The sequence below is a fragment of the Physeter macrocephalus genome, chromosome 21 (assembly GCF_002837175.3).
Source record: "Physeter macrocephalus isolate SW-GA chromosome 21, ASM283717v5, whole genome shotgun sequence".
NCBI classification, from domain to species: Eukaryota; Metazoa; Chordata; class Mammalia; order Artiodactyla; family Physeteridae; genus Physeter; species Physeter macrocephalus.
Window position 1 is genome coordinate 105,708,483 of NC_041234.1, and position 52,801 is coordinate 105,761,283.

General features: G+C 40.6%; 1 protein-coding gene across 1 annotated transcript; it reads left to right on the plus strand.

Annotated features, from left to right (window-relative positions):
- Positions 1 to 5,632: 5,632 nt before the first annotated feature.
- Positions 5,633 to 37,788, plus strand: LOC102985101 (hypoxanthine-guanine phosphoribosyltransferase). Its single transcript, XM_024128212.2, has 9 exons — positions 5,633 to 5,800; positions 15,263 to 15,369; positions 16,776 to 16,959; positions 26,927 to 26,992; positions 30,323 to 30,340; positions 32,904 to 32,986; positions 36,297 to 36,343; positions 36,492 to 36,568; positions 37,084 to 37,788. Exons 1-9 carry the CDS (start codon positions 5,774 to 5,776, stop codon positions 37,129 to 37,131), a joined length of 657 nt encoding a protein of 218 aa, XP_023983980.1. The 5' UTR covers positions 5,633 to 5,773; the 3' UTR covers positions 37,132 to 37,788.
- The last annotated feature ends 15,013 nt before the right edge of the window (positions 37,789 to 52,801 follow it).

Consider the following 52,801-nt stretch of genomic DNA (forward strand, 5'->3'; position numbering starts at 1 on the left):
AAAAAAAAAAAAAAAAAAAAAAAAAAAAAAAAATTCAAGATCACAAAGACTGAGGAACTGTTCCAGAATGAAGGAGACTTGAGGATATGCAACATGCATTCATTCCTGGATTCAGCCATGGTCCAGGAGAGGGATATTAACGAGACAATGGTGAAATTTAAATAAGGGTTCTAGATTAGTTAACACTGTTGTAGCAATGTGAGTTTCCTGATTTTGATCATTGTACTGGGTGTGGTTGTATTGGATGTTAACACTGGGGAAGGGTATACTGGAAACTTTGAGAGAGAAAGCAAGAAGAAATAGGGCAGCAGGAGAATCCGGAAGGTGGTGTTCCAGAAGCCAAAGAGATGGCAGAGACATTCAAGAACAAAGTGATAAATAGTATCAAATGCAATGTAAAGGACAGTTATACAAGGCCAAAGATAGTGTCCATTGGATTTGGCAAGATAGCAGTCAATGGTGTTCTTTGTCAAAGCTGTTTCAGTCCAATGGTGGGTGCAGAAGACAGAGGGCAATGAAAGTTTGTTGAGAGGAGATGGGAAGTGAGAAAGTAGAGCAAATATGGAGAGACGCATCACCTCTGGGCCTGGAGGATAAAGGGGAAGAAGCAGTGTAGATGTGGGTGGAAGGAACTGATGTGATTTAGGCCTGATTCCTTCCATCTCTTCATAAGTTAATGGGTTGAGTCTTCATTCTAGAGTGAATTTGATGGGGTTGAATGGGGTTGAATGTTCAGAGCATTACTGAGGGGAACAAGACGGGGAGCTGACCAAGCACTTGTAAAGGATTATGGAGGGGTGCTTAGGGCCTAGTTGAGGTTTGAGACCATGAATCTGTAGAGGAACCAATCCCCATGGTTGTGGGGTTTTCTCCTACAGCCCTCCACAGCCTAACAGGGGTAGACAAAACAGGCTGTGGGTTGAGCCAGGGTGTGGCTTTGCCATTGTGGCAGAGCAGAATTAGAAGGGTACAAAGGACTTCTGGCAGTGGTGAGAGAGTGGTTCATGTGGGATGCAAACTGAACTGGGAAGTCAGGGATATAAGGGAAGCCAAGAACAGGGTGATAGACTGTGGAATTGGAGGTCTCCCGTGAATCTGAGGCATGCTTAACGTTAGGCAGGTGGCCAAAGTGAACTGGAGAGGAAGAAAACTCTCAGAGATTGGGGGACTTCAGTTGAAGAGCTGCCATCAGCAGCATTGGAAAGCATCCCCCAGCTGGCCCTATACCATTGTAGGGGGACTATACATTCTAGTTTGCCCAAAACATTCCCAGTTTATGTGTTCTCCTGGCATCTTGTCCAGTTTAGCATTTGTCCCAGATTTTTCATTTTCCCACGAAGTGTATTAATAGTTGAATTGAAATAAGCCAGGATGGGTCTGTTGCATCACCACTTTTTAATTCCAGTTTCTGCCTTGGTCTCATCTACTAGCTTGTGAGATGCATGTACAGAGAACCAAATTCTCACTTTAACAGGGAGTTAAACCTAAACAACAACCAGTGATAACTCTTCTCCCTTTTCCTAAGTTTTTCCAAATACAATGTAACTAACAGCTCCCTCTCAAGGACAGTGTGCTGGGTGTTCACTGATAACAGAGCAAGTGCACTGACACTAGGAGTTAAAGACAACCGACTCATTCTTGTCCTGAGTAGGGATTGGGGGGGCAGTATTCACCACTGTGCCCCATGCTGGACACTGGGTGTGCCAGCTGGGTGTGCCCGTGCCAAAACCTGCAAGATACAAGAAGCTGCTAGGCCACCATTCAGTAGGCCAGTGGACACAGGGAATTACATATTTACGTGTATGTAAAATATATTCAGGAAATAGAGGCAGAAATATGTCCTGCCATAGAACATAATACAGCGAGTAATCTGAATGCTCTTGGTACAATGGTTATGTCATTCATTATATGTTGCAAATCTACAACCCTTATTTTTTTTAAATTTGCAGTCCACCCTTTCAGCATGGGTTCAAAAAACTAAAGTGCATAACTGATAAAAAATACCAAATTTGTTATTCAAGAAAATTGATCATGAATGTGTAACATGAACAAAACATTTTTGATAGTTATTATCCACACGCAGGTGGGGCTCAGTGATATCACTGACTACATGAAAACCAGAAGACATGTCTACAGAGACAGCATCATCATCTACCTCAAAGGTTTGTAGTTATTTTAAGAAGGCTGTGCAGCAAAGGTGATTTAACAAGATGCAGCTGCAGAGAGGGTATCTTCATATTGCTTGTGAATGACTTTTTTTAGATCAAATAACTTCTCCAAAATTCATTTACTCACTTTTTTTTTTTTTTTTTTTTTTTTTTTTTTTTTTTTTGCGGTGTTGGGGCCTCTCACTGTTGTGGAGCACAGGCTCCGGACGCGCAGGCCCAGCGGCCATGGCCCACGGGCCCAGCCGCTCCGCGGCACGTGGGATCCACCCGGACCGGGGCACGAACCCGCGTCCCCTGCATCGGCAGGCGGACCCTCAACCACTGCGCCACCAGGGGATCCCCATTTACTCATTTTTGATTTCAGGTTTCCTTGTACATGATGAAAAGTGAAACAATACCTTTTAATAAGTAGCTCTATTTGCAGGAGAACTTCACAGTTAAATAAATGATGTCAGTTTTATATTGATATCGTGAGATGATTCAAATCGAAAATCAGTTATATGAGTCAGCGTTCTCCAGAGAAACAGAACTAACAGGATGTGTGTTTGTGTGTGTGTGTGGAGAGAGAGAGAGAGAGAGAGAGAGAGAGAGAGAGAGAGAGAGAGCGAGAGAGAGAGAGAGAGAGAGAGAGAGAGAGATTTTAAGGAATTGGCTCACACGGTTGTGGAGACCTGGCGAGTCCAAAATCTGATGGAGAAGGCCAACAGGCTGGACACAGGGAAGAGGTGCAGTTCCAGTCCAAAGGCTGGCAGAATTCCTTCTTGCCTGCAGGCGAGGTCAGCCTTTGTTCTATACAGGCCTTCAACTGATTGGACGAGGCCCACCCACATTAGGGAATGTAATCTGCTTTACTCAGAGTCCACTGATTTAAATGTTAATCTCATCCAAAAAAACACCTTCACAGAAACATCCAGAATAATGTTTGACCAAATATCTGGGGACCACGGCCAAGCCAAGTTGACACATAAAAATTAACCATCACGTTGGTTAATTTCCGGTAATGGTTCAATTTGTCATCCAATTCATGGAATCAAAGTAAAGCTAATGGGAATTTATTCTGATGAAACATCTGACATTGAGAAAGCTATTGTAAACTCAGTTTGAAAATTCAACATTTAGGATAAGTATTTTTAAAATAAATGTATTTGTTTATTTTTATTTTTGGCTGCATTGGGTCTTCATTGCTGCGCACGGGCCTTCTCTAGTTGCGGGGAGTGGGGGCTACTCTTCGTTGTGGTGCGCGGGCTTCTCATTGCAGTGGCTTCTCGTTGTGGAGCACGGGCTCTAGGTGCACAGGCTTCAGTAGTTGTGGCACGCAGGCTTCAGTAGTTGTGGCTCATGGGCTCTAGAGCACAGGCTCAGTAGTTGTGGCGCATGGGCTTAGCTGTTCCGTGGCATGTGGGATCTTTCCGGACCAGGGATCGAACCCGTGTCCCCTGCATTGGCAGGTGGATTCTTAACCACTGCGCCACCAGGGAAGCCCTAGGATAAGTATTTTTTCAGTGATAATTTTTTTTTCATAGAAATACAAATTTTGGTGGACCACAGCACCATGGTAAAAACAAGGTTTTTACTAAGCGAAGAAATGTGTGGAGCAGAAATAGACTCAGAATTGGTTGTGGTACAGAAATAATTCCTCATTATGTCCACATAAGTGGATTACAGAACTGTTTCTGGAAAGTCAGGAGTGGGGCAGGGGAATCTTGGGTTATACCCATGCTTCCTTATTTCTTCCTTCATGCAGATATTCTAGTAAAGATCAGTGGCATAACGTAGCATATTTGACACCCAGAATGACAAAATTATATGAGAAAATTATTTTGTCTGTCTGACAAAATTATTTTCTGTAATAATTAGTAAAAACCATTATTTTCTTGATTTCATCTTTAGTTTTAAAACAATTAAAAATTTAAAAGAATACATTTCAATTTTAAATACATTGTCCAAATTCAGTAAAATATTTCATACATTAACCAGATTTTCACTTACCAAACAAAAGGATTACGTCTTGTAGACTGCACTGTTTGCTGTTTTAAATTTTACACACAAGTAAAAGCTCCAAGTTGTCACCTAGAATGACAGGGTTGAAATAATGACTGTTTCTTTGCCTTTGAAGTCACTGGGCTTTCACCGTTTATTTCAAATCTCTGTTAAAATACAGGAGTATGTGGCACCATAGGGGCTGGAGAAAGAAACTGCGAGCCAGAAGCAAGCTGGAAGGGTTCTGAAGTGTTGGTATCTAATTTAGAAACCAGTGTAGGTGGCTGAGTCCGTTTGTGTCAGGGGCCAAATGTATAACCGAAAGTTCTCTGAATTAACTTCCCAGTGAAACAATGATTGTTAAAAGAATAAGTAATAAAAATGTACTAATATGAACTTCAAAGCCTATATACCCAATGGAAATGCACTCATGTTCACCAAAAGATATGTAAAAAAAAAAAAGTTCATAGCAGCACTATTTTTTAGAGAGAGACTGAAGCTCCGAGTTCAATGACTTGCCCCGTTTCACAAATCTCCTACCATCACACTTCCCTCAGTGGCCTTAATGGAGGCCACCAAACTTTGTGCTGGGCACTGTGGTGGGTGCTGGAGCTACACAGATGAGCACGTTAGGAATGGAACAACTCTTATTTGCTTACCCGACCTATTGGAGAGTCGGGGAGGATTTTTTCCCCCATTGCCGTATGGGAATTGTGGTGGCAAAGAATATAGATCAGCAAAGGCGATAGTTCCCATTTACTGATTGTGCACTGTCCTAAGTGCTGTACCATATATATATACATATGCACACACCATATACGTACACATCATCTTCTTTAATCCTCAACGAGCCTTGTTAATAATATCCCCATTTTACTGAGACGAAAAAGAGAGGCTCAGTGAGCCTGACTCGCACAAGGTCACAGAACAGTTAAGGGTTCCCCTCGGATTTGTACCCTTATCGGGCTGACTCTAGGGCTCTAGGTCTCAACTCTTACATCCAGTTAAAGATTTTTGTTAGAATCCGGCCACGAGTCAGGAAAATGGAAGCCGCAATGCAGTCCAAGGAACCTGAAAAGCCGGCGCCCAGTTTAGGGCCACTGGGAAGAAAGGAGGGCGGCGGCAGGTCTGGGAATTTGGGAGCCGTCTGGATGGGAGACTGAGGTAAAGAGGAAGAGAGGCTGCGCGGGAGTCTCCGCTTCTTCGGGGAGAAAATTCCCACGGCCACCTCGGGAGCGTGGAAACCCGCAGGCTCCCACGGAGGGGCGCGGGGAGCGCGCGGGCGGCTGTGGGCGGGGCCTCGGGGCGGAGCGGGGGCGGGGCCTGCTGCGCCTGGGCTCGCAGCGGCGGCGGCGGCGGCGGCGGCGGCGGCGGCGGCGGCGAAGAGCGCTCGGGCGGACTACTCTGCTTTCCCGCGCGGTGCCGCCTCCTGCCGCGCCTCCGCCTTCTTCGTAAGTCTTCAAGAAGATTTCCGGGCGGGCGGTGGCGGCGAAGAGCGCTCGGGCGGACTACTCTGCTTTCCCGCGCGGTGCCGCCTCCTGCCGCGCCTCCACCTTCTTCTTGGCCCCGCCGCCGGCTTCCTCCTCCCCAGACTGCCCTCAGCCCGCGCGCCAGCCGGCTCCGTTATGGCGACCCGCAGCCCCAGCGTCGTGGTGAGCAGCCTGGCCCTCCAGGCCCGTGGCGGCGGCGGCCGGTCCCTGAGGCGCGGGGCCGCAGTGCGGGCTCGGGCCGGCGTGGCCCGGGGCCGGGGAGCGGGGGGCGGCCGCAGCCTCCTGGGTTCGGCCGCGCGTCACACCCGGGCGGCTGGGGGGATGGAACGGTGAGGTCGGGGTGGCCGCCTCTGGAGAGCCCCGGGAAGGAGGGCTGCGTGTGGGAGGAGAGGGTGGAAATGGCGTTTTGGTTGACATGTGCCGCTTGCGAGCGTGCTGTGGGGAGGGGCCGTGGGCTAGTTCGGGAATGATCTGGCGGGGTGAGGGTGGGAGCTTTCTTAGGAGGGGCTGTTCTCTGTCGGTGTGCGGTGTGTGGGTGAGGTCCTCGGGGAAGCTCCGTGAGAGGGCCCAGGAGCACGGAAACGACCACATGGGAGGCATGCGGGGACTGGTATTTTCACCTAGTTTTTCAAACATTGTAATGATTATTTGTGGGAATGCGCATTGCCTCATTGCATCCTCACGGCAGCCTTGGCAGCGGTAACCATGCCTACCTTTTTACACACGTAGAAAGTAGTTAGCTTTCACACGGCCCAGAGGTAGCCAGGCCTCGTAATCAGATCTGCTTGAATCCGGATCCTATGCTCTTTGATGCTTCAGGGGACAAAAAATGCCAATCTGGTCCTTACCTTCAAGGACATTGGCACCATAATCCGTCTTTGGTATCCTGTCTCCAACCTCATTGGTTCTGTTCCTTGTTTCTCGAACAAGCCAAGCTGCTCCCTCCCCTTACCCTCCCTTTCTGATCACGCTTGCTAAAATAGCCAACCTTCTCTCAATAGTTAAATGCCTTAGCCTGCATTATTACTATTATTATTATTATTTTAGCAGTTACCTTACTACCTGTTGATTGTCTCTCCCACAAAAACATAAACTTTATAAGGGCAGGAATCACCGCTGTAACCCCAGCGCGTAGTACAGTGCCTGGCATGCAAGAAATTCTCAGTGATGGTCTGTTGGATGAATAAATTAAATAATTAACCACTTGAGCCCCAAGAAGAGAAGGGTTCTAGTTCATATTAGGCATTGTGACTTCAGGTAAAGAGCAGTGCTCTTAATGGAGTCTGGCCTGGGATCCTGCTTGTGTGGGTTATTTACTAGCTGTGTGGCCTTGGGTAACTACCTTTCTGGATTTAAGTGTCTTATGTATAACTGAGGTGCTAGCTACCTCATGGTGTTATTGAAAGGATAGCCGGTCTTTGTGAATGAACAACCTTTGCGTGGTCCCTGACTGGGAATAGTAATGATATCTATCGATGTGTTTACCTACATAGTCCTGTTTAGTCCTCAAAACAACCCTCTAACAAAAGTATGATTATCGTTTTACAGATGAGGAATCCTTGAAGCCCCAGTGAGAGGTTAAGTAACTTAACCTCTTAACGTAACATACGCCGTGTCACACAGTTATTAAGAGGAGCTCAGACTCAAACCTAGGTCTCTCTCAAGGGCCCATACACTTAAATGTTATGCTAATAGTAGGTACTCAACTGTTTTATTCAGTTGCTGAGGAAGTTAGATGCTTTTAAGCTTTGGGGTCCAATGGCTGCACCAGCATACAGTGAATTATTTTTGCTAGAACTGGCTGTTAGTTTTGTTTGAACATCAAGATATTCATTGTGTTTTCGGTTTGCAAATTCCTGTTCCTTTTTTTATTTCCTTCCCAGAAATTGTCTTCATGTTAGCAGTGACGGACACTTAAATAGTGCTTACTGTTTGCTGGTTACTAAGCCCTTTACACATATTAACTGGTTTGATATTTATTTAAAAAAATTTATGTGGCTCAGAGAGGTTAAGTAACTTTCCCAAGATTACCCAGCAATACTAGGATTTGAATCTAAGCTATCTGGCCCCAGAGTCTGCTCTTAACCTCTGCACTTTTAGGTTCATAGTGACAGTAGTAGATATTTATTTAGTACTTACTATGCTTTAGGCAGTGAAGTAAATATTTTGCAGCATTATCTAATATAACTGACCTAAAGATACATAATAGGAGGGAGGGAGATAAACACTAGTATGACCTTGGAGGCACAGATGGGTGAACTATTGATAACTTGCCCAGTATCACTTAGAAGGAATTGACCTGCAGATCTGCCTGATATGACCCATGCTACTTGTAACTATCTCTCTAAACTTCCAGGGTAAACTTGGACACACTTGAACAAAGAACAAGCTTCTGAATTTTTGCAAGTTATTGTGAAACATCAGATATACATTATGTGGATAAAATATCTTCTAAATTTCAGGATGGTAGTGCTAGAAATGTAACCCCTATTAACTGGACTTAAATCTTACCCTGCTAATAATTTTCACAGAATTGATAAAATAGTGCATTTTTTTGGTCCACAACCCTATCACTGTTATCATCAGGGTTTAGACTGACAATGTAGACCAAAATTATTCTTGGTGACCACCAAGAAATGGAGCAGTTGAGTTTGGGGGTTTCATTCTACAAATTGATTAACGTGACATGCATACTGTAGATTCATCTTAATTGTTTTCTGTCCATTCTTTGTATCTAGGTATCACAGAAAGTCCATAGGCAGGAGGTAGGAAAAAGACAAAAGGACCAACCAGATCAGCCGAGAAGAGGGGTCTTGGAGTTCTCTTTTAGATTTCTGTAGTTCACTAGGCAGTAACTGGGCCATGTCCTTCTTTTCCCCTGGGAAGAGATGCTAAAGATGTGCTAGTGTGCTCTTCTTCCTATCTGTAATTGTATATTGTGTGCATTGGTAAGATTTATATGCTATAAAAGTGTCAACCACCATGTTAATATTGAGACTGGATTGTTATTTTCCTGCCAGTGGCTACCAAATTACTAACAAACATTTAGAATAACTTGCTACTAATAAGAATTCAAACAAACACTTCAGATTGCTATGAAACTACTATCTTCAGCACTGTGCTTCTGATAATTGATAGGCATTTATGTTTTGCCCAGAATTAACATGCCTGTTATTCCACTGTGCGCACTGGAAAGGAAAGATGATAGTGTTAGATAGTAGTTATGGGCCTGCTTACGTAGAAGCGGGTAATAATTTATCCCTGAGTTGAATAGAATGCTGATTTTAATTCTTGTAACCCTTAGATTCTTGTAAACCTTTTAATTCTTTTCACATTTAGGGATAAATGCATCAGTAGTTCATAATTTTGGTCTTATGATATCCTGAGTTATCACAAATTATCCCAAGGGAATGACACATCTGCTTTGGTGTTTTTTGAGAATTTTAAAGTGTCTGAATATAAAAGGTAAAAATACGCCACCTAGCCATTTCTGCCCATTCTAGAAGCTTGGGATTATTGTTGGTTACTAGGAATAAAATAAAATGTATTTTATCTATTACTGTACATCTTTTAATTCATATTTTAAGATTCGCTTCCTCACTTCCATTTAGTCTTGTTTGGACCCAGGAACGTTGTCATTTTTTGACCACAAGCAGGCTTAAGCAATCCTGCTCACAGATGATGAATTGATGTTGCATGTGTTGTCTTAGCTCGAGTTAATTTCCTTGCTTACTGTAATTTTAGATAGTATATCTCTGTAATTAGACGTGTAAACCACAAAATTTTTCATGTATGAAAACCATTATTATCGATGTGACACATAATTATTAAGAATTTGTGGCTTCAGTTTTACTGGAAAATAAAATTATTTTGGTAATTTATGATAGCAAAAGATTGACTTTGGTTCTAGACAAAAGATGTATAGTAATGTTACATTTTTCAATAATCTTTCATATTAATAAAAGTGCCTTGTAGATTTTACCATTAACAAGTATATTACAGATAGGTTAGAATTTGAGAGCTATGTTTTAAAGCTCTGAGGAGATGCAGTCAGATTTCTGAACTGTCTGGGTAAATGGTAAGTAACTGAGAGCTATTAATAACCTATCCTTTGGCCATTTCTGGCTGAACTGGAAATCAGAGTAGGAAAGGTGGATCTGCAGGGAAACCACATTTCATTTGTTTACCACTTCCAGCCCCTCCAGGGCTCTCCCCCAAATATTTTGGGGTTGGGCCCTCCCCAAAGCCATCCAGGACCTTCTTTGCGATCTTTAGCCATTTTATGTTAAGTTCATATGTTGAAGCTCTAACCCCCAATGTGATGGTATTTGGAGATGGGGCCTTTGGAAGGTAATTAGGACTAGGTACCGTCATGAGGGTGGGGCCCTGGTCTTTTAAGAAAGACACCGGAGAGTTCCCAGACCCAGCGCTCAGCACACAGATAGCCAGGAGAAGATGGCTGCCTACAAGCCAAGAGAAGAGGCGTCAGAATGAAACCTACTTTGCTGGCCCCTTGATCTTGGACTTCCCAGCCTACAGAACTGTGAGGAATAAATTACTGTTGTTTAAGCCACCCGGTCTACAGTATTTTGTTGGGCAGACTAATGCAGTTCTTTTAGAAGGTGTTGGTAATAACCACGTGCTTAGACATGCAACACCAAGTCACAAATAATAAAACAGATGTGATTTATACTCATATACAAAGTTGGGCATTGCTATTGCCTAGTTGATTTAGAAGGCTTTGCTAATTCAGTATCAGAGACATGCCAGTATAATTTACTCAGTTTATATCCTAGGCAGCAGAATATAATGACTACTTTAAGCTTGATACTGCTTCAGGAGGGAGTCATTGGTGCTGGCTGACCTTGGGTTCCATGTTTATCTTTAGTGTGTATAACTGCTTTTGATATTCACACGTTTGTGGGCTTGTGAAGTTAGATTTGGTACAGGTTATAAGCTTTAATATGCTGTACAGTTAGTTGTATGTGTATATGTCTTTTCCATTAGATTATACGCTCTTTGAAGGCTCTAAATTTATAATCATCTTTGTATCCCCCTACAAAATCTATTGCATAGTACCTTAATCAAGGTGGGTGCTGAATGCATTTTTATATAATTAAACATATTGCAATCCCTTCCTATCAAAGTACCCACTGGATTGTTAACTAATCCATGTTAGATGGGGGTTAATTAATACCAGATATTAACCAATATCAGATGGAACAAATAAGGGCTGATAAGATTAAAGGCCACCAAGTATATTTCTGTCTAGGTCTTCTAGAGATTGAGATTATTAGGCCTGTTTAATATGAAGCTTTGGTGCTTGGGATGATTAAAACAAATTCCTGTCTATTGAATTATATCTTCTGTTATTTCTTATTATCAGTGGTCTAGGTGCAAGCAAGGCTTCTGAGTGAGAGTTTGAGTACCCTCCTAAACTCCCATAATACTTTTTCTGTATTTTTAAAATAGTTTCACACTGTCTTATGGTTATTCATGTATATGTCATATCTTCTACTACACTGTAAGCTCTTTGAGGGTAGTTGTGTCAAATTTATCTAATCCTCTCTAGTATGTACAACATAGTAGGTACTCAATAAATATTTGAGTGTTAGTGATAAGAATTACAGGTTCTGAATAAGGTCCTCGCCATTTTAAAATTACTATTCTAATACATATTTGATCATTAAATATGAATTTTTTAAAACTTGGATTTTTCATTAATGTAAAATTGAGAAAAAGTGATATTGGTGCCGTGTTATTGTTTAAATAAATTGCTTCCTGTTTAACTTTATTTGAAACATACACAAGTACACATATTAGTATAATGAACCCTCATGTAGTCCTTGCCCAGTTCTGAAAATTATCTGTGCATGGCCAAATCATATGTTTCTTAAATTAGGACCCCCATAAATACATCCCATGTATTTATAGTGAATTATAACAAAGTTGTGAATTTATGCCTAAAGTACCTCAAGTGATGCAGGTTATTTTTTTTTTTTTTTGCGGTATGCGGGCCTCTCACTGTTGTGGCCTCTCCCGTTGCGGAGCACAGGCTCCAGACGTGCAGGCTCAGCGGCCATGGCTCACGGGCCCAGCCGCTCCGCGGCATGTGGGATCCTCCCGGACCGGGGCACCAACCCGCGTCCCCTGCATCGGCAGGTGGACTCTCAACCACTGCGCCACCAGGGAAGCCCGATGCAGGTTTTATGAATTCTTATTTTTGCTTCTTGGGAAGAGTTATATTAACATGTTTTTTTTCATCTTGAAATAACCTATCAACCCTTTTACACTGAATGTGATATATAAATCTAATAGTATTGATTGAAAATAAAACCTTTTGAATTGGAAAAAAATTTTTTTAATTAATTTTTTTTTTTTTTTTTTTTGCCACGCCACATGGCTTGTGGAATCTTAGTTCCCCAACCAGGGCCCTCAGCAGTGAAAGCGCGGAGTCTTAACTACTGGACCGCCAGGGAAGTCCCTGAATTGGAAATTAATTTGGCGTGTTGACAGAATTCCTATTTGGGGGGTACATCTGTGCTGGTCTGTCTGTGTTAAACTGCATGTTTGGGATGAACTCTGGGCAGAGTTCACATTGCCTTCGATTGAGACAGACAAGACTCTCGAAGTTCTTAGGCTGCCTGCAAAACCCATAGCCAGGCACTGAGCCATTTTCACAGAACTAGTAGGCTTTATAAGTGTTGCATGTTTCAAAGAGTCCTGGGTGGGTGCTGGTTTATGCTTGTGGCAGAAGCAGTGAGTAACTGGGAGGACGGGGTGAGTTAAGTCTCAGGGAAGCCATTTTGGCGCTCCGGATCTTGACTTTAAAGCACTATGAAATGGTACGTTTTCATTCTTGTCAGGTAATAGCAGATCTGTTCTGATGAGCCTGATATCAATGTTTGGCCTCTCGTAGCATCTAGCAAGGTCTAGCTCTTCTTTTCCCAGAACTTTTAACTAAATTTCAGTTTACAGAATTAAGAAAAGTAATGCTTGCTTGTTATGAAGCATTATAAAAGTAATGCTTGCTTGAAATACTCTTGTAGGTGACACAAATGTCCTAGTCCCATTCTTTTTTTCCTTTTTTTTAACATCTTTATTGGAGTATAATTGCTTTACAGTGGTGTGTTAGTTTCTGCTTTATAACAAAGTGAATCAGCTATACGTATACATATATCCCCATATCTTCTCCCTCTTGCGTCTCCCTCCCTCCCACCCCTCTAGGTGGTCACAAAGCCCCGAGCTGATCTCCCTGTGCTATGTGGCTGCTTCCCACTAGCTATCGATTTTACATTTGGTAGTGTATATATGTCAGTGTTACTCTCTCACTTCGTCCCAGCTTACCCTTCCCCTACCTGTGTCCTCAAGTCCATTCTCTACATCTGTGTCTTTATTCCTGTCCTGCCCTTAGGTTCAGACCTTTTTTTTTTTTTTTTGGATTCCATATATATCTGTTAGCATACGTTATTCGTTTTTCTCTTTCTGACTTACTTCACTCTGTATGACAGACTCTAGGTCCATCCACCTCACTACAAATATAATTCAATTTCGTTTCTTTTTATGGCTAATATTCCATTGTATATGTGTACCACATCTTCTTTATCCATTCATCTGTCGATGGACACTTAGGTTGCTTCCACGTCCTGGCTATTGTAAATAGAGCTGCAATGAACATTGTGGTACGTGACTCTTTTTGAATTATGGTTTTCTCAGGGTATATGCCCAGTAGTAGGATTGCTGGGTCGTATGGTAGCTCTAATTTTAGTTTTTTAAGGAACCTCCATACTCCCATTCTTTTTATAGTAAATGTCTTCTGAAATAAGCCTGATGACAATGTTTAGCAGATACATTAGTACTTCACCTTAGAGGCCCTGGCATAATCTTTTGCCCCTCAAAATAGGATTTTTTTCCCTGCATATGAAAGTAATACATGTTTTTTAAAAAACAAATCAATATTGACTTCACACCTCGTGCCGAGCGAGTGTCTCTGCACTATGTGCTGCTGGAGCTTACCTGTGGGCATGTCCCAGTCCACCTGCCCGAATCGCTGCCAGACTCCTGGCCACGTGCTCCAAGCGGAAGCAGTGCACAGCTACTACCAGTCTGACACGACGGTACTTGAAATTCCACCAAAGTCTGGAAAACTCAGAGCTCTTGGGACTGAAAGAGAGATGACGTGAACCTCAGATTTCTTAGAATATAATTATCAATTCTGTGAATAATAAATGTATCTTAAAAATATATTTTAAAAATTTATTGAAAACCGAGCTACTTGTCCTTAAGCACCTAATACAGTGCTGACTGAAGGAGGAGGTACTCAATAGATATTAACTGATGCAGTGAGATTTAATTATGGTTTGACCAATATTTCTTGCAAACTGCCAAAGTTCATGTCATCAGCTTCTTGAATGTGATTTGGAAGATACTTAGTCTTGAATGTCATGTGAGACAGAGTATTATAATTGTGGTTTGTGTCTTTGAATAAGCTTTAAATATAATGCTGAGTGGGAATTAGAAATCAACTATATTTTTTTAAAAAAGTGAAATTGGCAGTGGGAAGAAAAAAAGAAGTCAAAGTGTAGAAAGTGACAGGTCCCCACTTCTTACAGTTGACTATTGTTTGGTATATTCTTCCATACCCACCCTTTCTTTCTTCCTCTCTCCCTCTCTCTCCTCTTTTTTAAATTTTTTGTATTAAAATTTTTTTGTTTGTAGATTTGGTTTTAATATATCATAAAATTTCCCCATACTTTTCACATATATGTATAAAAACACATACTACCACAAATAATTTATAAGAAAGACTTGATATTTTTAAAAAGCAATATGTACTCACTGAAGAAAATTTGGAATATATAGTATAAAGAGCTAAATAAAATCGCTGTAACTCCCCTCCCCAAGACAAAAGTTTTTTATGATTTTGTTATATTTTTTCTGTGTATATAGGTCCATTATATAATTATAAAACTGTAATCATAGTACATTTTACCACCACAGGTACCACATCATCAGTGTTATTAAACACTTTGCATCACAGGGACTGGACATATCAAAACGACCAATATGTGGTCCTACTCAAACAATCTTAGAGTATCTACTATGAAGGCACCTCATGAGTTGATTATAACAATCTCAGACTTCTTGAAGTTTGGATTTTTAAGGAATCACTTAGCTTTTTTGGGTGATTTTTTTTCCTACTGTGAGATGAGAGAGTCTCTTTGGGTTTGAGGTGGGGAACAGCAGTTTTTCTTGTTCACTGTGATATTTTAACTTGTTAGACTACACTGTACTAAACATTTTTTTACTAAATTTTCAAACATATGCAAAAGTCGGGAGGATACATTTGTCTTAGCTCTTTAAAGTTTTTCTTTTACTCTGCTGAACTAAGGAAAATTTCATATCATGTCATTTTACTTCTGTAATCTTAACTATTCATCTCTAAAACATGTGGTTGATTTCTTATATAACTATAATTCAGTATCATACCTATGAAATTACAGAAAGTTCTTGATATCTCATACCTAAATTTCTGTGATAGGCTAAGGCTTTTAAATGTCTAAATCCAATCAAGTGTTTGTATCATGAAATGCTGTCATTGAAACAGCCATATTTCTTTTTCAGATTAGTGATGATGAACCAGGTTATGACCTAGATTTATTTTGTATACCTAATCATTATGCTGAGGATTTGGAAAAGGTGTTTATTCCTCATGGACTAATTATGGACAGGTTAGTACGATCTTAAATTGAAACTTTGTTTTTTTCTTATATTAATTTCAAGTGTCAGCAACTGTTTTAAGTAGTTGATGTTTGAACATGAACTAGGCCAGCTTGTCACATAATAGATGCTTTCTGTTTTAAAAGCCCTCTTGACAAAAAAGGGAGGAAGGGAGAGCTTACTAATTACCCAGTATAAGTCGTGGTATACTGGGAATCTGTAGGGAGTAGAATAAAGTAAATATTGAAGGGAGATTGGAAGAATGAACTCTAGGCACAAAGTCTTTGATTTCTCAACCCTGAACAGGGTAATGGACTGGGGCTGAATCACGGGAAGACAAGGTCAGATTTTGATGATTATGCACGTCTAGCTTGAAAATTTCCCGTTAAATGAATTGCAGTGAAAAACTTTACGTGTTATTTAAATGCTTGCCTTGTGCGTCTGGCTGTTGTTTTTTATTTTAAAATTATAATATCAATATTATAACTCTATTCTAATATAGCTATATTCTAGAATTCTAAAATATTCTAACTATAGAGGCTTAAACAAGAAGAGTAAAAGTTCTCTCAGCCTGCTGTACACATTTCCTCCCTATACATTGGCCATGTACATATACTATATATTTTAACACATGGGTATTACTATCATATAGGTCTAAAATTTATTGGGCATTTTTTCATATTAATGCATCCAGAACTCTCTCATATATTTTAAAGGTTGCATGGCATTCCATTTTCTGGCTGTACCATAATTGATTTAACCAGTTCCTTATTGATAGATGCAAGATGTCTCCATTATTTTGCTTTTGCAGATCATACTAGAAGGGAACATCCTTTTATAGATGTTTGGGCAGTTGCTCAAATTTATCCACGGGGAAATTTTGTGACAAGGGGAAAGTGTTTATTGAATATTTTGATACTGCCAAATTATCCTCCAAAAAGTGTATATTAATTTATACTCCCAATGGTATATGAGAGTGCTCTTTCCTCACAATCTCTTCTAATTTTGTATTATTAGAATTTGCTGGTTTGATAGGTGAAAATTGTATCTTATTTTAATTTGCGTTTTTAAAATTTATGATAGATGTAACAGTACACTTGAATTTTGAAGGGTTTTGAAATTTTTATCTTCGCTTTATGAGCAAGGATATTATACTTCATGGGGGCAAAGGATGTTTTGTCGAAGTATAATCTTTTTTTTTTTTTGCTTGGCTGCGCCTCGCAACTTTCGGGATCTGAGTTTCCCAGACCAGGGATCGAACCTAGGGCCGCGGCAGTGAAAGTGCCGAGTCCTAACCACTGGACTGCCGGGAAATTCCCCTGGAAGTTTAATCCTTAAGGGATGTTGTTGTAAAGTTTAAATGTCCCTTTTATAATATAATTTAATTTCTATTAAATTCTTGATTTTATTTCTGTAGGACCGAACGGCTGGCTCGAGATGTGATGAAGGAGATGGGAGGCCATCACATCGTGGCCCTCTGTGTGCTCAAGGGCGGCTATAAATTCTTTGCTGACCTGCTGGATTACATCAAAGCACTGAACAGAAATAGTGATAGATCTATACCTATGACTGTAGATTTTATCAGACTGAAGAGCTACTGTGTAAGTATATTTAATGCATGTTTAAAGTAAACATGGCATTTTTATTATATGTATCCTATATGTATGAGCTTTAACTGGTGATATATAAATTCCACTTGCTTATAACTTTTATACAACTAAAGAACCAAAATTGATCTACATAACAGATAAAAACAAAACCATATGAATTCTAAAATTCAAATTAACCTTAATTTGACGTGAAGGACTATGTTTTGCTGAAATAAAAAACAAAACAAAACAAAAAAACCCATGGCAACTGTAGGTTTTCCTGTATGTTTTTGAAGCTCTGCAAACTGTACTTACATGTTCATTTTACTTGGTTAGAGTGAGATTTTCTAATATATTCCCTAGTACTGTATATCCAAGTGAATATTGCCTTTTTCAAACTAGTCGCCTATACTTACTTTAAAGTTTCTTTGGTTTACTTTAGTTTTGTTTTGGATTTTGAAAAACCCGTTTTCGGAATTGCTCTTGGGACTTGGGGGATATACTCTTTTGACTGTACTTACTGGTGGCAGATGTCCTCTCTGGAGCTAGATTGACTTGCGGGGGAGTAGTATTTGGAGTTAGGTGTGAGTAATAAGGTGGGTCAACAGTTGTCTCTTAGAAAGCGCGTATGGAGCGAGAGCATTAGCACATTGAAAAGACCACTTTTGAGTCACAGTCGCTGTCTGTGTCACACAATCTCAAATGCTTCAGAATATTGACACTTGTGGGGTGAACCAAAATCCATGTCATCTTTACACGTGAATTTCGTCATCCACAATTTCTTTGATCGTGTGAATGTTTGATTTTTATTACTTCATACTGTTGCTTTTTTTCTGGTTGCGTGTTGTCATTGTAGTTCCTGAGAGTTACTATTTTCCTTAAAAATAGGATTTTTCCTAGCTTCTTCAAGGATTAGAATGAATGTCTGATCTTTGCTCTTTCATGAATCAGTATTGTAGTGCATCTTTGTAGAAACTTGGCTTATGTTTACATTTTCATTGAGAATAAGACCACTTATCTACATTTAACTTTCAGCCTCCATTCTCTTCGTTAATCATCTATTTGACCCAAGTCTTTGACCTTTTCCCCATTTTCATCAGTCCTGTGGGTGATTGGACAGCCCTTTAAGTATTATCATAGACATTTTCCCTATCCTGTTAAAATGCTTTGTGCTCATATATCATGACATTACTTCATACTCATAAGCTCCTTTTAACTTGTCAAAGTCTCACTTGAATTAAAGACTTGCTTAAATACAAAATTTGGATTTTTACTCAACAGAAGTTATTTATTTTGCTGATTTACACTAAGATTTAATTCTAGGCAGTATAGCTGCCCAGACTTTAATATGTTGTTGCTTAGAGGCAAAACATGGGCTTACAGCCCAGGGCGTGATTTCTCTGTTTGGTCTTCTTAAGCACCGCCCACCCCCCTGCCCCCCACATGTGCACATAAAAATCAATTTTGTTACTTTATGACTTATACTTCATTGCTCTGGGGACTTGTGCAGAATGTTCTTTCTTTGAAAAGAAAGCTCATTAAAAAACTGAGAGGAGTTTAATATTTTCTTTTTAAGAGTATTTTACAGTTATAGAGCAATTTTGAAGCAGTAGAAACACTTTGACATTTTAATTCCATTTTCTACTTTTAGTTTTTTTCCTATTGTTTTTTATTTTTATTTTTTTGTTGTTTGTTTTTGGCCACGCTGCGTGGCATGCAGGATCTTAGTTCCCCAGCCGGAACCCGTGCCCCCTGCAGTGGAAGCGTGGAGTCTTAACCACTGGACCGCCAGGGAAGTCCTAGTTTTTTTCCTATTAGTTTCAGATCTTAGAGGATTGTTAAGCTGAACTCCTCAACTGATAAAAAGCGTTGGAACCTTCAACATGATTAAAGCAAACATTTAGGTAAATTTTCACGTAGAGGAAAAAAATATCTGTTCTGTTTTATGTGAAATTCTGTGTAGATTTACTACCAAACAATAGAAATTAGGAAAACTATATACTTTCTGTTGATTTGAAGTAACATTTCTACCCTATTTAATAATTCATCGGCTTGTTGTGGAAGATATTCACATGTGCCTATTAAAAAAACAGGCAATTTAATTTCATATAATCATAAAATGGGAATTTAAAATTGTTTGCAGCATCAGTAACATTGATGTTAATGCAGTTTTACATGTTGATCTTGACCAGTTTGAAACAGTGAATTAAACATTAACTGATCTGTACTTATCCTAAAGAAATGCTCCATGAACTATTAAATGTTCCCAGAATATATAAAGAGCCATAATAATATTAACACACCCCATCTAGTTTTTCTTCAGAATGAAAATGTTATTTTTCCGATTAAAAAATACATGTTTATTATAAAGAACATACAACCACGGAAAATTATAAAGGAATTAAGTCACCCTAAATTCCACTACCACTTTTATTTCTAATATTTTGAAGAATTTTCTCTATGTGTATACACACTCACATTATAGTTTACATACTCTTAGAGTAGCTAGGCAGAATTTTATTTGCTTAGTGCCTAGTTGACAGATTGCCTGGGGATTCCAAATACGATGTTTCATTAAATCTTAGATAGCACTGATTTTAAGATTTACCACTATTTTTTGTACTGCTAAGAAAGAAGATGCTGTCAGTTGTTGTAAGTTGCTGTCAATTGTAATATGTCAGTTTCAGGGGTATTAAAATGTGAATGTACATCTTAGGACAATAAAATGTAGTACTATATATTCAATGACTTTTCTATCCCTAAGGCTCTGTGATATTAAAAAAAGAAACAGTTGATAAGTGTGCAAATGTATTTTCTCTGTTGTGAGTTCAATTTTGCAGTGAATTTTTTTTTTTACTAAAATAGTTTAATTAAAAAAAAATGAGGAAGTCTCGAGAGGGAAAGTTGTCCGACAAGTAAATTTTTTGTGGGAATATTTTTTGTGGGCCCTAAGCAAAGGAGAAATTCACCTGATTTATGGTGTGTCCAGACTAAATGGCTTACGTTAAAATGAAATTCTTCTTAGAATTTTATTTTATTTATTTTTCATTATTATTATTTTTTAAATATTTATGTATTTATTTATTTGGTTGTGTCGGGTTTTAGTTGCAGCAGGTGGGCTCCTTAGTTGTGGCACGCATGTGGGATCTAGTTCCCGGGCCAGGGATCGAACCCAGGCCCCCTGCACTGGAAGTGCCGAGTCTTACCCACTGCGCCACCAGGGACGTCCCTCTTCTTAGGATTTTAAATCTTGCAGAAAACGTTTGAGTTACGAATTATTATCTCCATGTGCATTTGAGAACAGTGAGGGCCAGAGGGCTGAAGTGACTTGCCCCGCCTCTCCAGGCCTTCAGCGTGGTCACAGGCCTTTAGTCCCGTGCAGCTGAGCATCTCCTCTGAGAAAGCTTCTGACTGACTCGGATCCTCTAGTATGGGCTTCCTGTTATTCCTTCAGAAGTTTTGCATGCAAACAATTCATTTTGCCAATTATGGGATTTTTCCTCAGTTAGGGTCAAGGTTCCTAAAGCTGTAAGTTTCAGTCTTAATCTTGGAAATCACTTGATTAGTAGCTTGATTAGGCTACCTGTTTAGTATATCAAAGGTACAAATTACTTTATAGCAATTTGTTATTTGTAAGAAGCTGACTTTCTGAGTGAGCTTGTTGAAGAAAAATGCAGAAAATACTGGAGTAGTTTCTTAAAGTGTCTCTTCTAAGAAGAGGTCAGAAGCTTTTGGTCTGACACTTGTCTCTGTATGTATTTAGTCAGTTGCTTTAAGGTATGCTTTTTTCTCCAGAACAGTTGAAGTTAAATGTAAACGTACCACTTTGATGTTGACACTAGATAGTCTAAAGCTTATCTTCTGTAAATCTATCTATTTATATATATATATATATATATATATATATATATATATATATAAAGTGAAGTGATTTATGCCTTTCTCCTGCTTATTGAACTAAGACCATAGACGTGGATGGAGAAAGGAATGTGTTCAGCTTAAATTGGCAGGAATGGGGATGTGTACTGTCCATGGTATAAGGAAACGCTAACAGAACTAGGGTCAAAAGTATACTTTCTAACTCTTGCCTGTGGATTTTCACTGTGATGTAGTCCTTGTCAGACAACTTAGGTTTTATGTAAGCACCCTGATTAGTAGAACATGAAGGTAGTGGGTCAGGTTTGGCCCCATGAAACCACAACTTCTATTTTTAAAAAAAATTAAGGAGGGACTTCCCTGGTGGCGCAGTGGTTAAGGATCCACCTGCCAATGCAGGAGACACGGGTTCCAGCCCTGGTCTGGAAAGATCCCGCATGCCGTGGAGCAGCTAAGCCCATGGGCCACAACTACTGAGCCTGCGCTCTAGAGCCCACGAGCCACAACTACTAAGCCTGCGTGCCGCAGCTACTGAAAGCCGTGCGCCTAGAGCCCGTGCTCCGCAACAAGAGAAGCCACCGCAATGAGAGGCCCGTGCCCTGCAACGAAGAGTAGCCTCCGCTCGCCGCAACTAGAGAAAGCCCGCGCACAGCAACGAAGACCCAACACAGCCATAAATAAACAAACAAACAAACAAATAAATAAATAAATTTATTTTTTAAAATTAAGGAAATTGATTAATTCACTCAGCAAACATATTACCACCTGTTGTATGCAAGGTACTGTCTTTTAGGCCATGAAGAGTGGTTCTATTGAACATGTTTATCAGATCCTAGTCCCAAACCAGACATGGAATGAAAAGCAAGACAGGTTGCAATAACTTCTGAAGGTTTGAAAACAGTGTGCTTGAAAATACCAGATACTAAATATCAGCACTAACATTTCAATCTTTTCTGTACCCTGTTGTACTAAATGATATCTTTGATGTGTTTAGAGCAATGCTGACCAACAGAACTTTCTGTGATGATGGAAATGTTCTGTGTCTGTGTTGTCTAATACAGAGCCACTAGCCACATGTGACTGTGAGGCTGTGAAATATATCTTGTGCAACAGAGGATCTGTTTGTTTTTTTTTTGTTGTTGTTGTTGTTTTTTTGTTTGTTTGGTTTTTTTTTGGCCACACTGCGCGGCATGTTGAATCTTAGTTTCCCGACCAGGGATTGAAGATTGAACCCGTGCCCTCTGCAGTGGAAGCACGGATTCGTAACCACTGGACCCCCAGGGAAGTCCCTGAATTTTTAGTTTTATTTAATTTTAAGTAATGTGGTTAGTGGTTATTATATTGGATAGTGCAGGATTAGATGATCTATAAGGGCCCTGCTTCATCAGCATCATTTTTAAAACTGATAATAGCTTCTTTTTCCTTTAAAGCAACATTTTACGTTTAAAATAACAGGTAAATAAGTTGACTTATTACCTGGGCATATATCCTTCCAGACTTATTATTTTCTGCATATATTTTTAGAAAATTGGATATCTGCCGTTTTTCATCTGAGGTGCAGTCTACCTCTAAAAGTTTATGATTCTAATATTCTCACTTTTGTTGATATTTGATCAGGGTACAGGAAAACAGTTAAAGGACACAGAGGCTGGTTGAAATTATGATGTGAAGAGAAAATATGATTGAGTGTGGAGGACTTGGGACCTAGCTGGATGTAGAAGGAACAGCTGTTTCCCCATTCTAGGGTGCTAAAGAATGTTCTGAAGTTCACTGCAAAAAGGAAGCCACGTATTGCTAAGCCACTAAGTGCTAAGGCTGGACTTCCTACCTCAGTAATACTCCTAGTCTCACCCTCTTGGGAGCCCAGTTTTGGTGATTAACCTCTCTGCATTCTCGTGGTCTCAACCTGTTTGTTCCAAGCCGTTCTTTTGCAGCCCACTCATTAACTTGTTTTCACACAGCTTTCTCTGCTCTTTTCCTATACCAAGCTTCAGTTCTTGTTGCTGCCTGGAGGTTTGCAAAATTTTTAGGGATAGACAAATAAGAAAGTTCCTTCCTATTTCCCTTCTCTTTTTTTCACGTAGACTCGAGAAAAGGTAGATAAAATGGAAACACAGACACTGAGGGTATGTATTTGGTAGACCCAAAGAGCTTCTCGGGATTTTATGTAGTTGACAGTGACATTCTGAGTTAAGGACAGATTGGGCTCTCCCATGCCAGTCCCATCATCTCCTTAAAGATGAAGCACATAAGAGTCACTCAGTAATGAAATGCAGCAGGGATACAGTGGGAAGCTTGTCATAGACAGGAAGGGAGGGAGCAAGGGAAAATCCTCTGGTGGGGTCATTGATTCATGGGTGCCATTTGTATGCAATTTGGGCACTTATACCTGTATTCTAGCACAGTGGACTGTAACATTTTTCTTAAATGAATCTTCTGTAATACCTTCATTTAAAAGGTGGCTGTGTTTCCAGAAAAAGGAGCCTTGAAGCTAAAACCCTTGGGGCGAACAGAAATATGGAGATTTAGATCTAGTGCAGCAGCAGTGTCTTGCGTGCTTGGAGTTCTCTTGTCTCTTACCCTATCACCATTGCCTTTGGATCACAGGGTTTTTTCCATACTTTTCAGTTCTCAGATCTTTACTCCTTTTCTCTTTAAAAAAGGGTCAATTGAAGTCGACTGTAATGCCAAATTTATACAGAAGATGTCGCTATTTAACTTGATTTGCTGTGTAAATCGTTTGCTACTGTGATTCGCTCTCATTGAAAGCTTCAGGTTTCATACAGTTTTTTTGTTTTTTGGGTTTTTTTTGCTATTAATTCTCTGTCTTTGAAACTCTGGGTTTTAAGTTAGTTAGAATAAGAGGTGTCCGAAATTTCCTTAAGATGAGAAGTAATATGCAAGAGTTTTTTGATATTGGTAGTCATACTTATGTATCTTACGTTTAGTTTGCAACACTGTATACTGTTGGCCCATTTGTGTTTTTCAAAAATAACACTCCATAAAATACGGGCACATATATAGAAGTGTATGACAAAAATAGAAGTACAGGCACACCTCGTTTTATTGCACTTTACTTTTTTTAAAATAATTTTTTTTAATATTTATTTTTTGGCTGTGTCGGGTCTGAGTTGTGGCATGCAGGATCTTTGGCAGTGCATGGGCTCTGTAGTTGTGGCACACAGAATTAGTTGCCCTGCGGCATGTGGGATCTTAGCTCCCCAACCAGGGATCGAACTGGTGTCCTCTGCATTGCAAGATGGATTCTTAACCACTGGACCACCAGGGGAGTCCCTATTGCACTTCACTTTATTGTGCTTTGCAGATACTGCATTTTTTTTATAAATTGAAGGTTTGTGGCAGTTTTGTGTCAAGCAAGTCTATTGATGCCATTTTTCCAGCAGCACTTGCTCTCTTTGTGTCTCTGTGTCACATTTTGGTAATTCTCGCAATAGGTCAAACTTTTTCATTATTATTATATTTGTTATGGTGATCTGTGATTAGTGATCTTTGATGTTACCATTACAAAAAGATTAAGACTCACTGAAGGCTCACATGATGGTTAGCATTTTTATTTTTTATCTATTTATTTATTTATTTGGGGTGGGGTGGGGTTTTACCCTAGTTTCACATTTTATTTTTAAAGAAACTGCTGAAATGTTTTCCAGAGTGGCTGTGCCATTCTACATTCACATAAACAAAGTATAAGTAAGTGATCCAGTTTCTCTGCATACTCCACAGTATTTGACGTCACTATTTTATTTTATTTTTAAATTAATTTTTATTGGAGTATAGTTGATTTACAATGTTGCATTAGTTTTTGCTGTACAACAAGGACAATCAGTCATACGTATACATATATCTACTCTTTTTTAGATTCTTTTCTCATATAAGCCATTACAGAATATTGAGTAGAGTTCTTTGTGCCATACAGTAGGTCTTTATTAGTTATCTATTTTATATATAGTAGTGTGTGTATGTCAATCCCAATCTCCCAATTTATCCCCGCCCCTTTCCCCCTGGTAACCATGTTTGTTTTCTACATCTGTAACTCTATTTCTGTTTTGTAAGTAGGTTCGTTTGTACCATTTTTTTAGGTTACACATATAAACAATAGCATTTTTTAGCAATAAAGTATTTTTAAATTAAGGTATTATACATTGTTTTTTTAGACATAATGCCATTGCACACTTAATAGACTACAGTACAGTGCGAACATAACTTTTATGTCCACTGGGAAACCAAAAAATTCGTGTGACTTGCTGTATTGTGACACTCACTTTATCGTGATGATCTGCAACCAAACCCGAAATATCTGAGGTATGCCTGTATATAAAAGTAGAAAGTCTTCTTATCCCTTCTCACTACTCAGAGGCAATTGCATTTATAAGCTTTTTAAAAATGCTGAACAAAAATGGTTTCGTAGGCAACACATTGCTCTATAACTTGGTGTTTTTAGTTACCGTTGTTCATGTCAGTGTGTATAGCTTATCAGATTCTTTTTAATAGCTCCACAGTATTACATTGTGTGGATGAACTTAATTTAAATAGTTCCCTGTTAATAGACATGCTGGTTGTCTCCAATTTTTGTTTTTTATAACAGTTGATACAGTGAACATCCTTGTACGTACCTTTGCACACTTGTGTTTTTGTAGCCTTGATTCCTGGAAGTGGGATTGCTGGGGCAAATGGCATGCGTGTTTACAACTTTAATAGGTATGGCTATATCTTTTTCAAAGGACAGTGTACTGATTTATACTCTCACCAACAGCAAGGGTGCTTGTTTCCTGTCACTCTTACCAAAATATATATCATCAGGCTTAAGTTTTGCCAGTGTGAATGGGTGAACAGTAGAATCATGTTGTTTGAGTATTTGTTTCTCAGATATCATTTTATATGTTATGACATTCTTTTCTGTGAATTAACTATTCGTGTTCATTCTCCATTTCTCTATTGGATTCTTATTGTTGGAGCCCAATGTATAATAGAAATACTCGTCACAGATCTTTGCTTTCAGTTTGGGTTCATGTCATGCCTAAGTTTTTACCTTTCTGAGAATGTGAAAATATTCTACATTTTCTTCTGGTCTGCTTATGGCTTTATTTTTTACGTTTAGATTTTAATCCATCTGGAATTTATTTTTGTGTATGCTGTGAGGTAGGGATCATACTTTATTTTTTTCCCAAATGGATTACTAGTTGATGAAACACCATTTATTGAATAATTCATCTTTTTCTTACTGACTTGAAATACCATCTTTATCATATACTAAATCCTCATATATTTCTGGGTCTGTTTCTGGGCTCTATTCTGTTCCTTAATCTCTTTGTCTATTACTGTGCTGGTACAGCACCATTGTAATTGCCACAGCTTTGGTATGGTTTGCTCTCCTCTGGTAGGGCAAATCTAAGCTGTTTCATTCACCTGCTCTTTCACTCCAGTTTTCTGTCTTGAATCCAGCACAGCCAAATTATGATCATTATCACCACCAACTGCAGTGTGTGTGGAGCATTCCCTTTTGAAACTCTTTTAAGGGTTTCTACTAGATTCTGTGATAGCATAAAACTGGGAGCCTAAGAGGTATGCTTTAAAGGACTACTGATCAGACCTATTTCCCAGACTGTGGTGAAGATGACCTGGGCCTGAGCTAGACTTTTGAGGGAAATATCTTTGGAGTCGAGTGTGATATAGACGAGACCCTACAACTTGATTGACTCATGGGAATGGTCCAGGGCCAGAACCAGACACCTGTCATGCTAATAACTTCTTTCGTGGTTCAGAAATTACTGAGACTGAAGATGGCGGCCTCTGTAATACTGCCCACTTGAAAATGGATGTACCCCATTTTTAGGACTCTTTGAAGCATCAAATCAGTAATGGCCAATTAGAACTTCTTAATTTTTACTAATCTCTAGTTAAAAGTTACCTAGTCATTCATTTCTAGAAACATAATTCTTACAGTTTGTATCATTTAGAATATCATAATGCTATGACATTAGATAGCTAACTTCTTAAATCTTCTAGTTCGCATTTGATAATTTGAAATGTGTGTATATACATGGAAAGATATACATATATATTTATCTTTTTTCTTTTTAACTAGAATGACCAGTCAACAGGTGACATAAAAGTAATTGGTGGAGATGATCTCTCAACTTTAACTGGAAAGGTATGTATCTTGAAGGGGAAGAAAAGAACATTCCATACTGAGTCAATTAGTAACACTGTGCTTTCAATCCATCACCAAGAGGCAGTTTAGATAGTTATTTATGTACTCAAACAAGGGTTATTTAACCCTCGGAAACATCCTAAGTTAGGTGTCTTTCTCTAGGTCATATTGCAAAGAGGCAGCAAAAATCCAACATTAAACATCAAGTCTGTGTTGCCAAGTACTGCTGGTATGCTTCTGTGGGGATCTAATTTGGGATCCTTCAAAAGAATATATGGGGGAAAGGACAGTCTTCTTTTTAAAAATAGACAGCACATAGTTTCTTAAAAGATAGAGAAACAGTATAATGTAGTGACTGAAAGTGTGGGTTCTAGAGCTGGAGAGCTTTGATTCAAAGCCTGGCTCAGTACCTCCTAGCTATGTGACCTTGGGCAGGTTATTTAACCTCTCGTCTCCCTTATGATGCTACTGGCAGTCATCTCAGTGAGTTAAGAGGATTGAGTGATATCATGCATGTAGAGCTCTTAAAACAGTTTCTGGTAGTTAGAACACTTCGTATGTTCAAACATACTGTTATTTTAAGGAATCCCAAAAAAGAGTTTAAAATACATCAAAATTCTTCCAGCATAGACATTTCACTGAGATAATAGAGCTATTAAAATACTTGAATATTTACAATATTATTCTTTAGATACACTGAAATGATTTTTGAGTAACCAATGATAAATGATGGAATGCTATTTTTTTTCAGCTGCCAGTTACTTTTTTGCTTATAGACACTGCCAAATATAAAGACATAATCTCGTAAAAGCTTCACAAGAATCCTTGTGAGGTAGATATTATCATCCCCATTTTACAGATGAGGAGACTAAGACTCAGCAAGGTTGAAGGACTTGTCCAAAGTCACACTGCCAGTTAAGTGGTAGAGCTTGAATTTAAATGCAGGTCTATCTGGCTCCAAAGCTCTTTTCTTCCTCTGGTTTTTAGATTTTAATGTTTATAGCTTACTTCACTGAGTATCTGTAAGGCAACTTTAACATGCAACACTTGTGTCAAATTCTATGGTCCCATATCAGGGTCATGCCAAACTAATGTTGTCTTCCTCAACATCTTTTGAAAACTTCAAAGGAGAAATTATAATCTGTTGACTCTTTTCCCTTCCTGTCAGACCTATCCTCCTTCCCTTTCAGCGTGCTTTGCCCATATTTAGAAGTCATTTGAAGCCCTTATTCCTATAATCAGTTTTTAGTGCTGGAAGGGACCTAGCCTTCAAAGCTTTCTGTGATTCCATTTGACCTTGCCTTTCCCACCTAATGGCTCTGTCCCACTACATAGCTCTGTGATCTTAAAAGGTCTCTGCTTCTAAAATAACTTTCTTTTCATGATAGTCACAGTAAGCACATTTATTGTGGAAAAAAAAACAAGACGCAGAAGTTGGGTGAAGTTGTTTCTTGGTGGTGACATTATGGGTTATTTAGACTTTCTATTTCAGTTTATCGCTGACGGATACTGTGTGTGTGCAGATACATATATATATGAATAGTTTTCCCCTTTTTTCCAGTTATGGTTGAGAATATGGGCTTTGGACCCTGAAAACCCCTCTTCAAATCTATCCTCTACCACTTGACTATTTTTATGACTTTAGGCAAGTCATTTGACCTCTGAGCCTCATTTTTTTCATTTATTAAGTAAGGATGTAGCTATTTGATGTAAAATAAGCTCTCGGTAATGGTAGCAATTCTCATTCTTTTATTTTTTAAACAGTAATGACATCATACTCTTGATACTACAATTTTGTGTGGCAAATATTTAATCTCTCAGCCTCATAGTACTAAAAGTCTTTGATTATGATTTAGACAAGGTTTTGCAGCTACTTAGTATTAGAGGCAAGGCTAGAATCCAGTTTCTCTGTCTCATAATTCAATGCTCTTTTCAAACTATAATTCCATCCCATGGTGCAAATTGCTGCATCAGTGAGCCAAAGTTACTGATGGGAAATGTTGTCCTTCAGATGTGCTAGCTGGGCTAGAGAAAATGCTGAGAAAGAACCACATGGTAGGTGGTGAAACAATTATCGGTCCATTAATTGATTACAGTTGGCCGTTGAACAACATGTGTTTGAGCTTTGTGGGTCCACTTATATGCAATTTTTTTTCATTAAATCCTTACTACACTACTACACGATCTGTGGCTGGTTGAATCTGTGAATACGGAGGAACTGTGGATATGGAGGGCCGACTGTAAAGTTATATGTGGATTTTCAACTGTGTGGAGGGTCAGTGTCCCTAGTTCCCTTGTTGTTCAAGCATCAACTGTGTATTCAATTTTCCTAAAGATTTAGGTTACAATATCTTTTGAAAAGAGAGAAATTAGTTGTGATATGAGGAAAGGAGTAAATTGCATATGAACTATGGTAGTAATATAATGTACATTATAAAATGCATGCGGTTATGAAATTATAGATTACATAAGGTGAGGTTTAAAAAAAGTTCTAGTATTTCTTTCTTTCAACCCAGTGGATCTTGTGTGCCCTACCTCGATAACCACTGACTTAGAAGAGTATATAGAACATTAAAATTCTGATGCTTGTAGGTATGTGATAGAGAAATGAGAACTACAAATAAGCAATATAACATGAATCTTCTTATGACAGTGATTATAACCAGTATGTGAAATGCTACCTCATTCCCAAGAATAGATATAGGACTCTTCTCTACCTCAGAGGTAATTGTTAGACGGTATTTTCTCTAAGGGTTCTAACAGCTATAAAATTCTGAGAGGTAGAAATTGGGGTAAGGGTTTATGGTGGGAGGAAGCATTGGTATCTTTTAGTTTAGTCCAAGAATATGAACACATCCAGAAAATGCAGATCAATTTCAGCCTACTGAGAAAATGCGTTTTGAATTGGATTCCATATGGTAAGTTAAATGCATGATTTTGGAGTTATTGTACAAATTATAGTTTTGAATGTTAGAGTTGGAATACACATATTAGTTGAAGTCCCTCATTTTCCACATGGGAAACTGAGGCCCAGAGAAATTTCGTGACTTGCCCAAGATTAGACCTCCGTTTAAGTAATGAAAACTCTTAAAAAATGAACATATGGGTCAAATTTTATTTTTAAAAATTTCATTGCAGTGAAAATTTTATATTAAAGAGTTCCAAGTCCCAACAGATGGCCCCTTTGTTTAAATCAGGGTTCGATATGGTAAAGTAGCTTAAAGCAAGAATTTGGATAAATCCTTAGAGTTTGTTATGATATGACTTGAATTATAATTGGAAACACTGTCTGATTCATTGTACTGATTTTCATTTCTCTTTTTCTTCCAGAATGTCTTGATTGTTGAAGTAAGTTTTACATACTTTTAATATAGTGTTTATGATTTTCTAACTTGGTATGCACAGTCCTAAAGGTAACCCAGGGAAAGAAATTCCTTTTCATCGGTTTTAATGGTGGGCTTGTGTTATAAGGGAGTGAGATTGTTTTTTTTCTAAGAAATATTTAGTAATTTACTTTTACCGGATAGTGGAAACATTTTGGTATATTTCTTACCCCTCTCTTTTTGGCTTGAAACTTTTTTGTTCCTTTTTTTTTTTTTTTGTGGTACCCGGGCCTCTCACTGCTGTGGCCTCTCCCGCTGCGGAGCACAGGCTCCGGACGCACAGGCTTGGCGGCCATGGCCCACGGGCCCAGCCGCTCCGCGGCATGTGGGATCCTCCCGGACCAGGGCACGAACCCGTGTCCCCCGCATCGGCAGGCGGACCCTCAACCACTGCGCCACCAGGGAAGCCCCCTTTTTGTTCCTTTTAAAGTTACACATATCATTCCCATCCATGCTTTTTATGTTTCTATTGCATATATATAACCGTATACAAAATATATTTTTTGATAATTTATATAGTGCTACACTGTATATATTCTCTCTTGCAGCTTGTTATTCTCACCCAAAATTGGTTTTGAGGTTATTCATGTTGAAACATATAGAGTTAGTTGACCTTAAAATCTTTCATAGCATTTCAGTGTACGGCTGGCGGACCCTCAACCACTGCGCCACCAGGGAAGCCCCCTTTTTGTTCCTTTTAAAGTTACACATATCATTCCCATCCATGCTTTTTATGTTTCTATTGCATATATATAACCGTATACAAAATATATTTTTTGATAATTTATATAGTGCTACACTGTATATATTCTCTCTTGCAGCTTGTTATTCTCACCCAAAATTGGTTTTGAGGTTATTCATGTTGAAACATATAGAGTTAGTTGACCTTAAAATCTTTCATAGCATTTCAGTGTACAAATCAACCTATTTATTGCCCTACAAATAGGGAGTTTGCTTCCAATTTTTCTTACTACAACAGGGCTGCTAAGAGTTTTGCGTTGTCCTGTGTGCATGTGTGTGAGTTCCCTCTGGATACAGGCACTTAGAAGTGGAAGGACTGGGTTTTAGAATTTGTACATTTTCAGTTTTACTATTGTTGCCAAATTACTCATCAAAGTACTTTATATTCCCACCAATAGAATGACTTCTTACTTTTATGTAAAATGGTGTAAGGCTTAAGAGCAACAGTAACCCCTGATTCATTTTTTGTTGTTACCAAGGTTTTTAGAAACTTTAGCTTATAGATTAAAAAATAACCAAATAACACTCTTTTCATGGGGTTTGTGTACATGAGTATCCCTGGGAACTGGTTGCTTTTTTAAAAATGCAGATTCACTAATTCCACTTCAGATTGCTTCATTTTGTCTGGGGTAATGCTGCCTAACAAATTACCACAGACTGAGCAGCTTAAAACAACACACACTGATTATCTCAGTTTTCAGGGGTCAGGACTTGAATACAGGGTAGCTGGGTCCTCTGCCCCAGGTCTCATCAGGCTGAATCAAGGCTGGGGTTCCTGTCTCACCTGTGACTCATGGTACTCTTCCAAATTCATTCAGGTTGTTGAAAAAACTGAGTTCCTGTGGTTGCAGGACTGAGGTCCCCGTTTTCTTGCTAGGCTGTCCTCATGTCCTAGCACATGGCCCTCTCATATGACAGCTGACTTCTTCAAAACCAGCAGAATCTCTCTTCAGGCTGCTACAGCTGTCTTGTGTAACACAACCTACTGACAACCCCATCATTTCGCAAGTCCCACTCACACTCAGGGAGTGGGGGATTATTCTGAGCGTGTACACCAGGGGGCAGGAGTCCTGGGGGCCATCAGAATTCTGTCTACCACAGCCCAGAAATCTGCATTTTTCACAAATCCCCAGCCCTGATGTTTCTGATGACTTACAGCCCCGCTTTGTGAATGCTGCTTTATACCATCTGTAGAGAATATTTTCATTGAAGAGCATTAGGGTTATGGTTTAAGAAATGTTTTCCCAATTAGAGATAGGTTTGTTTTGAATAATGTCCTACTTTTGACTAAATAGCTAAGATTCACTTTCATGTAAAGTAATTCTATATGGTAAAACTTTAATACTTTGGATACTTTTAAGATGGTATAAAGCAGTGTTTCTTGGTGTGGTCTCTTAACCACCTGCATCTGAGAGTTGGAGCATCCTGATCTTGAGTTTATAAAAAAAAATCTAATATCTTTTATAATGAAGGGCAGCACCACAACTCTCTAATAAAATATGTGTGTACATACTTGCATGTATATATTTAAATTAGCTGTCATTGATCTCTTGGTGCCTATAAAATCCAGCCCTGAGGACTGGCATTCCTACTGCTTGCTGAGAGCCAGATGACTTACAGATTCCAGAATATCTCAGTATGAATTGTGGTGAGAATCACTGCACCAAAAAAAAAATGGCATTATTCCAGTTATACATGGGATTTTGTTTTTTTGTGTTTATATAATGACTGAATTTAAAGGTACGATGGTTTTATATACCATTTAAATGTCTTTTCTTTTTTTAAAGGATATAATTGACACTGGCAAAACAATGCAGACCTTGCTTTCCTTGGTCAAGCAGCATAATCCAAAGATGGTCAAGGTTGCAAGGTATGTATATAACATTTTGACATAGGATACTTTCTTCATTTGAAAAAAGATTAATTGCTTCTTTGTAAGGGGTAAATTTTCTTATCTTCAAAAAGTAATATAATCTCAAATAAGACTCAGTAAGTGTCCTTCGTAAATAATTTGTCATGTGTTAAAGCCTTTCAGTGCAGTCACCTTATTGCCCAATGTTATTAATATTTGGTTTTTCACCAGAATAATAATGATTATCAAACTTGTCCTGGGTAGCATGGCAGAGGATTTGGGGCCTCTTTGCAAAACTGAGGCCAAGGATCCCAAAGACGGGTTAGGAGGTGGTAGGAAGGAGTGGGCCCTGGAGATCCTGAGCTCCTGGAATTGAGTGATGTAGTGGTCCTGTGTGCTGCATCTTGTTTTGTAGCCACGTAGAAAATGTACAATGCCTGCTTCCTTTCTTCTAAGCCAGCCTCACTTCCTGGTCCTACCTATGCTGTTTGGCTTATTAGTTCTACCTGTGTTTATCCCTAATTATAGTTTCACTCCCCAACAATTCAGAGGTAGACTATTATTCCCACTTCACTGATGGGGATACCAAGGCATAGGGAATTATCCAGAGGCACAGAGCTGGATCACTATAGAGGTAAAATTTGAACCCAGGCAACCTGGCTCAGAGTTCATGCCTTACTATTTTTTTTTGTCAGATGACGTCCCTGGGTGTTTTGGGGGTTTTTTTCTTTTTTAAAAAATCTTTGACCAATCTGCAATTTTTGTGTAGGGGTCAGATAGTGATCTAACTTTTTTTTCCCTAAACGATTAACTGGTTTTTATAAACCCCTTTTAAAGGATCAAAGTATTTGTCGAACATCTTTGAATCAGAGTAAGCCTTCTACTGAGTCGTGTGTCAGCAGTTTGTCCTTTGGGGCTTTTCTGATCGCTGGTGCCAGTGTATCATCAGTGAGTTTTTACTTTAAATGGATTTGGGACAGGCATGATGAGAGTGTAGAAATGATGCATTCTAGGGCACTAAGCAGTTTCCTGCAGACCAATCAGTGCACTTGCTTATTTCTCTACATGCTCTCAGGGTTTTAAATGTCAACATACTGTGGCATATACTCCTCCGGATATTCTTGTGTGCCTCTTTCCTGGAATATGCTGTGAAACTGAGATAGACTGCCTCATGAGAGAGATGTTTCCTGTAGCTGGAGGTGGGGAGGGTCATTAGTGATGGGGCTGTGGCCCAAGTGGGTTGTTTCTCAACCTTCTTTTCCTAATCTCTTCCTTGCCATTAAATTTAATATCACAGATATATTGTGTATCTATTTATGTAGTGTGTGTGTATCTGTGCTTTATACCTAAAAAGATTAAGTACATAGCAGGGTTAAGAATGACTAGAAAGCTTTTTAACTTAAAAGTTAAATTAAAAATTAAAAAAACATTAACTGACAGACATGTCAAGCGCTGCAGCCACTTTGGAAAACAGTTTGGCAGTTTCGTAAGAAACTAAACCTGTAACTGCCATACAACTCCAGCCGCTGCACTCTGGGCATTTCTCCCAGAGAAATGAGAACTTACATCCGCGCAAAAACCCATGTGTGAATGTTCATGGCAGCTTCATTTGCAATAGCTCCAAACTGGAAAGAGCCAAAATGTCCTTTGGTAGGTGACTGGTTAAACAAACTGTGGTCCATGCAACCATGGAATCCTACTCAGCACTAAAAAGGAACAAACTGCTGATGCACACGACCTGGCGGAGCCAGTCTCAAAGGGGTAAATACTGTGTCATCCCATTTATACAGCCTTCTTAAAGTGACAGAATGATAGAAATGGAGAACAGATTAGTGGTTGCCAGGGGTTAGGGGGTGGTGGGTGGTTGTGACTATAAACAAAGAGGTAGCAAGGGAAAGCCGTGCGTGCTGGAAACTTCTGTATCCTGATTGTGGTGGTGGTTACATGAATCCACACGTGTGATACGATTGCATAGAATTGTACACATATAAATATGAGCACAGAAAGCTGATGAAATTTGGATAAGATCAGTCCACCAATGTCCATGTCCTGGTTGTGGTAATCTACTACAGTTATGTGACGTGTTCACCGGACGAAACTGGAGAGAGGGCACACGGGTGCTCCCTGTGCGTTTTTTGGGCTACTTCCTATGAATCTGCAATTATTTCAAAATAATTCATTGAGATCTATAGGAATATGAGGTGCCGAGTTCCCCTGAACTCTTAGTACAGCTTGCACTGAGTTTAATGATACCTTTTTTGGATTGTTCCTGAATGAGTTCAGGTAGATGGAAGGGGTTTTGCTGTGATTGGTTTGTTATTTTCTTTCTAAATGGAACCCGAGTCCAAGTGTGTCCTCTAATTACTGGAAGGAGAATCTCAAGGGACTTGCCTGGGCTATGATCCCTTGGAGGCTAAGGCTTAGGCCAGTGCTTCTCAACTTCGGCTGCACATTGGTATCATCTGAGAGTTTAAAAAACAAAACATAACCTATATCTGTGTCCCGTCCCCAGCGATTCTGATGTAATTGTTGAGGGGCATGGCCTGGGTATCTGAGTTTTGTTATATATTTTTTAAGGTTCCCACGTGATCCCAATGTGCAGCAAAGGTTGAGAATCACTTTAGATCCTTTCCAGCCCTTTTAATATACTTATCTAGGAAGTTATGAAATCTTAAGTTTTATTGGGACTGCCCTTATCATATGTAAAGGCTTTCAGAGCACCATTACAGGTTTTTTAATGGCTGAAAAATTTCAGCAGGCAGCACTTGGATTATGAAATTAGCTTTCGCTAGAGTTGACGCATCCTACCTGCAGTTTCTGCTCTCAAAAACAAATACTAGCTCCTTTAGCATGCTAGTTCTTTTTTAGGCTCACATTCCTCTTTGTAAGCTATTTACTCAAAGTCTTGAAAGGTGATGCTCACCTCTCCCACACCATTTGTGGCTTAGGGATTGTTTTCCATGGATTTTGGACTGAAAGCCTTTACTTGTCATCTTTGCTCGTTGGCATTCCCCACCCGTTCATCCTCCCCAAGTAGCTGCCCTTTGATGGGCGTGTGGGTAGTCAGGGGGCAGCTCTCAGAACAGTCCATCGTGTTCCAGGTGAAGATCAGTCAAGGGCCTCATCTGTAGTGTGAACTCATTGCTGCCCCTGCCCAGGGCGCCCTGTGATTTAGCTCTCTCCGTTTCATAGTGTTTCTTTGGGTTTGTTAAAACTGACCATAGTATGCTAAACTGCAGATGAAACCGTGTTGCAGAACATGAATATTCTCTTTTGTAATGCCCTGCAGTGTCTCCGTGTGTCACATGTCACATTTTATAATTAACAGCTTGCTGGTGAAAAGGACCCCGCGAAGTGTTGGATATAGACCAGACTGTAAGTGAAATACTTTTTGTCAATCATTTAACCAGCTTTAACCCAACAAGTTTTATATGAAATGGTTTAGAGTCACTTTAGAGAATGTTTGCACGTATTAGATTTGAAAATGATGTTTTCTGTATCTAAATGATGTGATTCTTTTTAGTTGTTGGATTTGAAATTCCAGACAAGTTTGTTGTAGGATATGCCCTTGACTATAATGAATACTTCAGGGATTTGAATGTAAGTAATGCTTCTTTTCCTCATTCTCATTTTTCAGAGCCCATATAAAAATTTATAAAAGGGCAGAATTGTTTTCTCTTTCCAGCACCTCATAATTTGAACAGACTGATGGTTCCCATTAGTCACATAAAGCTGTAGTCAAGTACAGACGTCCTTAAAGCTGTAACTTGGGCAGGCTGGGTAACACTTCTTGCTGGCTAAACAGTTGGACAGGTTTAATATGCAGTAACTGTCCCATTATTATTTCAGATGATAGATGTGGTCATAAGTAAGCGAGACATGAACTAGTTTAAGTCTTTTAATTCACTCTCCTTCAAACACCCACCACCTCCTCTGGAAGCAGGAGTGCCGAGAACGCGTTTGTGAACGCGGGTGAGGAAGATGAGGAAGTCCGTTTGTTTTGTAAAAACCCCTGCAGCAGAATACTGTTCATAGAAGACATGCCAAGTACTGTTCTCGCCGTTCACTTCACAGTATACTTTTCTAATGTGAATCTCTGGATTTTTATTTTATAGCATGTTTGTGTCATTAGCGAAACTGGAAAAGCAAAATACAAAGCCTAAGATGAGAGTTCAAGTTGAGTTTGGAAACATCTGGAGTCCCATTGAAGTCACCAGGAAAATTATCAGATGTTCTAGTTCTGTGGCCAGCTGCTTAGTAGAGCTTATTGCATGTATCTTCTAAGAATTTTATCTGTTCTGTATTTTAGAAAGGTCAGTTGCTGCATTCCCGAACTCTTTATTTGCACTATGAGCCTATAGACTATCAGTTCCCTTTGGGTGGATTGTTGTTTGACTTGTGAATGAAAAACCTCTTAAACCACACCACTATTGAATGAAAATATTGAAATTGTATCTGTAAGAAACATTGAAAGAGGAGAATATATTAGTTTTTTAATTGGTATTTTAATTTTTATATATTCAGGAAAGAGCAGAAGTGATTGAATATTGTTAATTATACCACTGTGTGTTTAGAAAAGAAGCAGTCAGTTTCATATCAGTGACAGCATTTAGAGGTATGGTTATGTTGGACAAACCATATGTCCTGGAGTTATTTTAGTAGGTTTCAGTAGTATTAACTGTATTTTCCAGCTTGTTCAGATTATTTCTGGCGAATCTTTGTCAGCGGTTCCTTTTAAATACAGGTCAATAAGTTCTAAAAACCTACCACTTTTTGAAGTCTTCAATGTAAAAATCCTTAAAATAAAGGCTGTCTCTTTACAAGAAACTATGCATACCTGTTATTTCTCTACAAATTAACCTAGTTTAGTTTTCTGTTGGTTACCTTTTCCTTGTCTGTTAAATTTCAGGAGCTAGTTTAATTGTAATCTTTACCAAGCACAGCAAATGATGATTATCTGGTAGAATGGGTTGGTGGAGCTAGTGAGATTCTTACCTACTTCGGAGACCTCAGAGTTTAGACACATGGTATATAGTTGATTACATTTTCCGATGCTAAAATAACATGGCTCTCTCTTGGAATTCTGTTAAATTGCTTCAATCGCAACCTCACCCGCAGTTCAAGTTTTTCAGACATACACTGTTACCTTCTTTGGGCAGAGAATACTCTGTCGACTTAAAGAACAACAACAAAACCTTTTGTTTTCTGGGAGCAGGAAGAAAAGTTTTAAGCCAAAACTCTTCATTGCTTCTCTGCTCCAGGTGAGGTATGAACTAGTAACCTTGCAGGCCATCCAGCTATATTTATGCCTTAAAAAGTTTTCTGTAACTCCCAGCAGCAAAACAGGGAACTTTAAATGATACTAAATAATAATTTGCTTTAGTCCTAGAACTTCCTGGTTTACAAAAAGTTTTCCCTTTTGTTATCTCATTTGATCTTCATGCCCTCTGAGGCTGAGGTGGGCGTTACCCCGTGTGAGTGTAGCATCCAGGATAACTCCGCTTCCTCTCCTCAGCACCTCACTGGGCTCTCCTGGGCCGCCCTACTCACCACTGCACCCTGCCTCCGACTGCGGACCCTCCTCACCCTCCTCTTCTCAGTTGCACTTACCACCTTCTCTTAGGTCGAACCGTATGAAATTACCATTTTTGTAGGTCAAAATAGTTGGCAGTTGGCAATTTTGAGTGCTATAACCTAATAACATGAAGTATAATTTACATTTGTATTTGTTGCTCACTGTTTGTCTCTTCCTTTCATGTCCTCTAGAATGTACGCTCCATATAAGGAGGGCAAGAATTTCTTCACTTCATTGTAGTATAGAGGGAAGGGAGGAGGGGCATGATAAGGGGAGATTAAGAGGTTCAAACTACTATGTATAAAGGAGGGCAAGAATTTTTATCTGTCTTGTTCACTGAGGTGTATACCTAGTGCCTCAAAGATAGTAGCAGCTCAGATGATGGTTGTTGAATGAATGAATAGCTAAGAGTTCTGGGTTAGACTGTCCTGACCATTGCTTATTAGCTATGTGACATTGAGTTACTTAACTTTGGAACCTGTTTTCTCAACTGATTCATGGGGATAATGCTGTCTCCTTCACAGGCTTACTGTAAGGATTCATTATATGGGAGAGTACAGGTGCAACACGACAGCGGCCTGGGGCTTAGCAAGCGCTCCATAAACATAAGTCGCTGCTGAGAAAAATGAATGTTTCGAGAAGATAGGTGCACGGCTAGTAAGTGTCAGGGATTAAACCAAGATCGGTCTGATTGTTGGTACAATATCATGAAGAAGCTGAACTGTTTCCCCTTCTGACTTGTGCAGACTCTTTAGTCTGTGGTTCTCTTTTAGCTGGTTGACAAACCCAGCAAGAAACCCAGGTAACAGCCAGGAAGGAAAGGCCTGCCGAAGCTCACACACTTTTAAGAATATTGTGCAGACAGACTTGACTTAACCTGCTTTGGGGGCATACAGTTCTAACAATTTTATTTCTTTAACCGATTTTCAACAGATCAGATATAGTCCGTTTATAAGGTAGGGGAGGGGAGATACTGACAGGAATAGCAGTAATTTGTAGGATAGCAGTCTGTCAAGGTAGAGGAAAAGTATTCAAATGAAAAAAGCTGTAGCCTTCTGCGGCCGTGTAGTCATTGAGGATTGGCGCAAATGGTCGTAAATGTCACGCTCCAGTAATCCCTCAGGGCTGCACTTTCATTACAACCCCTTACGATAGGGATGTGCATAAGGAAAGGAAAAGGAAATTTCATTTGCTTGATTTTAGGAGCTAGGGCAACATGGACCCTGTTTTAGGAGTATTACCATCCAGGGGAATGTTGGTGCTTAAAGAAGAAGCAAGCCTTAGCAACCTGGAAAAGTCATGTGTCAAACCCTTCATATGTTCCCATTTTGTGAATGCTTAGAATATTGTATGTATTATACCTGTAAATATAGTTAGGTCCCCATTTTAATTCCATGTATAAAAGATTTATAGATAACCTGGGGCTACTGCCTTAATTCTTTAGCTTGGAAAGTTAATCAATTAATGTCCTTCCCTGCATTTGAGATCCTAGAAATACACTGAGCATCCGCTCTGTGCTAGGTGCTGGGGAAGATGGGCAAGGTTCCTGGTTTCGTGAAGATTTCATTCTAGTTGGGGAAAGGGACAGTAAACAAAATAATTTCCAATAGTGGCAGGTTGTAAAGGACCTAAAACAGCAATGTGCTGGGGACTGGAGGATGAGGGGTGGGTGCCATATGTTAGATAAGGCGGCCAGGGAAGGTCATGGTTGAGCTGCGATTGAATGGGAGAGAAACCAGCCGCATGAAGCATTGGAGTAGGAAGTTCTCATGGTAGGAACAGCAAATGCAAAAGGCACTGAGATGGTGACAAGCCATCTGAGGTGTTGGAGGGAGAGAAGGAAGGCCAGAGTGTCTGCGAGCAAGGAGAGGGGCAGGCCCTGAGACTGGAGACGAAGGCCAGGGCCAGACCTTGGACCACCTACCTGGTAGGCGGTGACCAGGAGGGTGGATTTTCTGCATTCCACAGACGGAAGGCACTTCAGGGTTTTTAAGTAGAGAGTGATAAGGTTTTATTTGCAATTTTAAAGGCACAAGAACCTCTAAGAGCTGTTCTGAAAGTGGGTGCAGAGGATTCAGGAATAAAACTGGCAAAGCCAGTATAATACCTACTATTTAATAGGTTTAATATGTGTCAGATGCTGTGCTACAGTGCTTTATATACATTATTTTTATCTATTGTAAGCACATTTCACAGAAGAGACAGTCTCAGAGGTTCAGTTGCCAAATTCGTGGAGGGAAGGCTGCCGTGGACAAATTGGACATCACTTCTTCCCTGGATTATGGCAATAGAAGCTTCCATTCTTGTCCCATTCCCCGTGACCGACACACACACACACAGTCTCAACGCAGCAGCCTAAGTGATCCTAATTAAAATATTAGGTTGAGTCACTCTTGGGCTCAAATCCTTCTTGTGGCTCCCAGTTGCCAAGTAAAAGCCAAACTCCTCCAGGGATGGATAATCTACTCTTCCGGACCTCGCTGCGCCAAGCACCCCGGCTGCATCACAAGCATCCTTCGCCAGAGCGCTCGGACACTGCTGCCCCCTACTTCCGCGCTTACCCCCTCTCGGTCAGCCCCTGCACTGTGGTTTGGGTCATCTTTTTTTCATTCTTGTGTGTGTGTTTTGTTTTTATTTTCTTTCTTTGCATGGTGATCTTTATTTATTTATTTATTTATTTTTGGCGGTACGCGGGCCTCTCACTGTTGTGGCCTCTCCCGCTGCGGAGCACAGGCTCCGGACGCACAGGCTCGGCGGCCATGGCTCACGGGCCCAGCCGCTCCGCGGCACGTGGGATCCTCCCGGACCGGGGCGCGAACCCGGTTCCCCTGCATCGGCAGGCGGACGCGCAAGCACTGCGCCACCAGGGAAGCCCTCTACACAGATTTATTTTTTTTTATTTTTATTTTTTTTGTGGTATGCGGGCCTCCCTCTGTCGCGGCCTCTCCCGTTGCGGAGCACAGGCTCCGGACGCGCAGGCCCAGCGGCCATGGCTCACGGGCCCAGCCGCTCCGCGGCACGTGGGATCCTCCCGGACCGGGGCGCGAACCCGGTTCCCCTGCATCGGCAGGCGGACGCGCAAGCACTGCGCCACCAGGGAAGCCCTACACAGATTTTTGACTACTCTCCTGACCCCCGTGTTGTTCAAGGGTCAACTGTATATCACTTGCCTCCTTAACACTTGAAAACTCAAGCTGTCCTCAGGCCTGCAAGCCCATGTGTAAACTAGCCTCTGCCCGCCGGTCTACCTTCATTTATCCTCTGCCTCCTGTCTCAGTTCACTTCACACGTGGTGTTCCTTCCACCTATATCATTCGGTTCCCCCAGGTCAGTCTGGCTCACGTATCACCTTGGTGACCACTTCCCTGGTCTCCCTAATAGCCTCAAAGTCACTCTCCATTACATTACCTCTGTTTTAGTTTCCTTGTGGTCCTTAGCTCTGTTGAGTGATCAGGCAGTCCCTAAATGGCAACTACTGCCACAGCTGCTAGGTTGGACTTGCAACTCTGCCATCAGTCCAGGTGCAGAGGAAACAAAGCCCACGGCTGATGCAGAGAGTTTATTACTTAGCAGAGTAGGCAAGATCAGCATTATGTCCACTTGTTGCATCCCCAGTCCCTCAGGATGATACCAAAACAGGGAGGACAGATGACACAAGTGGTGGATTGCCCTGTCGTGGAGGAGTCGGCTCCATACTCCAACTAAGTGACTGTATAGCCCGCAGCTGTACCCTCAGTGGGGCGGCAAGGTTGGAAGTCCCATGCCTTTTGAAAACCAAGGAGGCGGACCAGAAACTGCCTCATGGCAGCCCCTGCAAGATCGGGAGGTGGGTGACCAGTGGCCTCCCGACAGCTCCTCATGTGGCTGTTTACCATGTTCCTGGGAGGGTCACAGGGCATTCGTCTGAGACTTGGGTCAGACTGCAGTTGACCTTGTCCTCATGGCCTATGTGGGGATGTCCATGGCAGAGCTGCTCCCTGACAAGCACCTGCCAAATGGAGCTTTTCCTTTACTTCTCTACTTATCAGCTGTCTCCCCCTAGTAGACCATCAGCTCCATGAGGGCAGGAGTGGGACAGTCTTGTTCACTGCTATATCCCAGACACCTACGAGAGTGCCTGTCAAATTACAGTGCTCGATAAGTATTTGTTGAATAAATGATAGAACGTTAAAAAGCAAATAAAATATTTAAAAATTATATCTGAATTACCTAGAATGAGAAGCAAGACATTTTCAGGTTGAGCAAAACAAACAAACAAAAAACCCCAAACCCTATTTATTATTAATCATTAATTGAATTATCACCAGATGCAATGGAACCATACTAAGCACTTCTGAATCCTTATGATAACCCCTATGAGGTGGAGTGGATTTTTTTAATCATCCCAATTTTACATATGAAGAAATGCAAGCCTGGAGAGGTTGCATAATTTGCCCAGGATCACACAGCTAGAACTGGCAGATGAGGAATTCGAACCCAGGCAATCTTATTCCAGAACGTGGCTCTTAGTTCTTTGGCACTTAACCTTGGCGCCCACCTCTTATGTGGAAACTAATACACCGATAGCATAGAGGAAAATATTAAGCTCATTGAAGGTAATAATTCCAAATGACTTGTACCTTAAAGAGCTTTTTTGAGGTCATAACTGATCTTTAAGAATGTAAACTGACTTCCTCCGGCACTGGGAAGCATGTTCAAAGATGATTACAGAGTTCCTCTAATGTGATCTTCAAGTTTTTCTGCTGGCTCATTTTATGATCCTGTGGGCAGCTTCAGACAAAATAACTTTCTGGCATGAAGGGTTGTGTGTGCTCTTTGCCATTTTTAAATGTGAATTTTATAGATACTTCACTTGAAAGAGTAATGATTTTTAATTGTTTTTTCATTATTATTTGTAACTTCAAGCATTACTGATAAAAACTGCCAAATTAAGTTTCAAGTTTTCTCTTTATACAGCATGAGTGACTTTCAAACTTGGTAGCTTTTCGGTAGAACTTCTTTTCCTAACATTTTTTTTTCTTTCATTATGACAGTATTTGAGAGCTTTGAACATAAATCACAGGTTCATTTATATTGCACCTGTTTCCCCCAGAACATCTGCCATGCATCTTCCCATTAACCCCACCCCTTTTCAAGCACTTTCCTATTTCCTGGCACCATAGGACATTACGGGTTCACCTTGGGTTTTCCCTGCCCCGGTCTGGAATCAGCCATTACTTCAAGGATTCCTTTATTGGACAATGGTGTTAGAAACAAAGATCTGAGTGCTAGGTGTGCTTATGACTGTTGGAGTGTCCTTGCTTCTAGGTCCTCCCAGTGGACAGAGCTAGGAAATATAAGCATGCATACTAACTCATGCACACACACATCTATATCTACTTCTGTATCTGGGCTAGAATGAATCCTGTGGTATGGATGAGAGTGGAGACATCGGTGTGTTTATTTCCATAAGGCTATTGTCTCCATTCTCATTCCCACCACAGGAATCCTCTAGCCTTCCCCTTTTCCTTATTCTTAAACTTTTTTTCTTTGACAGTGAGAATGTGGCTTGGTTCACTAGTTTGTTTGACCCTAGTCTCATAAAGTAGTTACATACGTCTGTAACAGATTTATTAACTAGAGTCCAGTATTTGTGGACAGATCTTTGTCGTAAGCCTTACAGTATCCAATCAAAATGCTGTTTTCCAAAATTACTTTGTGTTATTCACCTGTAAAGCAATTTGATTCATTTGTTAGTGTTTATATTTCACGTAGGCCCCTGGCTCCCATATCCTAGTTATAATTACTTATTATGGCGAAACATAATGAGAGGCAGAGCTATACAAAAAAGTCTGCTCAGAGAGAGACTGTTCCCTCCTCGCACCTGCTGTCCTGTGCCCGTTACCCCTACTTTCCACTGCTTTAACCTCCCACCCCGTGAGGGTCAGCCTCCTTGTTGTTAACGGCAGTTACATGTTTACCAAGCGCTTACTACATGTAGGCACTTTTCACGCATTGCTTCATTCCTGTTCACAGCAACCCCCTGAGGTAGTAGGTACTCCTACTCCCCCCATTTTCTTAGATGAGGGAGCTGAGCCCCCAGAGAGTGGAAGGAACTTGTCCAAGGTGACATATCTGGAACATAACCAGTACTGAAACAGGGATCTGTGTGACACCAGGGCTGGTGTCCAAACCACCCCTTTCTTTTTCTTTCTTTTTAAAAATTTTTATTTATTTCTTTTTGGCCATGCCACACAGCTTGTGGGATCTTATCTCCCTGACCAGGAATCGAACCTGCACCCCCTGCATTGGAAGCACAGAGTCTTAATCCCTGGACCACCAGGGAGGCCTCCAAACCACCCCTTTCTTAAAATTGTCTGGTCCCTCCTCAGTGTGGGTCTTCCTGAAGCTCAGCACTTCCGAAGTCACCCTTCTGAAGACATTCCGTTAATGATTGCAACCCTTGCTCTAGTTGGTCAGGTGTGGTTAAACAAGGTCCACAGGGGGCCACCTGGCCTATGGTTGGAACTTAGGGGAAGATGCTGCCTTCAGTTGAATCTGCCCTCCCCTTTCTCAAAATGTGTTTACATATGTTACTTGTAAATTTGGAGACACAACAATTTCTTTAAAAGGTCACTAAGCCTTCATAGAGGACAACTGTCTGGGGTCACATAGGTTAAGGGAGCAACCACAGAATAAGTTCTGTTCCGAGAGCGCGTTCGTAAGTCCAATTTGTAAGTCCCAACAAAGTTAGCCTAGGTACCCAACTGACACAATCGGCTGTATGGTACTGTACTGTAATAGGTTTATAATGCTTTTCATGCAAATAATACATAAAAAAACAAACAAAAAATTTAAAACGCATTTTAAATCTTACAGTACCTTGAAAAGTACAGTAGTGCAGTACAACAGCTGGCGCCTCTTAGCAGTACCAGCTACATCACCGCCGCCTTTATGCTTGCTTCCAGACATCCTGGGCTTGAAATAAAGACACTGCACTCCTGTACTCTATACAGTACTGTACAGTAAAGTGCACAAAAGCACAACCACCTGTAGAGGATGCACGCACGTGACAATGTACGCCAGACACGTGGGTTAACTTACGTGATTGGACGTGCGAACGCATGTTCACGTCTTTGAAAGTTTGCAACTTGAAAGTTCATATGTAGGGGACTTAGTGTAGATTATTATGGGGCCTTCCTGGGTCTCAGGCTCTGTGCTAGGTGCTTTGGGGATAGAGGTGAATGCAAAGTGTCCCCACCCTTGAGGGGCTTAAAGTCTAGTAGTGGAGAGGGATCAAGTATACAAGCAATTCTAATGCAAGGCAAGTCTTCATTCAGTGCTAGAAGAGGGGGCACACCTGATGCGAGGAAATTCAAAGAGGAAACTCAGAACGGGGAGGGGGAGGCAGGAGGGCATTCTGGGGGAAGCTTCAGGGAGAAGCGATATTTGAAATGGGACTTGGGAGAATGAGAAAGGTTTGGGCAGGTAGATATAGAGGAAAGGAGGCTGGGGGAAAAGATTTCAGGCAAAAGGTCTACTTGGGTAGAGGCATAGGGAAAAAAATTGCAGGGCAGGGTGGGAAATGGTGAGTAGTCTATTTTGGTTGCAGCAGAGAGGAAGCCAGACTGGAGTCATCTTAATGGCTTTTGTATCAGTTAGCATGTTCTAGGCTTCCAGTCATATTGCCTAGATCAAACTGGCTTAAACAATAAGGTTTATTGGCTACGTAACTGGGCGGTGCAGAGGTAGCTCAGGCCTGACCAGTTTGACCCACTGCTCCACTAGGATGCCAAGAGCCCATGGGGTTTCCATTGGTCTACTCTGCTGTCCGTAGTACCAGCTTCATCCTAAGGCCGGGCCTTCTTGTGGTCAGGAGAGGGGCTGCGAACAGTCATCTGAGCGCAGGCTTCCTCAACAAAGGCTTTCTGTGCAACTCTCTTAAAAGCGGTGAAAAATCTCTCAAGTCTCACTAGCCAGAATGGGCTCAAATGTCCCATTTCTTAACCAGTAACTGGAAATTGGGGGTGGGATTGCCTTTTGCCCAATCAAGCCCACTTTTTAGAGCTAAGATTACAGTTCATTTCCCTTGGAATATGTTGAACAAGATCAAGATTCAATGAAACAGGAAGAAGTCTGAAATTGGTGCTGGGGAGGCAACCAAAACCTCTGTGGTCTCAAGTGCCAAGAAAGTGGAGTATTGTGCATGTTAAGTGAAAAACTGGAGAACGTGGAAAAGTTTCTAGGTTTGACAAGCCAAAAATATTCCTGTGTTTCATTCAGTCTAAGATGCTATCAGTTGTTTGTCTACAGGATAAACAACCTGGTTTCTTTAACAAATACGTTGCAAGGAAAAAACACATGAAGGAGAAATCTATAGATAAAGAGACTTAAAGAAATATTAATCAGGGAGACTTCCCCGGTGGCGCAGTGGTTAAGAATCCGCCTGCCAACGCAGGGGACACGGGTTCGATCCTTGGTCCGAGAAGATCCCACATGCCGCGGAGCAACTAAGCCCACGCACCACAACTACGGAGCCCGCACACCACAACTAGAGAGCCTAGAGCCCGTGCTCCACAACAAGAGAAGCCACTGCAGTGAGTAGCCCATGCACCGCAACGAAGAGCAGCCCCCGCTCGCCACAACTAGAGAAAGCCCGCGCGCAGCAACGAAGACCAAATGCAGCCAAAAATAAATAAATAAAATAAATAAATTTATATATATATATTAAAAAGAAATATCAACCAGGGATTCCCTGGTGGTCAAGTGGTTAGGACTCGGCGTTTTCACTGCCAAGGGCTTGGGTTCAGTCCCTGGTCGGGGAACTAAGATCCCGCAAGCCGTGCAGCGCAGCCAAGAAAAAAGAAAAAGACTGTTAAAAAATATATATATATATATATCCCAGACACCTACGAGAGTGCCTGTCAAATTACAGTGCTCGATAAGTATTTGTTGAATAAATGATAGAACGTTAAAAAGCAAATAAAATATTTAAAAATTATATCTGAATTACCTAGAATGAGAAGCAAGACATTTTCAGGTTGAGCAAAACAAACAAACAAAAAACCCCAAACCCTATTTATTATTAATCATTAATTGAATTATCACCAGATGCAATGGAACCATACTAAGCACTTCTGAATCCTTATGATAACCCCTATGAGGTGGAGTGGATTTTTTTAATCATCCCAATTTTACATATGAAGAAATGCAAGCCTGGAGAGGTTGCATAATTTGCCCAGGATCACACAGCTAGAACTGGCAGATGAGGAATTCGAACCCAGGCAATCTTATTCCAGAACCTGGCTCTTAGTTCTTTGGCACTTAACCTTGGCGCCCACCTCTTATGTGGAAACTAATACACCGATAGCATAGAGGAAAATATTAAGCTCATTGAAGGTAATAATTCCAAATGACTTGTACCTTAAAGAGCTTTTTTGAGGTCATAACTGATCTTTAAGAATGTAAACTGACTTCCTCCGGCACTGGGAAGCATGTTCAAAGATGATTACAGAGTTCCTCTAATGTGATCTTCAAGTTTTTCTGCTGGCTCATTTTATGATCCTGTGGGCAGCTTCAGACAAAATAACTTTCTGGCATGAAGGGTTGTGTGTGCTCTTTGCCATTTTTAAATGTGAATTTTATAGATACTTCACTTGAAAGAGTAATGATTTTTAATTGTTTTTTCATTATTATTTGTAACTTCAAGCATTACTGATAAAAACTGCCAAATTAAGTTTCAAGTTTTCTCTTTATACAGCATGAGTGACTTTCAAACTTGGTAGCTTTTCAGTAGAACTTCTTTTCCTAACATTTTTTTTTCTTTCATTATGACAGTATTTGAGAGCTTTGAACATAAATCACAGGTTCATTTATATTGCACCTGTTTCCCCCAGAACATCTGCCATGCATCTTCCCATTAACCCCACCCCTTTTCAAGCACTTTCCTATTTCCTGGCACCATAGGACATTACGGGTTCACCTTGGGTTTTCCCTGCCCCGGTCTGGAATCAGCCATTACTTCAAGGATTCCTTTATTGGACAATGGTGTTAGAAACAAAGATCTGAGTGCTAGGTGTGCTTATGACTGTTGGAGTGTCCTTGCTTCTAGGTCCTCCCAGTGGACAGAGCTAGGAAATATAAGCATGCATACTAACTCATGCACACACACATCTATATCTACTTCTGTATCTGGGCTAGAATGAATCCTGTGGTATGGATGAGAGTGGAGACATCGGTGTGTTTATTTCCATAAGGCTATTGTCTCCATTCTCATTCCCACCACAGGAATCCTCTAGCCTTCCCCTTTTCCTTATTCTTAAACTTTTTTTCTTTGACAGTGAGAATGTGGCTTGGTTCACTAGTTTGTTTGACCCTAGTCTCATAAAGTAGTTACATACGTCTGTAACAGATTTATTAACTAGAGTCCAGTATTTGTGGACAGATCTTTGTCGTAAGCCTTACAGTATCCAATCAAAATGCTGTTTTCCAAAATTACTTTGTGTTATTCACCTGTAAAGCAATTTGATTCATTTGTTAGTGTTTATATTTCACGTAGGCCCCTGGCTCCCATATCCTAGTTATAATTACTTATTATGGCGAAACATAATGAGAGGCAGAGCTATACAAAAAAGTCTGCTCAGAGAGAGACTGTTCCCTCCTCGCACCTGCTGTCCTGTGCCCGTTACCCCTACTTTCCACTGCTTTAACCTCCCACCCCGTGAGGGTCAGCCTCCTTGTTGTTAACGGCAGTTACATGTTTACCAAGCGCTTACTACATGTAGGCACTTTTCACGCATTGCTTCATTCCTGTTCACAGCAACCCCCTGAGGTAGTAGGTACTCCTACTCCCCCCATTTTCTTAGATGAGGGAGCTGAGCCCCCAGAGAGTGGAAGGAACTTGTCCAAGGTGACATATCTGGAACATAACCAGTACTGAAACAGGGATCTGTGTGACACCAGGGCTGGTGTCCAAACCACCCCTTTCTTTTTCTTTCTTTTTAAAAATTTTTATTTATTTCTTTTTGGCCATGCCACACAGCTTGTGGGATCTTATCTCCCTGACCAGGGATCGAACCTGCACCCCCTGCATTGGAAGCACGGAGTCTTAATCCCTGGACCACCAGGGAGGTCTCCAAACCACCCCTTTCTTAAAATTGTCTGGTCCCTCCTCAGTGTGGGTCTTCCTGAAGCTCAGCACTTCCGAAGTCACCCTTCTGAAGACATTCCGTTAATGATTGCAACCCTTGCTCTAGTTGGTCAGGTGTGGTTAAACAAGGTCCACAGGGGGCCACCTGGCCTATGGTTGGAACTTAGGGGAAGATGCTGCCTTCAGTTGAATCTGCCCTCCCCTTTCTCAAAATGTGTTTACATATGTTACTTGTAAATTTGGAGACACAACAATTTCTTTAAAAGGTCACTAAGCCTTCATAGAGGACAACTGTCTGGGGTCACATAGGTTAAGGGAGCAACCACAGAATAAGTTCTGTTCCGAGAGCGCGTTCGTAAGTCCAATTTGTAAGTCCCAACAAAGTTAGCCTAGGTACCCAACTGACACAATCGGCTGTATGGTACTGTACTGTAATAGGTTTATAATGCTTTTCATGCAAATAATACATAAAAAAACAAACAAAAAATTTAAAACGCATTTTAAATCTTACAGTACCTTGAAAAGTACAGTAGTGCAGTACAACAGCTGGCGCCTCTTAGCAGTACCAGCTACATCACCGCCGCCTTTATGCTTGCTTCCAGACATCCTGGGCTTGAAATAAAGACACTGCACTCCTGTACTCTATACAGTACTGTACAGTAAAGTGCACAAAAGCACAACCACCTGTAGAGGATGCACGCACGTGACAATGTACGCCAGACACGTGGGTTAACTTACGTGATTGGACGTGCGAACGCATGTTCACGTCTTTGAAAGTTTGCAACTTGAAAGTTCATATGTAGGGGACTTAGTGTAGATTATTATGGGGCCTTCCTGGGTCTCAGGCTCTGTGCTAGGTGCTTTGGGGATAGAGGTGAATGCAAAGTGTCCCCACCCTTGAGGGGCTTAAAGTCTAGTAGTGGAGAGGGATCAAGTATACAAGCAATTCTAATGCAAGGCAAGTCTTCATTCAGTGCTAGAAGAGGGGGCACACCTGATGCGAGGAAATTCAAAGAGGAAACTCAGAACGGGGAGGGGGAGGCAGGAGGGCATTCTGGGGGAAGCTTCAGGGAGAAGCGATATTTGAAATGGGACTTGGGAGAATGAGAAAGGTTTGGGCAGGTAGATATAGAGGAAAGGAGGCTGGGGGAAAAGATTTCAGGCAAAAGGTCTACTTGGGTAGAGGCATAGGGAAAAAAATTGCAGGGCAGGGTGGGAAATGGTGAGTAGTCTATTTTGGTTGCAGCAGAGAGGAAGCCAGACTGGAGTCATCTTAATGGCTTTTGTATCAGTTAGCATGTTCTAGGCTTCCAGTCATATTGCCTAGATCAAACTGGCTTAAACAATAAGGTTTATTGGCTACGTAACTGGGCGGTGCAGAGGTAGCTCAGGCCTGACCAGTTTGACCCACTGCTCCACTAGGATGCCAAGAGCCCATGGGGTTTCCATTGGTCTACTCTGCTGTCCGTAGTACCAGCTTCATCCTAAGGCCGGGCCTTCTTGTGGTCAGGAGAGGGGCTGCGAACAGTCATCTGAGCACGGGCTTCCTCAACAAAGGCTTTCTGTGCAACTCTCTTAAAAGCGGTGAAAAATCTCTCAAGTCTCACTAGCCAGAATGGGCTCAAATGTCCCATTTCTTAACCAGTAACTGGAAATTGGGGGTGGGATTGCCTTTTGCCCAATCAAGCCCACTTTTTAGAGCTAAGATTACAGTTCATTTCCCTTGGAATATGTTGAACAAGATCAAGATTCAATGAAACAGGAAGAAGTCTGAAATTGGTGCTGGGGAGGCAACCAAAACCTCTGTGGTCTCAAGTGCCAAGAAAGTGGAGTATTGTGCATGTTAAGTGAAAAACTGGAGAACGTGGAAAAGTTTCTAGGTTTGACAAGCCAAAAATATTCCTGTGTTTCATTCAGTCTAAGATGCTATCAGTTGTTTGTCTACAGGATAAACAACCTGGTTTCTTTAACAAATACGTTGCAAGGAAAAAACACATGAAGGAGAAATCTATAGATAAAGAGACTTAAAGAAATATTAATCAGGGAGACTTCCCCGGTGGCGCAGTGGTTAAGAATCCGCCTGCCAACGCAGGGGACACGGGTTCGATCCTTGGTCCGAGAAGATCCCACATGCCGCGGAGCAACTAAGCCCACGCACCACAACTACGGAGCCCGCACACCACAACTAGAGAGCCTAGAGCCCGTGCTCCACAACAAGAGAAGCCACTGCAGTGAGAAGCCCATGCACCGCAACGAAGAGCAGCCCCCGCTCGCCACAACTAGAGAAAGCCCGCGCGCAGCAACGAAGACCAAATGCAGCCAAAAATAAATAAATAAAATAAATAAATTTATATATATATATTAAAAAGAAATATCAACCAGGGATTCCCTGGTGGTCAAGTGGTTAGGACTCGGCGTTTTCACTGCCAAGGGCTTGGGTTCAGTCCCTGGTCGGGGAACTAAGATCCCGCAAGCCGTGCAGCGCAGCCAAGAAAAAAGAAAAAGACTGTTAAAAAATATATATATATATATCAATTAATAGTGATGTATGGACCTTATTTGGATCCCAATTCAAGTAAACAAACTCTAAAATACGCACACATTTATGACACTTATGAGACAATTGGAAATTTGAACAGACTTGAATATACATTGATATCAAGGAATTGTTGTGGTTTTAAAAATATGGAATAATATATTGTGATTATGTGTTTAAAAAAGAGTCCTGTCTTTTAGAAATACATATTCAATTATTCATGGATGGAAATGGCTTGATTGGAGCCAGGGGAAATAGGTGGGGTGTGGCAGCAAGATTGGCCATGAGCGCATAATCACTGAAGCTGGGTGATCGGTCTGTGTGGAGTTCATGCTCCTACTGTACCTTTTTATACGTTTGAAATTTTCCATAATAAAAGGGAGATTGTATAAATAGATATGTATAATATGTATAAAATAGATAACTAATAAGAACCTGCTGTATTAAAAAATAAATAAATAAAATAAATCAAGGCAAAAAAAAAAAAAGAAAGGGGCTTCCCTGGTGGCGCAGTGGCTGAGAGTCCGCCTGCCGATGCAGGGGACGTGGGTTCGCGCCCCGGTCCGGGAGGATCCCGCGTGCCGCGGAGCGGCT

What these genes read in the sequence shown, in the direction of transcription:
- LOC102985101 (XM_024128212.2), top strand. Translation starts at nt 5,774, where the DNA reads ATGGCGACCCGCAGCCCCAGCGTCGTG. An exon ending in TGTTGGATATAGACCAGACT is followed by an intron (nt 36,344 to 36,491) that starts GTAAGTGAAATA and finishes GATTCTTTTTAG; the next exon opens with TTGTTGGATTTGAAATTCCA. An exon ending in AATACTTCAGGGATTTGAAT is followed by an intron (nt 36,569 to 37,083) that starts GTAAGTAATGCT and finishes TTTATTTTATAG; the next exon opens with CATGTTTGTGTCATTAGCGA.